Source organism: Coptis chinensis, chromosome 6 (genome assembly GCF_015680905.1).
Source record: "Coptis chinensis isolate HL-2020 chromosome 6, ASM1568090v1, whole genome shotgun sequence".
NCBI classification, from domain to species: domain Eukaryota; kingdom Viridiplantae; phylum Streptophyta; class Magnoliopsida; order Ranunculales; family Ranunculaceae; genus Coptis; species Coptis chinensis.
In genome coordinates, this window is record NC_141461.1 from 35,681,833 (window position 1) to 35,753,921 (window position 72,089).

The window sequence follows — 72,089 nt, forward strand, 5'->3', positions numbered from 1 at the left end:
CTCCATCCTTATATTGTTTTTGTGTAGGATTATTTTATGTGTTGTTTCCATTGTGGTGTTTTGGTGTGGTGGTTAGATATGGGATACTTTTTCTTGTTAGGTGAGACCATATTTACTTTGGAATTAAAATTGTCATTGCCCCTGGAATGAAATATGTTTTTTTAAATAGATAGTTCTTATTTTAAGTTTGTTTTGGTTGCAGGAGACATGGAGTTAAAACAGAACAAGTTTTTACTTGCAGAAAAGTAGATTATAACTGCCAACCCAGATCTAAACACTGTATGTACAATATGTTTTTTTTTTTCTTTTCTGTAAATGAGGTGGTTCATGATAGGTTTAGTTTATGTTGCTTTCTTCCTTGGGTATATCTTACATTAATAAGAGCTTGTAGCTCATATATTTTCATAGCTTCAAATCCTCTATAGCTTGTGCATATACTCGACTTTCTCCTAACCATTTGTCCAAGGGATTCCAATACTTGATATTCTCGTAAGCTTCCGTTTGTTTAATAAATATTTGTAAGTGTGGAAGAGTTAAGCACGTAAGTATCAGCCACATGTTGGTAGAGTGAACATGAAGTTGTTTATAAAACACTATTATTGCATGCCTAATTTCTTATTTCTACCATATGATTCTAACTATATTCTGTTTACACATAAAATTGCAGCAAAAACTAGCACATATGTTCTCCTGTTTAACAAAGATAACTGAGGAGTTCAATGTTGCAGTCTACATGACTAACCAAGGTAACACTATTAATATGAAACTTGAATGTCCATTGGTCTTCAGTGCTTAAATCTTTACTATCTTTTTGAAGGTTTAAAGTGTTAGTTATCCGGTTACTCCATAACAAGAAACTTAGTTGTAGGAATTCATACCGACTGTTACATGTTTGAATGGTCAGTCATTGTTGATCCAGGTGGTGGTGTGTTCATATCTTGGAGGGGGAGGCAAGCGCTAGTTCATGCTGCCACAATTAGGTTAATGCTTAGAAACAACAAAGGTGCAGTGAACAACGTGTCTGCAAGGTGTTCGACTCTCCAAATCTGCCCGAGTCTAAAGCTATATCTAGACTAACAGGAACACCAGGTGAAACTATTGATTGAAATCATAATACTCCGTGGCGGTGGCCTTGGTGATCCTCTCTCTTGTTATTTGAATATTTGAAGGCTTATATTAAATGTTGCTTTGCTGAAATTGGAGTTAGACAGTTTGTTTTACATCATATGGGAGTTCTCTTGTTGGGTTCCCTCGAGTCCATCTCCATATCACGTGAGTCGCAAAGTGTTTGTTGTATAATTCTTGTGTTTTGGAAGACTGCTTGGTGATCGTGAGTGGGTACTGCAAAGTGCATATTGGAACCTGGTGGACGAGATTCAAGACCTTAGTGACGTTAAAGCAGATGGTATCGTTCGATGGTTCAAAGCTTATACTCATGTAATTTAAATTTAATTTTCTGTTGTATGAAAGACTTGTATACAAAATTTTTACTTGAGATTGACTTTGGTAGAAGTTAAAGTATTAAATGAAAAAATTTGGTTTTGGTTAAGTAGTACTTGTGTTCTATTTAATTTTATAAAGTTACAATGCACAATTCGTATTATTGTTAAAAAGACTATCAGGTGGGCACGAGGTACTAAAATGAGCAACCAAAAACCTACATATATGATTATTAATAAACGGCGGCCATAGGATGTCGTTAAGGAATTTTAAAATGGGACTGGACTTACAAAAAACAAGTGCCAATGACCGTTGTTTAATAAACAAGTGTTAAAAACAGTCATTTTTTTTATTTGAAAGACAAGTGTCCCGGGCCGTCGTTTATCAAAAACTACAACTCTTTTTATGACGGCCCTAACAATAGATGGAAGCACACATTTTCATCTTAAAATGACAGATAATGTCTGTCGTTTATTGGCTATTTTTTTTGTAGTGTTGAAGACAAGCATTTGTGTATTGAGAAGATCTATACTGACAATAATGGGTCGGATATGATAACCAAAGTCTTACCGAATGATAAGTTTGATGTTTGTTGTGCTACAACCACCGGAATGGTAGCACACTCCTCTTGTTGATTTGGAAATTGCATGGAGGTATCCACCCTTGCTGTTTGGGAGGAGGAGATTGTTGGAGTTATCCCTCATATGAGAATGAAGAAGAAGAGAAATCAGTTCTGCATGAAAAGGTCTGAGCGTGCGATGCGCGCCTGTGCCCTTGGAACTAGAAGTCACGAATAAGTTATTGAGGGGGCGCGCGCTCGACATTGGCCTTGCCGAGAGCGCGCCCGCGCCCATGCCTATATTTGGGGTTTTCAATTTGCTACAGTAACCGCGAAATTGAAAGGGCAGTATAAAAACCAAAATAAGGTTTTGGAAAACCTAACATAATAGAAACCCAATTTTGAGAGCAATCAAGATTGAGAGAAAACCTTTACAGAGAGACAAGCCTGTAAAGAGAAAAGAGTGATCTAGTAAGGTGAGAGACTAAAATGAGTGATTGTATTCTTCCTTCCCACTTTATAAAAGGATTAGCTATTGTGGAAGTAGGCATCATTGGCCGAACCATGGTATATCTTTGTGTTGTGGTATGTTTGTTCTTCTCTTTACATTATTATTTGTTGTTGATAGTTGCTTAGAGAGTTAGGCATGCTAGCTAGGTTGTAGTGGATATTTAGAATTTGTGTGGAGTTGAAGTGTTTCATATTACAAGTTATCTGTGTAGTGGGGATCGATTGGTATCGGTATTAAACCCCAACACTTTGAATCTACCATCTTCAAACCAAATATAAGCATCAACATTAGATATTTAGATTATGCTCTTGGATGATTTTCATTGCTCCAAAACAATCGATTTAAACAACCTTATAATAATTAAATTACTCAATTATATAACCTGTTAAAAGAATCATGGGATTCAAGCTGAGTCTCAAATCAGAATATATTCCTGAGAAGGAAGAGTTCAATTTAAGGGACCCTTTATATATATTCTCAACATGTACAAACCCTTTCTCACATAATTACTTGGGTGCTACAATTGGAGGTTACAGTTTCAGCCACCTTCTACCTGATGAAGCAATTTGTAATACTTAACCGGTCGAAACTGCATCTCATTTCTCCTCACCAGGAGCAGTAGGAGCAGTAGTTTAGTGTTCGCATTTTAAGAACTATTAATGTTATTGTTCTTTTTGCATGTGTAAAATAAATGAATTTGAATAAACTCATCCTAACTTCTTATTATTTGAAAACAACTTAAAATTCAGAACGGAGTACAAGACTGCAAAATGAATCCCTGTATTCTGTGTCGAAGACATGGGCATGCAATACCTAGTGATACAACATGATATACTCCCATTGTGTTTTTCCAGCTATCTTTAGCGAGATGCTTGGCAAACTGCTTAATTTTCGCTGACCTGTTATTACTGAAACTTATTAGTAATTAGAATGCATGCATTCTATATGTGTAAGTTTAAACACGTAATACTAGCTTGTAGCCCGTGCATACACACCGCTCTTTTGAAAATATTTAGATTATTTTTAGAAAATTGGGACTACTGTTTTAGTCGCTAATCTATTTTAATTTTCTAACAAATTGTTTTAATTAAGTTTTAAAACCTATTTTTTTTTCAATTGGGGAGAGATCATGTTTTAATAGGAGAATAATTCTCGTTTTAATTAGATATGATAGATTTTCCCTTTTCAATAGGAGAGGAATTCCCATTTTAATAGGAGAATGATTCCCACTTTAATTAGAAGTGCTAGAATTTGTTTTAATAGGAGAGAAATTCCCGTTATAATAGGAGAGGAATTCTCGTTGAAAAAAAAAAGATTCCGTTTTTCAAATAGGAGAGAAATTCCCATTTTAATAAGAGATGATGTGGAATTTTAATAGAGCTTCTAAAAAAATACCCCTTGTGAGAGCTTTAATATTAAGACTAGCTTGTAGGGCCGTGCATGCACATCGCTCTTTTGAAAACATTTAGATTTTTTTTAGAAAATTGGGACTACTGTTTTAGTCGCTAACCCGTTTTAATTTTCTAACAAATTGTTTTTAATGAAGTTTTAATTAAGTTTTAAAAACCTGCTTTTTCAATTGGGAGAGAGATTATGTTTTAATAGGAGAAGGATTCACGCTTTAATTAGAAGTGTTAGAATTTGTTTGAATAGGAGAATAATTCCCGTTATAATAGAATAGAAATAATTCCCGTTGTAAAACAAGATTTCCGTTTTCAAATAGGAGAGAAATTTCTGTTTTAATAGGAGATGACATGGAATTTTAATAGAGCTAAAAAAATACCCCTTGTGGGAGCTTTAATATTAAGATATAGATAGCTGCGAGACAATAAACACCAAGTTTACATGCAAAATAACTGTCAAGTATGTCACTTGAGTATATCCGTATCCTAGGGCAGTCCAGAACAAAAGAATGGGTGTGCAAGGGCTTCTGGAACTATCGGTCTCTCAGATGGTTCAATCGTAACTAAAAAGAGCTTTAAGAATGCTTAGAAAATTGCTAACAAGGGGATCATCACCAGCACGTTCCATTACAAATTCTTGCATACGGTTTCAAAACAGAGAAGCACCCGTAAGACAATATCATCAAACCATATTAAAACTACTTAAGTTGAAACCTTTTTAATTTCCTTAAGAGCATTAACCCCAAATAGAAAAAAAAAAAAAAAAACAAACAAAGAAAACACCAAATCAGAGTATCAGACCACCAACCACCCTGACTCAACTATTAGTTCACTAGTGTTGTTTGTGAATAAAGAAAACAATAAAGAGACAAGGACAGCAGTAACAGGGAACAACCAAGGCGTGTATTAAGCTGTCCTTAAGGAAAAATTTCGCCCCTTCTAGTGGTGCAGAAAGGCAGCAATGGCGTCTTCCTCATAGGATTCAATGGTGTACAGTAGCTTGACTTTGCACTAGAACAAACTACTCTCTAGAATAACAATATAATACTCTCTGGCGGCTTAGTATGAAGAGAAGAATAAGAAGTGGGATGCGAGTTTCTGCTTCTCTGAGATCGTGTGTTTCTCTGTTGAAGTGAATGATCTCTATGGACGCACATCCTCATTTTTATAGAGGTTTGGCCAGTCAGCAATCGGTCTCCTAAACAGATAAGGAAGAGAGACCAACTCGAACAAGGACACCAAAGCTTGCTGCTGAAGCAAAAGCAAAAATAAGTTTAGGCTTTTGGTTAATCCACTACCCACTAGATACAAGCCCAAGCTCGAACCGACTCGGCTCGGTACGGGCGGGCGCACGCGTGTTGCTTTGGGTGAGTCCTCCCTCCTAACACAAAAGCATTTCTACCCTAAGGGCACGCCCTTATGGTAGAGGAATGTCTCTTATACTTCACTTGTTAGTAGTGGATAACCAATGTGGGACTATCTATTATGCACTAAAGTGGAGAGAACACACTTTGTTCATCTCCTCCACTTTGCACACACACACACACTAGTAGTTAGAAATACTCAAGAGATTCCAACAATCCCCCACTATTTCAAAATACTAATAGTCCCCCACTATTTTGGAATAGGATATTACAAAAAAAATGGGTTAACGAAATGCCAGAGAGAATAAAAAAAACAATGCATAAGATACTGGTGCTTTACGGGCTTGAACCAATCATAGGGTAACATGTCTTATAATACGTGAAAGTGGCGGATTAAAAAATCTTTGAACCAACATTTCCTTGTAGTAAAATAGATCACATGCACCCACACTGCTCTTTCATTATATACCTGTTCTGCGGTGTTGCACTTTTTGGCCCTTGTGCTGCCTGTGTTCCATGAATGCTCTAGAGTACTTGCCCGTATACTCATAAGAACCAACCCAGTTCTACATTCATGTAGGTGGATATCCATCAAGTGTACATTGCAGATAAAATACACTATCTCATTATAAAATGGACTATGGATTCCAATAAGAGTAAAATAACTCATCCTTACTCATTGCAATTCCAGTTATACAAAGTATACAAAAATACTATCTCGTCATAGGGTGGGACGTCTTAAAAAAGGATGATAGCATACCAGAGCGATTCGGTGACTTGTTTTTCCCTTTGAACCTACTTCATAGGATCTCCAATCACATAGGTGGGGTTGTCGTCAGTGTCGCCCTCTATCTTAGGCAAAAATTACATCCCCCTCGACGTTTCAACCACTTGCCTCTTGTGAAGCGGTTTGGTCAGAGGATCGGCCAAATTTAACTCTGACCTCACATAATCTAGAGCCACAACTCCAGATTCCAGCAGCTGCTTTATAGACTGTAGTCTCAAACGGATATGCCTACTTTTCCCATTATACAATTTGCTATTTGCCTTCGCTATTGTGGCCTGACAGTCACAATGCATAGGTACAGTTGGAGGCAATTTTGTACCAATAGGAAGATCTTCCAAGAGGTTTCTAAGCCACTCAGCCTCAGGACTTGCTTTATCTAAAGCAAATAAGCTCGGACTCCATGGTTGAACGAGATATCAAGGTCTGCTTAGAAGATTTTCAAGCGACTGCACCTCTACCAAAGGTGAAAATATAACCACTAGTGGACTTGATATCAGGAGAATCAGATATCCAGTTTGCATCACAATAACCTTCTATCACAGGTGGAGTTTGTCTAAATTGTATACCGTAATTCATTATTCCTCTCAAGTACTTGGCTAGTCTCTCTAACGCACTCCAATGTTCCTTTTTAAGACAATGAGTGTATCTGCTTAACTTGCTAACTACATAAGCAATGTCAGGTCTAGTGCAATTCATCAAGTACATGAGACTACCAATAATTTGGGGCATATTTAGATCGAAGGACACTATGTTGATAATTTTTCTGAAGTTCACTACTTGCCTCATAAGGTGTCGACACAAGCTTACTATCATAATAGTTAAACTTCTTCAAAAACTTCTCAACATAATGCTCTTGTGAAAGCATATAGCCATCACAGTTTCTAATGATTTTGATTCCAAGAATCACATCAGCTTCTCCCAAATCCTTCATTTCAAATTGGGAGGATAAGAACATCTTGGTGTTTCTCACAACATCAAGGATAGGACTCATGATTAACATGTCATCCACATATAGACAGATAATCACATATGTATTCACATCAAAAGATTTAAAGTAAATACATTTATCAGCATCATTTATTTGATATCCATTGGACATCATGACACTGTCAAATTTTTCATGCCATTGTTTTGGTTTTGTTTCAACCCATATAAAGACTTAACTAATTTGCATACCCTTTTTGCTCATTCCGTGGTAGGATAATACCCCAAGTCAATTTTGCATCATATATATTTCTTCATCAAGATCACCATTCAAAAATACAGTTTTTACATCTATTTGATGAATAAATAAATTATGAATAGCAGCTAGAGCCATTAGAACTCTTATAGAAGAAATCCTAGTTACAGGAGCATAAATATCAAAATAGTCAATGCCTTTTTTCTGGGAGAATCCCTTGACTACTAGTCTAGCCTTGTATTTATCAATGGAACCATCTAGCTTCAGTTTCTTTTTGAAGATCCACTTATAACGAATAGGTTTCGCCCCAGGAGGTAGATCAACTATCTCCCATATGTGATTAGATATAATCGAATCTAGTTCTGAGTTTATAGCATCTTTCCAGAAAAGTGCATCTCGAGAACTGATTGCCTCATTATACGTCATAGGATCATCATCAAGAAGAAACGTGTAAAAGTCATCACCAAAATTGGGGGATTTTCTATCTCTTTTACTCTTTCGAATTTCTTGTTCAGAAATTTCAGGATTTGTTGATTGTTGTTCACTAGGAGCAGCCAACCTCTCAATGCCAATTTTCAAAGGAAACATATTCTCAAAGAAATCAGCATTTTTACTTTCTATAATAGTGTTAGCATCGACAAGATTATTATCAGATTTTACTACTAAAAATCTATATGCAAAGACTATTATGAGCATAACCAATGAACATACGATCAAGCGGTTCTAGGTCCTAATTTTCTATTTATAGGTTCATTCACTAGAACCTTTGCAAGACACCCCCACATTTTGAAGTATTTCAGGTTAGGTACATGACCTTTCCATAATTCATATGGTGCCTTATTCCCCTGTTTTCTTGTTAGGTATCCTATTCTCGTATATGGCAAGCAGATAGGATTGCTTCCCCACAATAAGGGGGGAGCTCCGGAACTTACAAGTCAAGCATTAATCATCTCTTTTAATGTTCTATTTTTTCGTTCGACTACTCCATTAGACTCAAGAGAATATGGTGGAGTAGTCTCATGAATAATGTCATTCTTGTCACAAAAAGTCCCGGAAGGGGTTAGACTCATATTCTCCACCCCTGTCAGACCGAAGTCTTTTAATCTTACAGTTAAGCTGGTTTTCAACTTCAGCTTTGTACTTGAGAAACATCTCACCTGCCTCATGCTTGTTTCTAAGTAAATATACCATGGTATACCTAGAGAAGTCATCTATGAATATAATATAATAAACTTCCCCCTTCTAGACATGGTACTTCTGAATTCACCCAAATCCGTATGAATAAGAGTTAGTAATCCAGTTTTATCTCTAGAAACAGTTTTGCAAGGTTTCTTTGTAGCTTTAGTCTCAGCACATATCTCACATTTATCATTAGAAATATTAGAAATATCAGACAATAAACCACATGCTTTCATCCTTTTCATATACTAAACATTCATATGTCCTAGTCTACCATGCCATTTATTAAAAAAGTCAAGCATGTAAGCTGAAGCAAATTCATTCTTATTAATAATAATGTTGTCAAGTACATTCAACATGAAAAGACCATTGTTATTACAATAACATTTCCCAACAAAACCCTCATTCTTTGTCAGAACGAACTTGTCACTTTCAAAAGTCACCTTGACGCCAGCTTTTCCCAGTGAGGACATAGCAATCAGATTCTGACGAATCTCACAAACATGAAGAACATTACTAAGTGAAAGGGTTTTCCTTGAAGTTAACTTTAGAATAATCTTGCCTATTTTCTCAACAGGAACAGACCTTGAGTCACCCATATAGACTTTTCATCTTTCACTAGTATATATGTAGTCTGAGAAGGCTTCAATATCACCACAGACGTGGCGGGTGGCACCAAAATCTAGTACCCAGTTCTTCTTCCCAGTGGCCATGAACACTTGTGACACTACAACAGCAATTATATCATCTCCCTCAACTAAATTAGCATTGGGAGGATCATCAATGTCTTTCTTTGTGCTCTGATCTTGAAAAGCCCTATATCCAGGTTTACCACAAACATAACAATTTCCATTGCCAGTACAACTCTTTTTAAAAGAAGTGCCTTTGACCTTGAAATTCTTATTTTTGTTGTACTTCTGCTTTTTAGAGGTTTTGTTGGATTTGTTGGGATTACCTTCAATGATATTGGCTTTGGAATTGAATTCCTTAGACAACACCTCATCCCGAGTCTTGTTCTTTTCCTCTATGTGAATGTGAATGATCACATCCTCAAGAGTCATCTGTTTGCGCTTATGCTTCATACTATTTTTATAGTGTTTCCAAGACTCGAGGAGTTTCTCAATCAAACATCCAGCAACAAAGGTTTCGGGTAAATCAATACCCTTAGTTTTCAAATCATTAATTAGCACATGAAAATCATGGATTTGAGACGTTACATCTCTATCCTCTCTCATCTGGATCTTTAGAAAAGTCCCAACAACATATTTCTGAGTACCAACATCCTCTATTATGTATTTTTTGTTCAAAGTCTCCCATATATCATGTGCATTCTTATTTGAACAATAAATATCAAAAATTTCATTAGACAAGGTACTCAAAATAGCATGACGACATACCTTATTCCCATTGAGCCAAGCAGCGTGATTTCTTTTGAAATCATTAAAACCCTCCATGGGTGCTGTATCAGTAAGATACTTTGCATAGTTGAGTACATCTAGGGCTGTGAACACCCTTTCTCTCCATCGCGGAAGAAGTGTGAACCGTTGAAGGATTCAATCTTTGACACATTGGGTAAGTTCTGAGCATTGGTAGAGGTACAACATCTTTCATAGTCAAGTAACTTCCATGACTCTAGAATTGGTTTCTTTGTTCGGGGTGTCTCCTGGTGTAGACATCTTGATTCTTTCCTTAAGATTGTTGTATGTGAATAAAGAAAACAATAAAGAGACAAGGACAGCAGTAACAGGGAACAACCAAGGCACGCGACTAGGCTGTCCTTAAGGAAAGATTTTGCCCCTTCCAGTGGTGCAAAAGGCAAAGATGGCATCTTCCTCCGCGGGGATTCAATGGTGTACAGTAGCTTGACTTTGCACTAGAACAAACTACTCTCTAGAACAGCAATATAATACTCTCTGGCGGCTTAGTAAAAGAGAAGAAGAAGAAGTGGGATGTGAATTTCTGTTTCTCTGAAATCGTGTGTTTCTTTGTTGAAGTGAATGATCTCTATGGACGCACAACCTTGTTTTTATAGAGGTTTGGTCAGTTAGCAGTCGGTCTCCTAAATAGATAAGGAAGAGAGACCACTCGAACAAGGACACCAAAACTTGCTGCTGAAGCAAAAACAAGTTTAGGCTTTTGGTTAATCCATTGCCCACTAGATACAAGCCCAAGCACAAGCCCGAACTTACTCGGCTCGATGCGGGCGGGTGGCTTTGGGTGAGTCCTCCCTCCTAACACAAAAGCATTTGTACCCTAAGGGCACGCCCTTATGCTAGAGGAATGTCTCTTATACTTCCAGATTTTAGGTTTAATCTCCCTCACCAAAAAATTGTTACACAAAAACCCCCCCGAAAGCGAACAAATGCATAAAACTTTCCTATTATTTAAAACATAACATCAAAGCCAAAACATACCAAAATACCCCTGTGAAAACCGGGCTGACGTCATCAATCTTTACTTATAATTTCGACTTAAGGACAAACCCGGGTTGGCGTCATCCTATGTAAATTTGTGTTTACATATGATAATATAAAATTATCTGATCTTCTTAACCTATTTAAATTTAAATTTTCATATGAATTTTTTTTTCATAAGAAAATTTAAATTTACATGCATAGTATTTTTACATATTAAAATTTAAATTTACATATGTAAATTTAAATTTAAATATGAAAATGTAAATTTATATATGACAATATAAAATTACACAGTCTTCTTTTTAACCTATTTAAATTTAAATTTACATATATTACGGAGGAAAATTTTCAAACCCAAAAAGTTACTATGTAAATTTAAGTTTTTATAACTCCAATAACTATACAAATATATATATATATATATATATATATAGTTATATCAGTTTTGCTCTAGTCAGGACTTCCCGGATAAAAAAACTTCCGGACTAAACAAAGTCACGTGACTTTTTTTCTCTCTCCTTTCTTTCTATTTTTTTCTCCAACCCCATATTTTCTCTCTCCTCTCTCACTCATTTATTGATTTTTTTTACCGTACCCCACACACACTCTCTCTTTCTCCACTTTATCAAACAATTTCACATGATTTTTTCATTCTCAAAGTTTTCTCCCTTCCGACCCTACACACTATTTCTCCAACTTTTCTCACTCTCTCTCCTCTCCCCCACACTCTCTCTAACATTAAATAGTTTAGACTTTTCTCTCTCCTTTCACTCTTTCTCCATCAATCCCAGCAACCCAATCTCCCTCTCTCCTCGTTCAAATCTGTCATTAAAACACTGAATGTGCTATCCCATGAGACACGTCAAAACACCTGGACGGAATGAGCCACTTACTTCATGAAGAAGTTGAAGACGGAATTCCAGCTTAATCTCAAGTTTCTGCTCAGAGTAAGTCTCGTGTCTAATGAACTTTTATTCGTTGCAGAGTGAAAAAATAATGAAAGAGATTGGTGCTCTTCACTCAAAGGTTTGGATCCAGAAATTTTGAAATCTCATGCAGTTAAATGATAACTGCAATTTGGAAATATTTTTAATATGTTACTGAAAACATGATGTGCAATTTAATGCGAGAGAAACTAACCATTGCATTACTGATAGAGGACTACAATGCTTGGCATTTGGGATTTAAGATGAGCCTTCTATTGTGTTTCATAATCTCATGGGTATTCTGTTTGCCCATTAGTCCTTAAATAGTTTATCAAAATCGTATTTGTAAAGATGCAATAGTTCTTCGTTTAATATTTCTCAACTTCTTACATTTGTTTTCTTTTTTCGATTGTATTGTACAGAAATGAAGGGAAAGCTACTGATGGAAGAGAATGACCGGTTGAGGCAACTAGTGAGATTTTCCGTTTGATGGTTCTTTCTTCCTTTTTGTTGGTTCCTATTTCTTTTATTGGAAGGTGAAATTTTTGGTATTTCAGGTGGAAGAGATGTCAAAAGGACAACCTCAGGTCACTGGAGACTCGGAGATTGTGGGTTTTTAGGAAGGCCAGTCATCAGACTCTGTCACCAACAATGGAAGTCCTCCTAGAAAGGTAAAATCATACTGGTCCCAATTTGAATATTCTACTCTATTTTGTTCTGTACAAGTGCATCTTTTGATTTTTTTTCCAAGAAAAATGGTAGTGATCACCTCATTTCCAAGAGAGAGAGAGAGAGAGTAGAATGGAGAAAATGAGCGTGGAGCAATTGAAAGCAGTGAAAGAACAAATAGATCAAGAAGTTGTTTTTCTTCAAGACAGCTTAAACAACGTACGGTCTGCTAGTACTCGTCTCGAAATTGCATCTAATGCTCTTCACGATCACTACTACAGAATGACACATATACCACGGTCAATAAGAACGTTTATACCACGGTTCTTCCAAAAACCGTGGGAAATACTTATATACCACGGCGGAAATTTCTTTGGTCATTGGTTTACTAGTATATGCCACAGTTACATGGAAACCGTGGGATAAGTTGGGTCATATACCATGGTTAGTTTTTTTTTTCAGCATGAGAGTACTCCACATCCCCACTACCTTAAACATAAACAGTGGTATATAAATTTTCCACTTTCTACCGTGGTTTATGACTTTATGCCAAATAGTCAAATCGCGAAAAAAAATACACAAGATTTAAACTCATTCAAATTGGATTCTCGCTATTCTCACTACACGAGCGGTCATTTTCTAACGGACCAAAATTTCAGTTAGTAACGGATATATCCGTTATATAGTGTGTCATGACTATATATCATTACTTATGGAAGAAATCGTTAGGAAATATCGAGAATTAAAATTAAATAACCTTGTCACAGTTAGTTTGGCATTGTCTAACGTTTATAACTGTGAATAACGTTTCAAAACAATAGAAATATATCCCAAAAACAAAAAAATGAAAAAAGAAAAATTGAAGCAGCCGCTTTTGGTCACGCACGCATCTCTGTTATTCACTCCATCTCTTTTTCTGCTCCACCATTTTTATTGTTTCGCTCCCCCAGACAAAGGTAAACAATGGTTTCTCATTCTCTCTCTTTCCCACTAACCCCATTTCATTCTCTGCCTCTCTCCTAGTTAACTGGAGATTTTTTATTATATTAGTTTAAATCTCAGAAATCCACCACCGTAGTTGAGAGGAAAAGCGAAAAATTTAGGAAGATCTAGAGAAAGAACGATCTTTAAAGGAATTATACGAGCTAACGATCTGATCTACGTTGCGTAATAAGGTACTCTCTATTTCATTCAAATTATTTCCCTCAAATTCTCTGTTAGTAGTTCTAGGGTTTCGACGTTGTAATTATCTCTCTCTAAAAACAATTAACTAAGCATTCTGTTGTTTCTATTATTCTTTAATGTTTTATACTTCGTTGAGTTAAGGTTATCATTGGCCAGAACTAGCTTCAATTTAACAGGTTTGTTTCTTCATTATTATTTATTATTTATTTAATTAGTATATTGGGTGATGCATCTTTCTTATGAAATCTATTTGTTTTGCTAAGGGCTTGTTTCTGTTGGGGATGAATTATTAAGTGAGGAGTTGTAGCTAGTTCAGTTGATTGGATTTATAAGAGATGAAAGATTGAAAAATGTTTTATTCTTGTTTTTGTGACTTTGATGTTGTTAACATCTACTGTCTTTATGTATGTTCATCGATCTTATTTTTATCATCTGTCCAACTCTGAGCTTAGAATGAAATATCAGTTTCATAGTATTTCAGTTAATTAGTACTTGTTTGATCTTGTAGCGCGCAGTTTGTACTTGTTTGTTGTTTAAGTTTGTACTTGTGCATTTGTAGATTTTTTTTTTCTTTTCATTAGGAGAATTTTTTTAATAGGACTAGTTTTTTATGTGTTGAAATGCAAATTTGTGATGATCGGTTGATCAAGAGTTTGCTTGAGAACTCAAACTCACTATGATACTGAAAAATGAAAAAAGAGCAGAAAAAGTACATGAAAGTTTAATGGTTCATACTAGATTTTGACCAAAGTTATGGCTCACACTTTTTAGGTACATCATTTGAATGGGCCATTTTTCCTTATGGAACAATAGATCTTTTATGGAAGGATATCCCTGGTTAGTATGTTTTTCATTGGAAATATAAATATTTACAAACAATATCATTACGTCTTTTAACTAGAAGTGTATAGTAGCTGAGGTCGAAAATAGTCTTTAAAATTAGAAGTGTAAATTTATAATATTAGACTGCGTTTTTACTCCGTGTATCCATTTCGACTATTCTTTTGTGTTATCGTGGCAGTTGTACAATTTCTTGCCTTGAGATTAGCAGCATATTTATCTGTGTGTGTGTGTGTTTTTATGTGTAGTTTTATATGTTTGACCTGGTGAGCTATACGCGTGTTAAAAATAAAGGCGATTCAGTGTCCTCGTTTGATAAGTTTCTAGTCCAGTTAGAACTCATTGAGCTAAGCTTCCTGACACGTGATTATTTATCGTCGTAGGAATGTGCCACTGGAGGAATGTATGTACAAGATCCCAGTTGATGCATCTGGAGGGGATCTCATTGGCCGTAACAACAATGGTCAAAGGCGGAAAAGGTGCCTTATTGGTGAAGAGTTCCGGTTGGTGTTTACGGCAAAGCAGCCCCGGAAGATTTCATGGCAGATTACGAGCATTGAAAACATGTCACCCCCTGCGGTGCTCTTTAGACTGCCCTAAAAGGAATATTATTTGTTGCGTAGGAGTAGCCTACATCCGGTATTTATTGTCTTCTAACACCGTTATCGTGTGTTTTTATTGTTTGGGTGACAATGAAAAGTTTATTTTGTTAAATCTAGTGAGTATCGGTCATCTTCATTATTTTATATAATTATGTGTGTCATTGATCCTATTTGTGTCATGTTCTGGTGGAGATGATCCTATTTGTGTCATGTGCTGAAATTCCATCTTGGAGGCACACCCCTCCATGAAGGTTACGTATCACAATGAAAAGCGGGTTATTGCTTGTGATGAGGACCGAGGTGGGTTCTTATTTTAGTTCGTCGACATTTCTTTGTGTTGATCCTATAAGCGGTTCATTGCTCTCAACATATAAGCTTGATCCTGGAGAAACAGAAAAATCAAATATTTCTCATTACATTTTGTGTTTTTTATTCTTTTGAATCTATCTACTTGTTAGAGACTATGGAATTTATTTATCCCTCATATTACTTTTCTTTTGAAACATAAAAAAATGAAACAACATATATTCCAAAGCCGGCTATGTCATTTTCTTTGGGTTTCTTGCAAGGTTGTCTTACATAATACAAACCCCTCTACTTGAAAATGGAGATGACACTACAAAGTAGCTTGATCCATTCTCGTGACTTGTCAATTGTAGCTTAATTTTCTACACGATATTTAATTTATCTGAGGAATTGCAATTTCGACGGGGTGATAGCAAAGGATCTGTGAAGGGTGGTCATGGTAGAAAAGAGGCTGCTGGAGTTTAATCGGGTCAAAGTTCCCAGGTATTATTACATTTCAATGGTCTTTTGAGATTTAAAGAGTTATTGTAAATACGGGTAATTGAATTTCACAGCTCACTCATCAGGGATCTTTTAGGCAAGGGGCAAGTTACATCAACTCTCCGGTAAGACACCCTCTCTGATATTACTTTTTTTATTGCAGTGTAACTAAGGAAGTAAATGATTGATATTTTTTTTCCTAGTTTTCCATTCATATTAATTTGGTTTTGAAGATACTGCGAACCACCTTATTCCTTTTTGTTTCATAATGTGTCAAGTTGATGATTATCATTGATCATCCTTACCATAAAAAAATGTTAATTTATGGATGGAGTAAATCATTTGATGAGGAACCTACTTGTTTACCCCTATTACCTGGTGGTGCTTTGCTTTAATCTTTCTAGTTTCTTCGATTCTCTTTCAATGCATCTATTCTCAAACCTCTTGGCAGCCATCGTGAGGTGAAAACCTCAGATGTACAAACTATGTGGGAGTGAATCATGTTTTCATTAATAAAAGCGTGAAGCTTAGTTTCTATTGGTTGTCTCTAAACCTTGTGAATTAAATGTTTTGTATTTATCTTATTGTGAAGTGCACCGGTCCTCACATTGCAAAGGGTTGATGGGAAACGAGTTTATTTGAAGTGGGACAAGATCAAGGTAAACAAATCCTACACATTATTGTCTTTTTCTTTGAAAACCATAGTGTCTATATTACATATGTTGTGAGTCTATATGTTAGGGCCCATATCAACCCGGTGTACTTGAGTGTGGGTATTATACAATGAAGTTTATGAGGGAAATAGTAGAAGCTTGTTCAATTTGGATCATTTGAAAATAAGGTATTCGAAAGTTTTGACAAACACTTTATTTGGCTCAACGACTTCGCCTTTATTCTTATATAGTAACTCCACATGTTGTGCTTTGACTCATCCGTGATAACAAATTTAGAATTGAAGGAGACATACACGCTAAGATGAACTTGTGATTGTTCGACTTGATATTATTCAGTTCATCCAGGAAAATGGGGTGTTTCAAATCGGGCTTAATGAGGATGAGTTTTAGCTATGTTAGGGACCCTCCGGTTTAATTTATGAGTCTTACCTTTTTAATTTATGAAAAGGAATTTGAAGTTTGTTTTCTTAGTGCACTCAAAAAATTAATGGAAATTTATTATTATTATTATTATTATTATTATTATCTTTTTGCAATATTTGATAGTTTATTGTACATTTTGGAATTTGTTGGGAAGATGGAAATGTTGTATGTAGGTAGTCATGTAAATTTTGTTATGCGAGGTTCGGGTTTTAAGTGGAAGGTTAGATTGCATTACTAGCATTATTATATATATATATATATATATATACCGGTTTGGCATAAACCGTAGTGTTTAGTATAACTATATACCACGGTATTATAACACATACACTAATATAAACCACAGTTTCAATAACATATATACCACGTTTTTTTTTTGCTATTATTATATACCACACCACCTATTGTCACGCGGTTGTATAACGATTGGTAAATATATTTATACCACACTTAAAAACAGTGGTATAAGTGTCATTCTGTAGTAGTGGATCTCTCTCTTCGTCCTCAAGGAAAGCAAATGTTAGTTCCACTCACAACATCTCTTTATGTACCTAGAACTCTTGATAGTGCTGATAAAGTTGTCGTTAATATCGGCACTGGTTACTTCATCGAGAAAACCATGGATGAAGGCAAAGAGTATTGTGAACACAAAATGAACTTAATGAAGTCTAATTATGACCAACTTATTGAGGTTGCATCCAAGAAAAAGAACATAGGCGATGAAGTGAGCCTTCTTGCGGAGCAAAGTGAGTTGACGGCCAACAACATAGTGAGAAGTGGGTTTGAGAAAGGATTTTCTAACTTTCAAGTAAATGTTTGCTAGCTGGGTGAGTAGGATCAAGCTAGAATGCTAAAAAGCAACTGTTTAGAGTGACTTAGATCCCATGTGGTGCTGAGTTTCAACTACCAACAAAACATATTTGTGCCAAGAACTCTGATTTTAGCTTTATATACCAAGAGATGATATTAGTAAATGCAGATTCTTTTGGAGACGGTTCAGATTATAATGTGACCTTGCCAACTTCAAATGATGGGTTTCGGAGGAAGCACCATCGTGCTTGGACAGTTGGACTCTTTGCGAGGTTATCAAGTTGGCCTCCAAGTATGGAGCTGGAAGGTGGTCGAGATCAAGAAAGTTTCTTTTCTTTGCTTCCTATAAGTATCGCGACCTCTGTTGATTTGTTGAATCTTTTATGTTCTATAAATGTGAGGAAGTACATACATACTATTTCTATATATATATAAAAAGTAAATAGTCCTAACATAGTCACACACTAGGCCCGGCTTTGTAGTGTGGATAATTTCTCTTGTTAGTTAGACGATATGAATATAAGGTGTGGGACTACAATTTGTACATGTGGTATGGAGCGTTTTTTGACACCAATTTGTGGTGTGAGGAAACTTATGTCAGAAAACAAGTGGAACCAGAGAAACAGTAAACATCACTTGGTTGGAAACTTAGAATCAAATTCTTTAGCAAACTTGTACCGAGAACTAGCTGAAAGTCATTAAAAGTTATAAGTTTAAGAATTCATTAGCTTAAAAAAATAAAATAGAAACACCTCAATTCATATACTAAAGAACAATGCTAATTCTAGCTACAAATCCCATTTAATTTACCGAAGAAAAAAAACTACTAACTCCATTTCACAAATGGATAGTGCCACCAGTTCACTATATGGTCCACTCAAGGCAAGTGTTCAACTTTTGTAGAGGCTGACGAGTTACCACCACCATCAGCCGGACTTTGAGTCCCAGTTGAACCTATAACATCCAATATTAAGCTCAGTACAAATAAAAATAAAAGAGTACGTATTAAATAAAAATAGTAAGCAATCGAAAATTACCAATCAACTTCGGACAATTTCTTTTGTCATGTGATTGCCCAGTAAGTCCACATCCATATTACAACGCCTTAGTTAACTTGCTTGAACATGTGCCTTCTCTTTTCCCCCTTGTAATCTATGTTTTCCACTGCCTTTTGCTTTAACAGGATTAGGCTCATTCAAAGTCACATGTCGATGCGTTTTTTTCTGTTGGAGAAATTACAACTCCTTTAATAGCCAGCACTTCCTTAATCTTTTCATGTACAACTTTCAAATGTTCTTCATATACTTCACTTGCCTCTTCACAAGCTACAGCGTCATCAAGTACCCTTGAAGTAAGATGAGATAACTTTGTGTGCCTCAACAACATAAAGTTGTTACTATTTTCTTTCACCTCTTTCCCACCATCTGATATTATTTCTTCTAATTTTGTGTCTTTCCTCCATCTACTCAGTATATAAGCATCTGGCAAGTAAACAATTTGACTAACTTTCAAGTAAGTCAAAATGTGTCTACAAGGAATTCCTTCAAATTCAAATTTCTTGCAGCTACATGTAGCAAAATTTAGAACCATATCATATACAATTTTCCACGGTCTAGAATCTCTTGCACTTGGCCTTTTCACCATGTAGACAGCTTGCTTTTCATCTTCTACTGAACTTTTAATAAAGTACTCCAAACTCTCCCACAACTCATTCTGAAATCTAAGAAAAATAGACAATGTATAAATATCTGCCATCTGCTTCTCCATAGAAATTGGGGTTTTCATCATGGGACACTCATTGCTATCAACATGATCAGCTTGCAATTCTTTATGACTCTGGTATTCAAATGCCTTATTAAATCGCCAGAACAAATTCATTTAAAGAATTTTCTTTATAGACATACCTCTTGAAAATGCATGTGAACTTTCCGCCTTTGACTACTTGACATGCCGGCAAAGCAGAAAAATGTGTTTCACAAATGACGGAACCCACTGACCGTGATACCATACAATGCAAGCTAACCAAGTGTTATCTTTTTAGTTTGCTTTTCCCTATTGTTTCTTGCCCATTGCCTCAAACTCTTCCCCGGACTCGTATTCCAAATGCAATTTTGAAACGCAAGATAGTGATCTCTATAGATGATCGCATCCAATTTTTCAGAAAACTTGTTGAATATGCCAAATGCAATATCGGTGATATGTATTTGGAAGAGTTTCGAGCAATAGCTTTTGACATAGCGGGGTCTTGATCGGTGATAATCATTTTGGGAGGGCCAACTAACATTACTTCCATCCATTTTTGGAGTAGCCAAATGAATGATTATGTCGTCTCACACACAGAATGCACAACCAAATATTACAGTCTGTCGATGTTTATTCACCCCTACAAATGGTGCAAATATCATACCATATTTATTGGTTTGGTAGGTTGTATCAAACACTACTACATCACCGTAAAGCTTGTACGCCCTTATTGCCTTTGCATCAGCCCAAAAACAATGAGTTAACCTATTTTTGTTGCCAATCTCAGTTTTGAAAGAAAATGAAGAATTTTTTTCTTGCTCTGATAAAAAATATTCTATCAATATCTCTGTATCATGCCCATCTACTAAGCTCTTTGAATTTAATAAAAAATTTCTAAGGTCTTTTCTCAGACAACCAATATTTTCTATTCCATCCGCTTCCATTGAAAGAATACTAATTTGCCGGGTTTATAGGTATATTAGCAGATGATAAAAGATTAGACAATGACTTTTTGTATCGACACGCCATGGTGAGATCTCAACAGATGTACTTTATGAGGGTAGAAAATGAATGGTCAGGACCTCAATAAATCGGTTGTGGCGTAACTTTCGACTTCAATTTATTCTTCAAAACCGACAATTTTGCCTTCACAACCCTCCACTAACAATCCCGTCGCTTTTTCTTTTTCTCTTATTTTTATGTTTAGGTTTCCCTTCTTGAAACAACAATACTCCTTCCTAGTTATTTCATTTGCCTTCTTTATCCTTTCTTAGTAGAATTACGCCAGATACTAAATCCGCCAACTTTTGCATGTTGTTGTAAAAATTCATAAGCTTCATCCAAAGAGTGAAAATTTTTGTCCTATTTTAGGTTTGCAATCTTCTTTTTATCAGCATATACAAACCATATCAGATTGTTCTTTTCTTCATCCGAGTCAAAATGTTTAAACTCCATATCCATTCAATAGATGCTACCGCAACAATTTCAAAATATGACCAAAATTATAATTAGTTGGCATTTTAATAATGAATTCACCGAGAAATTAAATGTATATAAATTGAATATACCACTGGCAATATGTTGAAAATGGAATATAGTTAGTTAGCATTTTAATAAAGGGTGAGAAAACAGGAGAAAAATTAAGGCTTACTTAATGCACTGAGGCCACAAAAAGCGAGAGTAGTATAAGCGTTGACTATTTTGTTCACGTTGGAAATTTCTTAAAAGTGACAAAACAAAAAGTGTGGTGGTGATATTGATGTGAGTGTGAAGGTGGGGTCGGAAGTTAGGAAGTGTGAAAAAAGAAATTAAAGATAGAGTGGAGAGAGGCATTGAGAAAAATTGAGGAGAATGAAAAAGGAATCACTTGAAATTGTTTGATAAAGTGGATAGAGAGGAGAGAAAGAAATTGTGTGAAATTGAAAATCAAAAAGGAAAAGAGGGAGAGAAAAGGTGGGGTTGGCGAAAAAAGTGGAGAGAAAGGAAGAGAGAAAAAAGTTACACAGAAATTGTTTGAAAAGGGGAGCAGAGAAAGAGAGTGTATGGGGTTGGAGAAAATCACGGGAATTTGTTTGATCGAAAGTTTTTTTGTCAAAGCCTGACTAGAGCAAAACTATATATATATATACAACCCGGTTTCTAAAAAGGACCTTAAATAGAATTACCAAATCTAAAACACCCATAACTTCACCTACAAAATTTGAAACCCTAATCGTTTGTGCGTATGATCTACTAACCATAAGAACATCTACAAAAATTCTTCGTTTGATATTCTCTAACTTAGATAAAATTGTTTTTCCACTTTTGAATATATATATAAAGTTATCCAATGTCTAGTTTTGCATTCATCTTTACAGCACCGTCAAACGAAGTTTGTTCTTTATAGAGATGCCCTTGTTGCCGACTATATGCGCCAAAAGATTGTAGTTTAAATCATTCGTGACGAAGTTGTGTATTTTAGATTTACTTATTTAAGGTCCTTTCAAAGTATCGGGATGATATATGATATATATATATGGCGAGACATATATATATAGACCAGTGCAAAATGGCATTTTACGCTATATCGGGAAAATTTAATCCCGCGAAATAGATAAAACGGCAACAAAATAACGATTTTATCTCTTTGAAAACATACGCTATTTAACTAGACCCGTTTAGGATAGATGAAGCGTTCATTGGCTTTTGTTTGTCTGGTCTGGTGTCAACCAGCGAGTCGTTTCGCTTCCTCGCTTATAATTTCACGGTTCTATTTCGCGTTTTCGGCGCTCATACTCTGGAGTGGTTGATAACCAGACTATTTATTATGCACTAAAATAGAACACACTTTGTTTGTTTCCTCCACTTTGCACCATATTTAGAAATATTGAGATTCCAACAACGAGTACATCTCCCGCTTCGATTTCAACACATAGATATGTTGTCATCAAAGAGAGAGATTGGCTGTTTCTCCTCCAAGAAGACACCTTCCCAAATGGCAAAGTCCAAAGCCAGATTGTATCTCTCAAGTTCGAGGCATTTTATTGACGCTTCGCAGATCCACCGATAACTTCCGACCACGCGCAAATTCCGAAGCAAAAGCCGCTTTCTTGTTAATGAAATAAAGATAGATACCCTCATTATAAAAATAAGCAAAAATAATAACAATATAAAAATTATATACGGATCCCCCGACAAAATGGGGAGAAACAAGTATCCAAAGCATGAACTTGAAACGCGAAGTTCATAATACTATAATAGCTTGCTTTATGGTTTTGGGAAGATTTTAAGGATTTAAATCTACCATAAACCTCCTCAGGTTCACAAATGCCATGGACTAGGAAGGTAGCCTAGTTCCAGCAAAAGACTATTGTCTGGTCTGATACAGTATACAATCCCAATGCTCCCAGGAGTTACAGCTCCCAACCCATGTTTTGCAGTTGTCAGAGAGGGGCGATTCAACCCAATCACCAACCTTGAATTCTTCAACCCTTTCCATTTCTGCAGGATCAGCTTTCCACCCCCTAGATGCTCCAGGGAATCCCACACGTAGAATACCGCTATCATCATCACACACAAAAAACAGTTCCAATGCTATCACGTGATTGACCACGCCATCCATACCTGAAGGCAGAACATATTATAACTATCAATATCAGAAGTTGGTTGAGGTTAAATTTCATGACTTTTAAGATTCTAATAGCAGCTAAAGCCCTCATGAAAGACAAGTAACTATATTTTCTCTTTATCATGTCATGATACATCCTCACCAGTCAACCAAACACAGCCAAATGCATGATATGAACTTGAAAGCACTAAAGGTGCAGCAATCTATGTAGCTTTACTTTGTTAGTAATATAGTTGTGCAACAGCGTTGGCTTTAACAAGATTTGAAAGTCAATAGAAGTGATGTGACTGCCATCAAGCAAAAAAACAGGCATTGGGTTGAAAAGCAGCAGCAGCTATTCAGTGTCTTACACTGCGGTTCTTTAACATCAGGCTTGAGTTGCACATGTTGTCCCTCTGTCTAAGGGGATGACTTTTATAACCTCGTCAGCCAATACATGAGCCTCTCCAGAGCAAAATGACACAATGAGATTATCCCTGTCCTGGACATTCTGAACAAAACCAACACTCTTATGCCTTGCACCTTGCCATCCAAGCGTAGGAGTCTTGACACTTCTTTTAAATTTTACCCAGTCTCCTACTTCATATCTGAGCAACACCGAAAATTCAAAAACCTGATTATTCTCAATTGAAGTATATAAAAACAAAAAGCCGCCTATGAGAATGTCATAATAAAGTTAAACTGTGTGTCATGAATAAATCTGGACTGTTTGTGTCATCAAATAGTTTATTTTCCTTACATGGTAGGAACAACTGAATCCCTCTCTTTGAAAGTGCTTCCATCAGATCCTCTGGAAATCCATTCTCGAGGCAGGGCTTCCAAAAAATCGCGTAATGTCTTACCACTTTCCTCCACAGTTGCACAATAGATCAGTAAACCATTGCCCAAACATTATTCAATAAAATAAACCAGTCATCACCACTCAGAAATAATGTGTACAAAAGTGTGAAATGTTTTTTTTTTTTTAAACAAGAGCATCACTTTTTCTGGTACATACCTGTGATTTCGGACTTCAATGGCAGCATTTGGGTACCGCAGCATAACAAAAATCCATTCAATATTTTCTCGTATCATCTTTGCAGCTTCAGCAGCTATATGAAATGCATTGTCACCCTCATCATCCTGATGATCAAAACATAAGCTACAATATGAACAAACTGAATGATGGAAAATTTACTTGTACCAAGTAAAACAATAGATGCATGAACAATCTACATGTAACACTGCAAACTGTCATGAACAGAAACCACATTTCTACATCAAAGAGATACTACTGAATGTAGTTAAAAAGAATATGTGCCATAAATAAGAGAAACCCTAAATAATGTTTTCAAATCCTTTCCTTTTTAAGTTATACATGTATCCCTAATGAGGTTTTCTTCAAACGATCAATAAAATACCACTAACGAGTTAACTTGGAGAAGTATTCTTAACCTGTAAATTACAATTTGCTCCAGCAGACAAAAGCAACCCAACACATAGTTTTGCCCCTCTGGCCAGTGCAACATGGAGAGGTATTGTATTGTGCACATTCCTGATGTTTGCGTCAACTCCAGCATCCAAAATAATCTACTCAAACAAACAATATATCATCATATTACCATGGTATCAGTAATAAAAAAATGCAATAATTTTTTTTACAAAACTAAATGTACAGATAAGCACGAGCATGGAACGTTCTAGCAAGAAAAGATAGATGCTGCACATACCTTGACCAACTCAACATCATTAGCCACGGCTGCTGTATGTAAAGCTGTTCGAAAATGCTGTGCATCTTGGGCAGCTGGATCAGCTCCAGCACCAAGTAATATTCTCACCAACTCCCTACCATCTAAAAAGACAAATAACAAGTGGAATCAGTGAATGTGCAAAATGACAGATAATCGCATGATGCACACACACATTTCCCTAGTTTAAACTATCTGGGTATACCATGTTCATGGTCCTTCTTTAGAGCTGCTGCCATACACAGAGAGCGGTTCCAACTGGACTTGGTATTTCGATTGCTTCAGCTATTTCTTGTGGGGGATGCAACTGCCCACCTTTTCATGACAGCGACATTCCATGTTGTTATGCACATGTGCAGAGGTCTGTCCCATCACAGGAATACAAATCAAACCCATTGAACAGATAAAGAGACGAATACAAATACTACACTAATATAAAACTATGCAAAATTCCCATCAACAGAATTATCCCCCGAAAACTAAAATATAATAACAAAGACACACGCACACACAACACATGAAAGATTCAATACCCAAAACGATGTACACCTAAGTGACCTAAAGATTCAACAATCAACATGCATGTTGATAAATGCATTGCATCCAACAAACCATGTCCCTACAGGCTACAAGTGGACTTTTCTTTTTTTTTCTATTAATATTATCATTAATCACAAAAGAGTTAAAGACGTTAAATTGATAAAAATGCACTTTGACAAGTAACACCAATCACATACAAACTCCTCAATCGTTAGATTATGTTGAAGTCAAGGTCCTGGAAAACAAAATCCTTACATCTCTCCGATAGACTTAACCAAAATGAGGTAGGGGATTTGATGTTAAGAATGATCCCAAAAAAGGCATCATCAATAGTGGCAGACGCTATTATGTAACCCAATAAGAACCAGTTCATACATTTGGATAAATAGTATGAGAACATCTCAACCAAATTAGGGATCACTTAGATCACCCCAACTAGTCCAAACCCCAAAAAAAAAAAAAAAAAAAACTGGGAGGAAAATTGACATTGTCTGAGAATGATCAAATCATAATTGAGAGTACACATAACATGGAGCAACAACTCTCTCTCTCAGAGGAGGTGAGATAATTAGTCACTTAAGTTTGTCAAGAGCAACCCAAGCAAAGAGAGAAACCTGGGAAAACCCTCTGAACTGCTGATGTGAATTTAGAACACTAAAGATGAAAAAACAAACAAACTTAGAAGACTCAGTCTCTGACCCTGATGACAACAAATTACATAAGCTTATTAAGCAATGATGACCACATAATAGATACTTACGCCAAACTTTTTTTGCATTCAGAACACCCATCGACCTGCAGCCTCCATTTTCCAATATGACAATAGCACATTCTGTGTATTTTTTGCAATGGCTCTGTGCAGTAATGTTTCACCTTCATCATCCACTGCATTAGGATCAGCTCCAGCAGACAGTAACTCCTGTGATCATTAGAAACAAGTCTCCGAACTTTTCAGAATGAAGAATCAAGTAACCAACTGAAAATATGAAAATGAAGTTCACAAGACGTACGCGCATACAATCTGGTTGGCCATGGTAAGCACACACATGAGCAACAGAGGGACCAAAACCTTCCCTTAGTCTAGATCTAACATTAACAGATCTTTTGATCAGAGCTCGGACGCATTCCGGAGACCCAGCTGCTAAAGCAAACACAATAGGAGGATCTCCATCTTTGTCCAGAACATCCACATCTGCCTCTTTGTACTCTAAAATAGCTTCAACAAGTTCTAAGGAACCCCGTCTACAGGCCAAATGCATAGCAGTTTGTCCATCAGCATTCCGTGCTTCTAATAGAGAACCAATAGAGCTGCTGTTGTTTCCTGATGCAGCTTTAGCAAGTATGTGTCTACACATACCAAAGGAGGGTGAAAGAGATTATATTCAAAGACAAAGATCAATCAAATAAATATCTGAAATTAGTAAAAGCATAGCTGTTGAACCCACCTAACACCATCCAAATTGCCCTCAGATACTAGTTTATGTAATATGTTTGGGCTATCCTGTATTACCTCCAAGACAGATGTAGGGGATGGTTCTTAGCGGCATGTGTTACAGAATTCTTGGCAAAGTCGCTGCATTTCATAGATAAGACATTAGGCATGTATACTTCTTCTACAGAAAGAAACTTTTGGGACTCATAACAAAAGAGAAATACTGTTGGTGTTTGAAGCGCTGCTATTGAAAGAATATGCATTCTAACGCATATCTTTTTAACCATTGTAATAATGATAGCAGAAAAAAATATTAAATAAGGAGAAGCGTGCATTTAAATATAGAAAACTAACTCTTTAATTGATTCAGAACTAGCAAATAGGTTAGCAAAATCTATCTAACAAAATAGGGAAATGTGGGGCCCAAAAGGTCCCATCCAATGGTAGATAATCATTCTCACCAAAATATGACTTGGCAGATCCAAGTGTTTAGTGGTTTGTGCAATTTTGTTAAGTGCAATCAATACCATGGGATCTATCCAAAAGTCAACACCGCGGCTGGGCTTATAAACTGTTGGGCCTCCAAATTTGACATGGTATTGCACAACTGGCTAACCCAATTGATGCTATTGGGCTTATGGATAATGGGCAATTGGGGGTTTTGCGCTTCGCACCACGAAGTTATTTCGCGTGCGGCGCGACATATCCTTGCGTCAAGGCATGACGAAGTTGTTTTGTGCCATGGTGCGCTGGCCTTGGCGCCGACACGGTTGTTTTGTGCTAATGGCACGCTGCACGCCTTTGAAGAAGGCCCGACGAAGTTGTCGGGGGTAGGGCCGCAGGGTCGAGGTCTCGCTGGGCACGTAGGCACGGGCATTAGTTATTAATAAGTTGCAACGAAGAATGACATTAACATGTCACCAAGTAACTGATATGCAAATTTCTTTCCAGCTCCTAGTAAACAGCAGTCTTTCAAGTTTTATTCTCTGATTTTCACATGCTTAACATTAGAAACAATGAATTACGGATAAACTGTGCTTGCAAAAAAAAATAAAAATGAAAAGGATGGTAGAAATATATCCATGCCTGTCAGGGCTTGCAGGTGGGCTGCGAGGTATCTCTTGCAAATGACGAAGGAATATTGTGAGCATTGCATGGAAAGTAGGTCTCTTTGATGCCTTGAACTGTAAACATTCACCTACCATCTTCCATAGCTCCCTAGGTATCCCCACACCCACCACACTTGCATACTGAGGAGGAAGCTTCCTGGCCTTGACAACAGATCGATAGATTTCCTCTGAACTTAAGCCTACCCACCTATATAAAGATCATATTTGCTTGTCAAGCTCTTTCAGATACTAACAACCATAATATAAAAAGGAAAAGTGAATGTCACGTACGGGACGGAGCCAGTGCACATTTCCACCAGGGTGCACCCAAAACTCCAGGCATCTGACTCTGTCGATATACCAATAGCGTCATCCCAGAATAAGGTCTTTTTCACTGGTTCCCAAGCCTCAGGAGCTGTATAGTGTGGATTCAGCATGGTACAATCCATACATGAATGTGATATTGAAGGGTCATCTTCAGGAACTGATTTAGCTTTACGGCAGGAAGGCCTTTTCATAATTGCTGGAAGGCCGTAATCAGAAATCACCGCACGGCCACTTGCATCTAAAAGAAGATTAGATGGCTTGATGTTCATACAGACAACACCTGCTGCATGGAGCTCAGCCACACCACGAGCGATATCTGCCCCGTATCTGCAATAGGAAAACAATCTTGTTCAACATGACGGAATCTTGACAAGCTGGAACGCATGACCATTTCAGCTAATGATAGTAGCTATCTTCTCATATGAGTTGATAAAGGTGGTTTTCCTACAACAACAATAACACAATACTCCTCATAGTTGAAGGACAAGCCCAGAGTAGGCTAACCTAACTTCAGCTCCAATTGCTCCCCTCACCCTATTTTCTACACTGAGCGGCTCAAAGTCTGCCATTTTAGAAGATGGTTAGGTCAGGTAGCACTTCTGTTTCCCTTTTTTCCAAAGCTGAATGTAGTCGAGTATAAATTAACATGTGGAACAGAAGAACTTATTCCAAAAGAGGAAAGTTTGGAGGCATGAATCATATTTGCGAAAGTGGAGCCACTTGAGGATTACAAGGGTGGTTCTGAAGACTAAAATGAAACGAAGAGTCTGAAAGGGTTTCTATTCTACTATGGAAAGACAATAAAAATCTCTGGTTTAATAAAGGATATTTAAACTTTACGATCTTCGTATCCTTTTACCTGTACTTTATAGACTAAACTCTCGAAATACTTGTCCAACAATAGTGAAAAGGGATATCATTCTTTTATTAAAAAAACACGACTAACTAAACGAGTATATGGTTTATCAACGGATGTCATTGATCCTTCACAACATGGAAATGATTCTCCTTTCTTCAAATCTATAGTTTCACTTTCCTTATAGTGTGCAATACGTTTCAACATAATTCCTAGCAATAAAATCATTAACAAAATCGAAATGCAATATAACACAATTTGAACCTGAGAATTTGCTCCAAGGTAAGACGCCCTTCATTCATCCGCATTTCCGACTCAACAGAACCAACATACTTATCCATAATCAAACAAAGCTTCCCATCCATTCTCATAGCACCATGAAAAGTACTAACATTCCTACACCACATGGAAGACCTTCTCAATACCTCCAATTGACTTTGTACCCAAACTAAATCACTATCTTCCCCAAGTATAACTCTCTTAACCGCCACCTTATGCCTACACCTCCTCGAATTACTACTACTACTACTACTACTCATTAAAACCCCAGACCACATTTCTACACTCCCATTTATTCTTTTTCCCTTCCTCATCAATTCTTTTCACCAATCTCAAATCATTATGTGTAGATAACTCAATAACACACCGTTTCCCACCCCGGAAAAAGTCTTCTTCATCCACATCAGCATCAAGTCTACCTCTACTACTACTCCCATCATCGTCATCTTCTTCATCGGTGAAGTCGCAATCGAAAGCAGTAGGGCCATTATTGGAATTGTGTAATTCATTAGAATGGATTAAAGAGAGGATAGCGAAATTTTACGGAGAGCAGAAACGGAATTACCAACCAAAGACACGTGTCGACAGCGTGGACATGAGAGGGAAGTGTCTGATGAAGAAGATGTTTGGAACATTTTTGATAAACAGTCTTTACAAAACCATGTCCACATTGAAGTAGTAGTGGCACTCTTTCTTCTTCGTTGTATTTATTTTGACACACTGAACAGCAAGGCTCATTTTTCATTTTTTTTTATTTGTAGATCGTTCAAGGGATTGAAGGAGTGGATCTGTGGAGTGGAAATGAAGAATTTGAGAGAGAGAGAGAGATAAAGTAGAGGCAGCTTTTTTTTTTTTTTATATTTATTTTATATATTTTGTTATTTTGGGATGTGGTGGCCGGTGGGTTGTGTCAAGTACTGGGGAGATCTTCTTCAAACCCGTTTCTTCCGGTTCTAAAACTATATTTTTTTATTTATTTTACTTTTTGGATATTTATTTGTTTTGAATTTATAACTAAAAATTTAAGGTGATCTTGGACATACCCATAAAACCACTCCCATCCCCATAACTAACTAAAGTTTTTGCTATACTCCGCTTCAATCTAATAATATCTCCCAAATTCATTTGGAGTATTTCCAATAGGGGCAAAAAAAAAAAACCACCAGCAACAACTTGTAATTTTTCACTTCAGAATCCAAAATAATTAGTTGTTGATTTGTAATCATATTTATTGGTGAGAGAAATATTGTTAGAGAGCGAGCTAAATTATTGGAGAAGAATTCAATAAAAAAAAAATGAGTAAATAACTTGTTTTGTCGGGTACGTCTTAAATATGTCTTAAATAATTTTATTTATTTATTTTAAAGTTGGAGTAGAGGAGTGTTTTTATGGATGTGTCCAAGATCACTCTCTCTCGTACTATAATTTTAAAATAAATAAATAAAATTATTTAAAACATATTTAGGTTCTTAAATTATCATTTTTTATTGTGCTGCACCCAAGACAAAACAAGTTATTTATTTATTTTTTAATTCTAAAGTGCAATATTACAAGGTAGTTGTTGTTTTTTTTTTTTTTACTAATGAAAATACTCCAAATGAATTTAGAAGATATTATTGAATTAAGGCGGTTATTGGGCATAATAAAACTTTTAGTTAGTTATGGGGTATGGGAGTGGTTTTATGGGTGTGTCCAAAATCACCCAAAATTTATATTTGTTTATTATTTAAAAAAGTAGACTTGTTCTATGAGTTGGAAACTTGGAATTGGGAATACTTCTTGTTTTGACATTTGGGTGTTGATTGTTTGTCGAATTCACACGCTTTTCGGGGTGGAATATGGAGGATGATGTTGAAATTCGATCATGGATTTGTGGGCTTTTTAAAAGCCCAATTCAGAGCAAAAACGTGCAAATTTTGTTGGGACTCGGGAATATAGGACGCACGCTTTAAGTTTGAGTACATTTCCAGTTAGAAGCCGTGAACGAATGGTCTTGGTCGACATGTCCATTTATGTTGGCGTTGATATAAAGGTATGGCAAAGATCAATAAATGTCGGGGAGTAATTACTAATTTACCAATAGCGACATTTGCAACATTTTGAGCTGCTTGAAAACTAATTTAGTAATTACAGTTCCACACTCCCCTATCTCATGTGAAGTCATCTCCAAAAATGTTAGATGCTTGAGACAGTAATCCAGCATGAAGCATTAGAAAAGAATGTGTTTCGTATATTCAGTGTGTGGAAGCATTGTGCTAAGGCATGATGTTTTACCCCAACTTGGGCACCGATATAATTCTTTGATAACTAGGACAGTCAGATTCACCTAGAGGAATGCACAAAAGGACAATAGATCATCTAATAGGGGTGTTAGATTAGAGTCACAGATTGTGATTAACTAAAGTACAGACTAATTAGATTCCACCAGCATGAAGTTTACAAGTTCTTTAGCAGAAGCAAGAATCCAGTACTTGATTCAATAATCTATCGTGTGGGTCTACAAATAGTTGATAAACTGATTGCGGGGATTTGTAAGGTTGTCGTGTCCCCATGAAACCTGAGAACTTGATTGCTTCAAAAAAAAAAAAAAAAGCCAACCCAACATGCACCTCTCACTCTGGATCAGGGGAACCTCCAGGCACAAGCTGCATTGAAAAGATCGAGTAACATCAGTGTACTGGGGGAAAAAAATAGGTAAAAGAGAATACACTTTCATGCTCGTCTTGAAAAGTTGCAACCATTTCTGTTTAGCAACTCTTACTTGTCGACAAGAGGTTTTAAAATTCTACAAACTCAGTTCATGAGTTCATGGCTTCTAACTGAATTATACATATAGGAAGCCGTGAACGAGTCGTTGAGTATATAAATATAGGAAACCGTACCCTAGAGGCCTAGACACTCTTGCTTGTCGAAGTGAAGTTGAGTATATATATAGGAAGCCGTGAATGAGTCGAATGTTGAATGTTGCAAATTCTACAAACTAGAAGTTCGTGTATTACTTACAATGGCAATGTTGTTCCCGTTAAGCAATATCTGATCAAGCTTTGTTATCCGCCTCCCTTCTGTCGCGGATTTCACTGCAATGAGAATATGAATTTGTACAGAGAATATTCACAGATTCAAAAAGTAACCCAAAAAAACATATTCTAGATGCACAACCATATAGTAGCAACATAAGCACTGAACAAGATCAGGAGAGTAAATCTGTAAATGACAATAACCATTCTGATGTAAGAAACATTTGTAATCATAAAACAGTACCAAAACTAAATATTTCCAGAAAAACTGCATTAGGCAATTACCAAGGACATTGCATATTTGTACCTATTCTTTACTACATTGTATTGGTACCAAGAACCAATAATAAGACTCGATAAGAAGCAATACATGTACACTCGTGCCTAAGCCCATTTAGAGAAGTAAATATAAGGGTTAGAATATTTTGAGCCAAGGAAAGACCAATTATGATCCTCGTGGAGGAAAGGAAAAACATGAGCACTGTGAGACAACAAGAAATAAGAGCATGTGAGAGACAGAGAAGTTTGAGCACTGTGAGGGAAAGAGAACCATGAACATTGTCAGAGAAAAAAGAAAAACAACTAATACCATAAACAAAGGATTGGTTTGGTGAACCATATATAGCATCTAAATCAGAGTATGTTTTCTAGCTTCACTAGTTACATAATCGTGTATCAGAAACATGAATTGCAATTAAATGCACTAATTGTATGAGAAAATGTTCCTATCTAAGAGTATGTTTGACTGTTTTGTAGGGGAAATATTCCTATTAAGATGATACAAAAACATTCTTACATTTTTTTTTCCCGATATAATAAAACAATCTACCACAAATATACAAACAAAAATATGTATATTGCTAGATAGACAATTATCATCTATGTTATGTGGAATATAGGAGAGAAAATTACAAGAAAAACTGAAGATTCGCGCCCATTCCTACACCAAGGATAGCACAACTTACAAGAACCAATGTGGGTGTAAATTCTGAATCATTATTATTCAACTTCTCCAACCAATGTGGGTGTAAATTCTGAATCATTATTATTCAACTTCTCCATTGTAACTCTTACCACCTTATTGTTAGCTACGGAATGTGCTAGTTCCTAAACATTCTACCCCATTATCTTCTTTTTGTTATAGTAATACAAAATATAGTTGGCTAGCCCTACAAATTGCCACATTTATTTAAAACACGCAATTATGTCCCAGTGTCACTACATTATAACAAGTTCTCTCTCCTTGTGCATCAACTATGAACTACAATACTAAACTCATTTTACCAATAATTTCTACTTTCAATAATTATAACTTACTATTCAGTAACGTCTTCAAGAACCATGTTGACGTAAACATCAAAACCTCTTAGAGTACCAACAAGCTCCTTGTCTCCTTTCATTATAACCCATATTTTCGATCCAATACAACGATCTATCAACTCTGTAATAACAACACCAACAACAACAACACATAAAAAAACAATCTTTTTTACAAAAGTGATGTAGTAGAGAGAAGAAAAGGAGAAAGAAGAACCTGATGGAAGAAGTAGTGATGGATTGGTTGTTGACATCTTTTTTTCCTTGCTCAGAATTGCAAAGAGGAAATTTTTACAGCCCCAGTGGTACACTCCCTTTGTTGATTCTGAACTTCGTTCGCGAAGGAACGGGCCCTTCTTTATGCGCCGCTTTACGCTGGAAGGAATATGAGCTTTGCTTCTCTGTGGTTCGCGAGAAGGAAAAAGGAGGTATGGTTTCGGAACTGAGTTAAATGGTCAGTCAATTTTACTTTGAGTCTTATCAGGAAACCAACCCAGTTGGACTACTGGTGCACCAACTGTTCACATAGACAGAGAGTGGGCTCAACTCAACTCAATTTGAAGGCTCTATATAATGTGTGTGTTAGTGTAACAATGGTTAATACTAACAGATACATTATTTAGGCTAGTAGAGCATTCCCAATGCAGTGTACTTTTATTCAACTCTACGTAGATAGTATTTCCCTTCTTTTCTACCATTTTGGTGAAAAACAAGGTGAGACTGCCCAATACAAAGGTGAATATTAATCTCGAACGGGAGGTTAGATTCTGTTTGGACGTAAAAATCGAAAAAAAGCTCCAGACGTAATCCAATATCCCGTCCGAAGTTCACAATTCGGCCACTATCTATCTCGGTTGAAGATTTCATCTTCGTTTTGACTTGGGAAAATAGTCACCACTATATTCATCTTTGCATTGGGCAAAAATTTTGAACAAAAAAGAGGTGAATAAAGTCACAAACCCACCATATCCACTTGCATTGGGAATGCTTTTAGCAGATAGTGTTTTTGCGCTTGAATTGGTTGTTGTACTTTAAAAATGTTTATGAGAAAACTGAAGTGTTCTTTGGATTTTGTTCGAAGTAACAGTGTTACACACTTGTATTCGTGTTCTACATGTTTTTATTGTAACAAACAAATAAACTGACTAAGAATCCTACACATAAATGCATTTGACTACAAATGGCGTCATGAAGAGAAAGGACTCCAACTAAAACTTGATATCACCTTCACTCTCATGGTTCAAAACTTAATAATTACAGCAGAAACGATATCACATTGAGAGCCCCATCCATGTCTATCCTTGCAATCTTCCCAATGGTTGCTGCAGTTTCGTTTGACCAACCAAGCCGTGGCTGAGCAACAGACGGTGTCACATGAATCTCTTCTCCCACTTCAAAAGGTGGCACCTTCTCCATGTCTGTCACAGAACAAGAGAAAGCCTTGCTCCTGAAGCAGAACGCAACACCCATATCCCCATCCTCCTCCAAGCTATGGATTATTGCAATACTATTTCGAAGTCACGTCCTCCCAACCATATTTCGGGGAAGAGACTGAAGCTTTCGCTCACCCAATCCCCAACCTGGTCATATTGATGCAAGAACATATTAGCAAATGGAAATATCTACATCATAGCCAACAACTATTGATGGTTATATACATTCATAAACATAATATAACAGATTCGACTACCTTGAAATCTTCCACCTTCTCCATGTCAGAAGGATCAGCTTGCCACAAAATGGGCCGATTTTGTATTTCAATCATCAATAAGCCATCATTCTCTATCTCACTAATTCTCCCCATACTGTGATGTGTCTCACCACCCCATGCATACCTTGGCTCAGCAACAGATCGCTTCACGCATACTTGGTCACCGATCTGTAGAGCATGCATACAGTTGTTTCTTAGAATAAAACCATTGGCTAAAACTATTTAAAAAGAAAAAAGACGAGGACACTTAAATTTTAATTGAAAACAAATGTCATGACCCTTACCCTAAATGGTACAACAGGCTCAACCTCCTCAGGTTCACAATGCCATGGACTAGGAAGATAGCTCAGTTCCAGCAAAAGACTATTGTCCCGGTCTGATACAGTATACAATCCCAATGCTCCCAGGAGTTACAGCTCCCAATCCATGTTTTGCAGTTGTCAGAGAGGGGCGATTCGAACCCAATCACTAACCTTGAATTCTTCAACCCTTTCCATTTCTGCAGGATCAGCTTTCCACCCCTAGATGCTCCAGGGAATCCTACACGAGAATACCGCCATCATCAACACACAAAACAGTTCCAATGCTATCACGTGATTGACCACGCCATCCATACCTGAAGGCAGAACATATGATAACTATCAATATCAGAAGTTGGTTGAGGTTAAATTTCATGACTTTTAAGATTCTAATAGCAGCTAAAGCCCTCATGAAAGACAAGTAACTATATTTTCTCTTTATCATGTCATGATACATCCTCACCAGTCAGCAAAACACAGCCAAATGCATGATATGTGAACTTGAAAGTACTAAAGGTGCAGCAATCTATGTAGCTTTACTTTGTTAGTAATATAGTTGTACAACAGCGTTGGCTTTAACCTAGATTTGAAAGTCAATAGAAGTGGTGTGATTGTCATCAAGCAATCAAAAAACAGGTATTGGGTTCGGAAAGTAGCAGCAGCTATTCAGTGTCTTACCGCGGTTCTTTAACATCAGGCTTGAGTTGCACATGTTGTCCTCTGTCTAAGGGGATGACTTTTATAACCTCTTCAGCCAATACATGAGCCTCTCCAGAGCAAAATGACACAATGAGATTATCCCTGTCCTGACATTCTGAACATAACCAACACTCTTATGCCTTGCACCTTGCCATCCAAGTTTAGGGAGTCTTGCCACTACTTCATATCTGAGCAACACTGAAAATTGCAATATAACAAAATTGAACCTGAGAATTTGCTCCAAGGTAAGACGCCCTTCATTCATCCAAGATTTCACTCAACAGAACCAACATACTTATCCATAATCAAACAAAGCTTCCCATCCATTCTCATAGCACCATGAAAAGTACTAACATTCCTGCACCACATGGAAGACCTTCTCAATATCTCCAATTGACTTTTTACCCAAACTAAATCACTATCTTCCCCAAGTATAACCCTCTTAACCGCCACCTTATGCCTACACCTCCTCGAATTATTACTATTACTACTACTACTACTCACTAAAACCAAGACCAAAACCCCAGACCACATTTCTACATTCCCATTTATTCTTTTCCCTTCCTCATCATTCATTATAATAAGTTGGTAACCAAACACCACTATACCTTTAGAAAAATGAAATTTAATGGTGTCATATATGATACATCAATTGGTAGCTATTCTAAGACTAAAGGGCATATATTACTGTATGGACTGAAGTTACATTGACCAATTTCAATTTCAACAAGCCGGAAAAAACATGGCCTCCATATCCACCAGCAATAACCAGAACCTATCTTCAGCTCCAAAAACCTTTCGATTATGAGAACTACATAAATTTCAACAAAATCGCCCCCCACCCCCAACCCCCCCCCCCCCCAACCCCCCACCACACTCAGTAGTGTGAATGAGTGGTCACTTAACTATATGAAACTACTCCAAGGCTTCCTTTGGCCAGAGACGCTTCCACATAGCAAGCTCTTCGAGGTTGTAAAGTTTTCTAATTCCTCCATAAAACCCATCTGCTTCATTTCCTTCTTCTCATGGTCCTTCCTGTCTATAATTGTTTGCCTCCACCTTGAACCAGGGGTATATTGGTTGAACTCTAACACCACAGTATCTGTCATGTTTAGTAGAGAGAAATCAAATGAAAATGCATAGGTATAAATATTCTTAAAAAAAAAAAGGAAAAGGAATGAAATATAAAAGATACATGAACAAGCCTAAACGAGGAATGGGAGGTGTCTAGAAGACAATTGGTTTTTAGGGCCGTTTAATGACAAATCAATGTTTGATTACATGGTTTGACATAACATACAAGGATAGACTTTAACTATCCCAAAACAGGCTATCTAAGCATCTGACTGCAACATAAACAGGCTCTCCTAACGTTGCGAGCAATGTTACTTAGTCAAAAAAGAGGGGAAAAAGTATTGGGTAGTGTGACCATCTAGAAACTGGTGAGATATTTGGAGGTGATAGAGAAGCTTTGGGGTGGTTTTATATGGTCTTGTTGTTCTTAGGGATTCTAAAATGTTTAAGATAAGTTGATAGGTATCTATTTAACATCCGGTAATGGATATAGCTTGATTTTCTTACCACTAGAATGACATTGGCAGTAATTCTCATTCCTGTCACACAATTCCAAATGACCTACAACCCCGTACCACCAACCTGCAAAAGATACACCAAATGTTCCAAGTTCTTTAAGTTACATTTTAAGACGCAGACAGGTGCTTCATGCCAAAATCTACAAGATAAACTCATTTTTGTACTTAATGATCAGGGAATATAAGTATAACAAGGTTTAACACAATCACTCAAACGGCAAAACACAGATGCATCTTTCCCTATAACGTCAACAATAGTTATGAAACTAAATAGTCATTAATTTGGCTGCAAGAACACACCATAGGGAAATTCTTTGTTCCTTCTCCACTGAATCTCAATATGATCACCAGGGCGTAGGATCATTTAGACAGTCAGTTAAATGAAGATCGTATGGAGGGTATCAACTGGTGGTGCTCTTAGTCTATCCCACTCCACACCTTCTTCAGTCACTATCATCGTCCGTAAGCCCATGTGGTGGGTAACTGCAAGAGAATATTCAAATGTCAAGCCATGTCTCTAATACATACAAATAAGCAAGGGAAATTCTGTCACTTATGAACTGATACACAGCACAGTACACTGAATCAATTACAAACCAGAAAAACACAGTAATTTAGTGAGGTTGAGTTTGAAGAAGCCATGTTGCTTATTACCTGGCAATTTAAAGGTGTCTGTGCCTATCGTGAGCAAAGCTCAGCATCATAACATGACAGCATAAAACCAACATGCCCATGCTGAAAGAAACAATAATGTTTAGAAAATTGCCAAATTCAACCAGCACATACGCCGTCAACTACACTATGAGAATCGCAAGACTAAACACCAATCAATAACATATACACAAAGCAATATCAAAAACATTACAGGATGTAATTTGTTCATCTTTATCTGCACAGAGCAGAGAAGACATGAAGTCTCTTGTTCTTCTTACTCATTTTCCCCTGATTTGATTTGAGAGATTGAGGATGAAACATCAACACTAAGTGTGTGATTGGTAAACATCAATATGCAGTTTACTCCTATCCTCAAATGTTAACACGTTGAATTTAATTGTAATTTATAATTGAATTATGACAATTATATACTAAAAATTTCAGTATAGTAGAATATGAATATTTTCTTTTTTAAACCTCGTCTAGGAAGACACATAGTATAAACATATCTGAATTTAATTCTAGTATTTAACAATCATACCTCACGATTATAGACCTGAGCCGGGGAACCAGAACTTGCCACTCTCGAAAAGAGATATACCTAGACATAATTGAATCAACAGGCAAAGGACTCATAGGTTTGCTATGGTTGTCAAGCGTTGATCTAATCCACTAAAGAGGCCAAAGGCCTTTATGCGTGCTTTTGTTGAAGGAATAATCCTTCTTAGTGGCAATATGCCATTGCCACTGTCTACAAGCAGCCTTTCCAATCACTTTCCCCACTTCTCCTTCATGTGCCTTTCCCAGAGGTGGTCACTGTACACCTTTCTCTCAATGAGCTACAAACACCTGCCATGTTACACAAACTGGATGGAGGAAGCATTCCTAAAATGCACTCCAAGGTCAATTCAGGCAAATCCAATATAGACATCTCTTCTATCTCTTCCACATTCTCTACCTTTGAACTAAGAGGCCTCTTCTTGAAAGACATCATTGCAGGAATATCAGACAAGCTACCACTGAGCTTCCTTTTCTTCAGCCACAGTACCAAGAAACAAGGTAACTCTTTACAAAACCAAAGTGATAACAATCTCATCTCATTTGCCCGTGGCAGAGAAAGGGACTTAGAAAGAAGTATGAAGGAGAAACAAGATATCAGAAAGAAAAGCATCAGTTCAAGGATAAATTCTCAGATGATAAAAAAAAGAGTTAAAAAGGAGGGAATTCTGATAAAGCAACGAAGACAATGACCATTTATTGGAAAACAATATCCAATTCCAATTCCTCCTTATCACCCAAGGAAGAAAAAATGAAGGTAATCTTAAGGAAGATACCCTTGAATATATTTGGTTTTGATAGGCGCTCAACGAAGCCCGCCAGACCCTACCGTGGGGCCTCGTCAAGGAGTACGTATAACCAAAGAGGGGCAACTGTAAACACCTCAAACACAAGATTTAATTGGTGGTAGTTGGACTAAACAACTATAACACCAAAGAGAGTAATCAATATTCTAATGGTATCTAGATACACTGGATCTCCCCTGTATGGACTAAAAACATACAACAAACAGGATAGCTGTCTAAAATCCAACAAATAAGAGATGGGTATTTGTTAAATGAACTTTAGCAATCATAACAGGAGAGTGTTGAGATGTTCTGTTATGGATCTAGATCTATATAGCAAGAGTCCAGTATTCCAAAATTTATGAAATCTGTCAAAGACAATAATAAAATATACAAGAGTGGGTAGCTGAAACTTGAAAGTAGACCTGCATTAGGTAAGTGCAAGTGCAACCAACAACAGTATGAAAGATACAAAAATATAATATCCACAGCTTCACAAGAGAAACTTGGGTTGGGAGACTTGATATTGATGAAGATGGAGATGAACTTGAAGTGGGTCCTCTTTAGTACTCACTCAAAGCATCCATATCTTCATCACAGCACACCAAATCCCCAGCCACACCTTCTCTTTTTCTTTCTTTCCTTCTCACAAACGTGGAAAAAAAGAACAAGGAAGCTTTAAGTAGAAGAAGGAAGTAAAGAATAGTTTTTTAGCCTTTATTTGATGGAGGGAGTTTTAACGGTTAGGAGATTAGTTAGTAAATATGTCTGACATGTATCAACTAAAAACCATAAACACACACCTGATTCTTCTCCTAACTTCCACCAAACTACTTCCCTCCACACAATATAAGTTTGCAGTAAAATTTGCTTAAACTAGAAAAAAGAAACCGTTGGAATGATGACTCCAAGTCAAGTAAGATTCAAGTGTTTTTATAGGCTTATTGAGAATTTGAGACGACAAGTTATCTAACTTCTTGTACCTGACACCTGTTAATGACATTTCCAATGCACTCGAAAGTCCGCCAAGATTCTAGCTCGCCAGATGCCCCAGACAATAGCTAGTCAATTCCTAGACGGCAAAAGTTGGATACGTAAATTTTTCGCCTAATATTCGAAATTTTCAACAATAATACTTTTAAATATTCGGTCCAATAAAACGCTAACAGTAAAAATATGATATATGTGTTTTAAATGGGTATAATATGAATGTATTTCTTTAAAATTCGTTATATATATTTTACATTTAAAATTTTGATATATAAGTATATAACGCTTTTTATTTTTATTTTTACAATTTTATTCATGAAAAAATAATACAAATGTCAAATTTTTGTTCTACTTACTATTACTAACACATTTATTTTTGGTTCCAACTAATGCTCGCCCAACCAATTCGCTAATTAAACCGTATTATTCAAAAAATTTGTCGAATTATTCATTTTATTCGCTAAACCTTATAATTCGCGAATAATTCGCAATTATAAGCCCGACCCAACTAATTCCGTGAATTAAATCAGATCATTCAAAAATTCGGCCTTTAATTATCCGCTTTTATTCGCCAAACCTTATAATTCAATAATAATTGAATAATTCGGATAATTACTAGCTATGCCCCTGCACTTGGCATTGCGATTCGTGAGTGCATGGTGAAATATGTTCTAGCTAATATTGAATTACAAAAACCGAGACTACCTAGAAACCTTTGGGTTATGCTTTAATTCTTCCAGTTTGATTTGTTCACAAGAAAAGGTGAACTTAAATTTGGGGCTCTAGTTTCACTAATTGATAATTTGATATCAATTTTCGCTTTATTAGTTCTCATTTGGTAATTGTTTTTGTGGACATGTATGATTGTATGACCACTAGGGGGTGGGGCAATGGGCGGCCGGACTAGCCGCCCTAAACATTTAAAGTTCTTAAGATATTAGGGGTCGGGTCGCCCCTACTCTAAAGTCAAGATGGGGGCCGGGCCGGTCACAAGTCGAAACCTCAAGCCTCCTCGACCACGACCCCTAGCCCCTTTAAAGGCTTTAGGATATTTTTTAGGGTCGGGCTTTTAGGGCCTATATATTTTTTTTTTTTACTACATCGCTTTTAAAACTCATTTATATTACAAAATGTCTAATAATCTACAAACTCAAAAGTCCAACCAATCCAAGTAATAATCCCCGTATAAGTTCAAAAATTTAAAATGACATCCACAATCTAATGAATCAAGTACATCGGAGTTCGAATTTGTTCTTCCTCAGACTCAAACCTCATTTAAAATTACATTTAACATCAAATACATGACAAATAATTATATTATCATTTTAAAGGAAGAAGTAATATATATAAAAATAAAACATAATAGTTTTGGTTAAAGTGGTGGAAGTTGTTAAACTATTTGTAATATCATAAATTATTTCTATAATAGATTCAAACAAATATAATATTACCTTTCTTCTAATTTAAAAGTGATTCAAGCTTTGTATATGGAAATGAAAATATTGGCTTTTGAACAAGAGTGATGGAGAAAGGTTTGAGATTACAAATGTCATTTTTCCGACAAAGGTTGTTTTTGGTTTCTATATTACAAACGTCCGCCTCAGATTTTGCTTTAATGGTGTGGAAGGAAATCTTAAGTTTTAGACTTGGTTTGGATGTGAATAAAAATATAATTTATAAGAAATAAGTCGGTAAAAAAATCGGTAATAATAAGTTATGGACTTTGACTTGATGATCAAAGGAATAAAGTCTTATTTTTATTAAAGGCTAGTGCTCATTGTTCTTCACACGCTAAGTTGACAAGTTTTTTGTTATATAAAACAAGTTATTGGAAGACTTGGGTGTAAGTGATAAATTCTGAAAAGACAACGTTATTTTAATTGAAAATATTTAACAAAAGAAATGGACACCACAGATGCTTACTTTATAAGTGAAAGTATTAAAACAGGGGCCGCTAGGGCTTAGTTAGAGCTTAGTTGGTTAGGCCTATGTTTAGAATTTAGAATCTTAGCCCTACCGCCTCTAGAAAGGCATTAGGAGGGCGACCCGACCCTAAACTCTGTGAGAGGCTTTTAGTTGTGAGTGCGGCTTTATAGGCTTAGTGGTCGGGTCGGTCGGGGGCGGTTAGGGTCGTTAGGGCCAAATTCCACCCCTAATGACCACTAATTTAGACTGGATGTGATGATTTTTTTTACCAAGTTATATATAGTTGTATTTCTATATTCTATAATTTGCTTTTACTACTGATTCTGAAACTTGTTATTGACTGAAGTCTGATTAAGGTTTTGAATTCATTGAATGTTGGACGTGGACACTAAGACATATAATTAAAATGCGACCAAATCATGATTTAGTACCTCTTACTTTTAGATCATATAAACTTTCCCATGACCATGGTTCATGCATTACTAAATAGTAATTATTAACGATATTTAAACCGCGAGAATATCCTCATTTCAAAAAATTAGTAGTGATACATGAATAGACACGAGTAAAGTTAATTTTTTATATTGCTTTTGTCAAGACTATTGATTTTGTCGTAGGCCCATTCCCAACACCATCATGCAGGCTTTGTGCTGAAAGGGACATGGTATGAAAGTTGAAGAAAGGGAAAATGTAGGATTCAAGGATTGTTCTGAGTTGGGCACTTGGGCTGCTGCATAGAATGGAATCCTGATCTATAATTCTATTACTTGATCTTCCAAATCTTTGGTGCACTTTTGATGGTGTGTAAACAACATTTCAAGTAGAGCACGTTCTCAATAAATAACACACCATTATTGAACAAAAGGGGATAGGTGTGATCTCAACATCACCACTTTGGAGTTTTGAGTTTTTACGCATAAAGGAAAAAGGGGCCACAAAAATGAAGGGATTGTTGTCTAATTTTCACAAGCCAATGTAGTCTGAGCTTTGAAGTTTAGGAATTGGGATTAGGTGGGGTTTACTATCAACGTTGGTCTTTAACATATAAAATTAGGGTGGTGATATCCACACTCACCTTAATGGTTACTAAACTCACCAAGACCAACCAAAGAATTTGCACCGGTTTATCAATAAACCCACTATATTATTTTCAAAAATAGTCCACAAGTCACCAAAGAATTGACAAGCTAAGAAACCCCAAATGAAAAACTAGTTAAGTGTATTCCGAAATCCGAATCTATATATTCCTTTTTTATGTTATTTCCTTATTCATAGTAACAAGTTTTTGAACTTAGCATATGTCCGGACTCTTTTAGATAGTTTGCATAAATTAGGTAAGAGAAAATTTTTCCTCCCATGTAATAATCTTAGTGGGAATTAGAATTCACTCCTTACTCAAATTAGATTTTTTTTTTTGTAAAGGATTTTGTTAATATACAATTTAAGTTTTAGTTGTATAATGAAACTTATGATAATTTAAGCGTGTCTACGTGGGCTTATCTCTTTCTCAATAATGGTGCCACATACGAGAGAAAGATTGTCCACGGAAAAAAAGTATATGCTTTAATATAGAGAGGGGAGATGAGGATAGTTTAGTTTGTTTTGTCCCTCAACAGTTGGGAAGACAATATTGTAAGGGGTCATACTATTCATATTGACCTCCACCAATTTTACCAAGGGCGACCCAACAAACTAAAAAGTGGACACCGCATAACTAAACTCCAGTTAGACTTAATAAAGGCAACCCAAATATGCAAGAAAAAACAAAAACAAACAAATAAACACAAATTAAACTCTTTCTCCCAAAAATCTAACTAGCACTTCTTCCTCACAAAAATGAAAAACAAAAATAAACCCAAAATTCATTGAAAACTTTTGGAATAATAGATTGAGTAACATAATTTTGAACTTTGTAGATTCTCCCCATTATTAACACTAGAAAAAAATTAAAAGTGGTGAACAAAAAGTTTTTGTTGCTTAAAATTTTAGCTTAGTAATTGGTTGAGCTCTCTATCCAAGTAATTAATAAAATCAAAATTTTCAACTGGTTGACATCCAAATTGCTTGTAGATATTCGAAGGCACACAATATAATACTTTTAAATTAAAGTCTCGCATTTTAATATGTTTGCAAGAAGAATTTCTTGGGTTTTCATGGGGTTTTTTTTTCCTTCTTCTTCTTTTTTGTTTTGTTTTGTTTTTTTTTTGAAAAGAGCTTGAATAGAAAGAGTTTGTAGGGTTTATGAAGGAGAATAACATATATGTGTTGGGTAGAATTGAAAAAGTTCTATGTGTGGAGTATTTATTTTGGGTCTAGGTCACCCTTAGTAAGTTTTAATTAGGGTTTAATTGAGATGTAGTTATTAGCTACTTAGTTGGGTCGCAATTTGGAAAATTAGTGGTGTCAATATGACAACTCCATTATAAGTGAGGAGATTAAATAAAAATAGTTTGTACCAAGGCCCAAAATTTCGATATCGATGAATATATCGAAACTCAAAAAAACCGATATATATTGATATATCCAATTTTTGGTGACCAGTCCAAATTATTTAAAATATCGAAATATCGGATTTATATTAAAAAATGGTCAAAAATCAATCGATATATATATCGTAAATATTGATATATTGATTATATCGGGCAATATAAAGTTTCATATCGGAAATTTCGATATATATATCGAAAAAAGGGTTCAATATTCGGTGGATATATGTCGGAAATATCGATATTGGTGTTTAATTTACTCCAGATATATCAGCCGATATATCGGATATATCGCATATTTTGGGCCTTGGTTTGTACTCCATGATAATTCAATAAATACAAGTGAGGGTCCTCAAAAAAGAAACCCCAAATGAAAAACTATGAAACACAAAATGAAAAGAGATTCATCGCCTAATTAGTTAAATAAGGTAATCGTTAATTGCATCACTTTTCATGATTTAGAATTGTTGCAGTGCATCACTTTTCATGATTTAGAATTGTTGCAGTGGTGTTTCAGTATTTGTTTCCACTCCATAAATAAAAAAAATAAAAAAGATACACTACACCAAATTGGCCAAAAAACAACACCCACATGAGATGATAAATGACGGTTAATAGCTATTGTAATAGAACAACGGCCAATGGCTGTCATTGTGTAACTCAAACGCTGTCGTAGTGTATCTAAGAAATTCGGCCCATTCGCTTAAGACTTAAGTGAAATATTGAGTTGTCCCGCTTTTTGAGGGCATCCCGAAACTTATGGTGAAAAACTTCTCAAAAAGTTCTCTCTCTTCACCTCACATCAAGAGCTAGGGTTTTAAGTTCTCTCTCTTTCTCCTTCAACATCAAGAACTAGATTTCGTGTAAGTAATTTCGCATAGTTTTGTCTCAAGAACTTGGGTTTCAAGTAATTTATCGTTCTCCTCTCTTTTATGCTTTAGTTCTTCACTTGGGTTCGCTCACGTGGATTTCTCTTTATAATAGTGCATCCAATTAATGGGTAATTTTCATCTTATTATTTTATTAATGGCTGTTATTAGTTAAATAATTAATTTTTGTTGTTGTTATGTTTTACTCCATTGCATGGTTTTTCAAAAAGGTTGAATTTTTCCTAAAAAGTTGATAAATTTGATGTTAGATTCATTGTTAATTGCATCGAAGTTTCACAAACAAAATGTTTAGCTTGGTCATGAAACCACATTAGTGTGTTTTAGCTTGAAAAAATATTTTGCACCACAAAATTCTGTATAATAGATTTTGATTTAACGGTTTTATTGTTGTTGGGTTGTATATACATGATTAGTATATTTAGTTGTATTTATCGGTTGAAGGCTATTTGGTGGCTTGTTTTTGTTCATTGGTTTTTGTTGGATCAATTTGTGTGATGTTTGTGGCTTGAATTTCATTGTTGTTAATCTATTCTATGAAGTCTATTGCAAATGATAAGTCTTATATAGGCTCAATTGGTAGCTCGGTTCACTTCGTTGTGTATTAATTCTCTTTAACATGCTATTGAATGACATGCTATCCATATAAATTAACTTTAGACCTCCTCACTATGAACTTAAGTAGACCACAACTAGATTTCATCATCTTGGATCAAGTATGTAATTTTGTTGGGACTGATTATGAGTATTGAAATTTAGAAAATCCTAAAAGTGTTTGTGTTGATATGGGTGAATAGCAATTACTACCTAGTTGTGCATTGGTGCATTATCCGATGAATAAGTCATGTTAGTTAAAATATATAATTTTATTGCTGTTTTAAGACTTGGATACTCTAGTAAGTTCATACAAGTCCATTGTACACAAAAGTGTGGAGAAGAAGCAAATCAAAGGAAAATCAATTAAGCGTAAAACGCGTAAGTATTTCTATCCATTTATGTGAAAATTTGAATAAAATGCATGGAAGAATGCTCTTTTGTTTTTAGGTCCTGCCTCTTTCTCTGTGTGCATATGGGAAAATTGTTAATGGAATCATAAACCTCATGTATTTTCTCTGTGATGCTTTTGAATTTCAAGATGTTTGTTTTTTAAAGTCCATTGATGTTGATTCATCAAATTGGGACTTTCCTTTTTTAGGAGATGTTTTTGTATAAATTATGGTCTTATGTATTCAATATTTAATTAGAGTTTTTTTTTTTTTTTTAATATGATTTTTTTTTTTTTTTTTTGTAACTTAAATAAACTAAAAATGATTTTTTTTTTTAGTTGATTTCCAACTCAACCGACGGAAATTTTAATTTACATATCATTGGTTCCTTAGAATTAATAATTGTCGTGATAGTGAAATAAATATATAAATAAGTGAAACAATTTAATTATATAATAGTTATCACCTAAAGTTAGTTAAAAATACGCTTAGTTGACATGAGTCCCATTTAAATTTTTGACTAGATTAAGTCATTTAGTGTAGTTTAAGATTTATCAATTTAAGAATACACTATTAGATGCTTTGGTCATATGGATGGAAATATTTAATTTTTTAGGAACTTAGTACCATTTAACTTATTAAATGTTTTGGTTGAGTTCATACAAGTCCATTTACAAGTGAGTTTCTATGGATGGAATATCCTCAACTTGAATATGTTATGAGAATCAGCTGGTAGTGTTATCTGGGTTGTATGGCTCATTTATTTATGTGAATCTTTGAATGTTAGTATGGATTGAAAGCTCTTTCCTTGATGGGAATGTTTAGACTTAGTTGTGTATGCTAAAATTGTTTATAAGTAGGCTATAAAATTGTTTTCTATTATGTTTATTGCCATTTGATGATGGATGAGGACTGGCTTTGTCTATTTTGCAGACACTTCAAAAGGCACAAGTATTCGTTTATTAGGGATGCTATTAATGCTATAGAATTTGGGCATTTTTGTAAATTTTTTAAAAAAAATAAATAAAAAGCAACACGTGGGTTAACATTTTAACCTTATGAAAAAACTTAAATAAATTTAACCAACTTAGAAGCTAAGTTTTTTTTGGAAAAACGACATCCAAAATTTTAATTTACATATCATTGGTTCCTTAGAATTAATAATTATGGGCCATGACCAATAGTGAAATAAATATATAAATGAATAAATAAGTCTTTGGTCTTTATGCCTTTAGAAACCGGTGGTGTTGATAAGTTGAGGATTTGTCATGTAAATTTATTAAAGTTAGAACTAGAACTAAAGGACAAAATAAGGTTATCTTATTATTACTTGGGAGAACTAAAGGACAAAATAAGAGAACTAAAGGACATATTATCAACTGGTTTAGTGTGATATGATTACCTAGGAGAATTTCTCTTGTATCGACATGTATCAAAATGTGTGGATCTTGTAATTAGTATCGGTTGAATGGTGATGACTTAAATGGACAAGATGACCCATGTAATATTGGAACTTTGGTTCAAAAGCATAATATTATAGGACTGGTCTACTATTATGTGTTGCTAGGCTACTAAAAATTCTAAACAGTTTGCATTGCCTCCATCTCCCAAAGATGATGTCAGACATGACCGATCAATGGTGGTACATATAAGGAAAGGGTTATTCAAGTTCCTAGGGCGGTATTAACATCGGTTCTTTGTTGGGGGAAAACTCTCTTTATGTGATTTTATTTACAAATATTCAATTTTATCCGCTATCGACTTGAGCCGCTGATTTAAAGATTGGCTAATGTACAATGTCTCCCCACTTGGTATGTTGGAAACCCGCAAGATTAGTGTGGTTGTCCGAACCAAGTCTTAGTTAATTTGTCCGTGAAAATACCCTTATGTCTTGATTCTTTTGTTGAATGAATTGTTGGGTTCAGAAAAGAAACAAGAACATCAGAGTCCGCCGGGGGGTTTTGGGCTGAAAGTGTTATCTGTGAGTTTGTAGTAGTGCCTCAGGCTTAGGCCTTGTATTCTTTCTTAGGCTTTGAACAAGGACTTGACTTTGGTTCGAGGAAAATTAGGTGCTTCTATATCACTTGGTACTTTTTCTTATTCTTTTGTTTTACATTTGCTACACATGGCTAGTATCTTAATTATTTCAATGTTTCGCGGTTTATATGATTATTCTACTGTAGAATGTTGTTTTATTGTCTTATTTCAAGTGAACATTGCCACTAAAGCTGATTTTATTAGTCTATCCTCGATTCTAGAGTAGGAAGTTCACGGGTGCTATTATAGATGTAAGTGATTATTTTTCTTACTTGTGCGATTTCGCTTGTTTCTATTAATGGCGAGAAACTCATTTTATACTCCATCCTTATATTGTTTTGTGTAGGATTATTTTATGTGTTGTTTCCATTGTGGTGTTTTGGTGTGGTGGTTAGATATGGGATACTTTTTCTTGTTAGGTGAGACCATATTTACTTTGGAATTAAAATTGTCATTGCCCCTGGAATGAAATATGTTTTTTTAAATAGATAGTTCTTATTTTAAGTTTGTTTTGGTTGCAGGAGACATGGAGTTAAAACAGAACAAGTTTTTACCTGCAGAAAAGTAGATTATAACTGCCAACCCAGATCTAAACACTGTATGTACCATATGTTTTTTTTCTTTTTTGTAAATGAGGTGGTTCATGATAGGTTTAGTTTATGTTGCTTTCTTCCTTGGGTATATCTTACATTAATAAGAGCTTGTAGCTCATATATTTTCATAGCTTCAAATCCTCTATAGCTTGTGCATATACTCGACTTTCTCCTAACCATTTGTCCAAGGGATTCCAATACTTGATATTCTCGTAAGCTTCCGTTTGTTTAATAAATATTTGTAAGTGTGGAAGAGTTAAGCACGTAAGTATCAGCCACATGTTGGTAGAGTGAACATGAAGTTGTTTATAAAACACTATTATTGCATGCCTAATTTCTTATTTCTACCATATGATTCTAACTATATTCTGTTTACACATAAAATTGCAGCAAAAACTAGCACATATGTTCTCCTGTTTAACAAAGATAACTGAGGAGTTCAATGTTGCAGTCTACATGACTAACCAAGGTAACACTATTATTAATATGAAACTTGAATGTCCATTGGTCTTGATTGCTTAAATCTTTACTATCTTTTTGAAGGTTTAAAGTGTTAGTTATCCGGTTACTCCATAACAAGAAACTTAGTTGTAGGAATTCATACCGACCGTTACATGTTTGAATAGTGGGTCATTGTTGATCCGGTGGTGGTGTGTTCATATCTTGGAAGGGGGAGGCAAGCTAGTTCATCTTTGCCACAATTAGGTTAATGCTTAGAAACAACAAAGGTGCAGTGAACAACGTGTTGCGCAAAGGTGTTCGACTCTCCAAATCTGCCCGAGTCTAAAGCTATATCTAGACTAACAGGGAACACCGGTGAAACTATTGATTGAAATCATAATACTCATTGGCGGTGGCCTTGGTGATCCTCTCTCTTGTTATTTGAATATTTGAAGGCTTATATTAAATGTTGCTTTGCTGAAATTGGAGTTAGGCAGTTTGTTTTACATCATATGGGAGTTCTCTTGTTGGGTTCCCTCGAGTCCATCTCCATATCCATTGAGTCTTAAAGTGTTTGTTGTATAATTCTTGTGTTTTGGAAAGGCGCTTGGTGATCGTGGAGTTCGGTGCGCAAAGTGCATATTGGAACACGGTGGGCCGAGATTCAAGACCTTAGTGACGTTAAAGCGATGGATGGTATCGCTCGATGGTTCAAAGCTTATACTCATGTAATTTAAATTTAATTTTCTGTTGTATGAAAGACTTGTATACAAAATTTTTACTTGAGATTGACTTTGGTAGAAGTTAAAGTATTAAATGAAAAAATTTGGTTTTGGTTAAGTAGTACTTGTGTTCTATTTAATTTTATAAAGTTACAATGCACAATTCGTATTATTGTTAAAAAGACTATCAGGTGGGCACGAGGTACTAAAATGAGCAACCAAAAACCTACATATATGATTATTAATAAACGGCGGCCATAGGATGTCGTTAAGGAATTTTAAAATGGGACTGGACTTACAAAAAACAAGTGCCAATGACCGTTGTTTAATAAACAAGTGTTAAAAACAGTCATTTTTTTTATTTGAAAGACAAGTGTCCCGGGCCGTCGTTTATCAAAAACTACAACTCTTTTTATGACGGCCCTAACAATAGATGGAAGCACACATTTTCATCTTAAAATGACGTGATAATGTCCGTCGTTTATTGGCTATTTTTTTGTAGTGTTGAAGACAAGCATTTGTGTATTGAGAAGATCTATCTCGCGACAATAATGGGTCGGATATGATAACCAAAGTCTTACCGAATGATAAGTTTGATGTTTGTTGTGCTACAACCACGGAATGGTAGCACCTCCTCTTGTTGATTTGGAAATTGCATGGAGGTATCCACCCTTGCTGTTTGGGAGGAGGAGATTGTTGGAGTTATCCCTCATATGAGAATGAAGAAGAAGAAATGGGTTGCATGAAAAAGGTGCGGATCCGATTGGGCTAAACCCAATCGCTGGCGCTGTGCCCTTGGAACTAGAAGTCACGAATAAGTTATTGAGGGCGACGCCGACATTGGCTTTGCCGAGAAATAGCCAGCTACCATGCCTATATTTGGGGTTTTCAATTTGCTACAATAATCGCTGTAAAATGAAAGGGCGATAAAAAAAAAAAAAGGTTTTGGAAAACCTAACATAATAGAAACCCAATTTTGAGGAGCAATCAAGATTGAGAGAAAACCTTCTGAGAGAGACAAGCCCTCAGAAGAGAAAAGAGTGATCTAGTAAGGTGAGAGACTAAAATGAGTGATTGTATTCTTCCTTCCCACTTTATAAAAGGATTAGCTATTGTGGAAGTAGGCATCATTGGCCGAACCATGGTATATCTTTGTGTTGTGGTATGTTTGTTCTTCTCTTTACATTATTATTTGTTGTTGATAGTTGCTTAGAGAGTTAGGCATGCTAGCTAGGTTGTAGTGGATATTTAGAATTTGTGTGGAGTTGAAGTGTTTCATATTACAAGTTATCTGTGTAGTGGGGATCGATTGGTATCGGTATTAAACCCCAACACTTTGAATCTACCATCTTCAAACCAAATATAAGCATCAACATTAGATATTTAGATTATGCTCTTGGATGATTTTCATTGCTCCAAAACAATCGATTTAAACAACCTTATAATAATTAAATTACTCAATTATATAACTTTGTTAAAAGAATCATGGGATTCAAGCCGAGTCTCAAATCGGAATATATTCACGAGGAAGGAAGAGTTCAATTTAAGGGACCCTTTATATATATTCTCAACATGTACAAACCCTTTCTCACATAATTACTTGGGTGCTACAATTGGAGGTTCAAGTTTTCAACCACCTTCTACCCGATGAAGCAATTTGTAATACTTAACGATTAAAATCAGATCTCATTTCTCCTCACGGGGAGGCGATAGGAGCGATAGTTTAGTGTTCGCATTTTAAGAACTATTAATGTTATTGTTCTTTTGCATGTGTAAAATAAATGAATTTGAATAAACTCATCCTAACTTCTTATTATTTGAAAACAACTTAAAATTGAGCGGAGTACAAGATCAGCAAAATGAATCCCCACGTGATTCTCGTGGTCAAGACATGGGCATGCAATACCTAGTGATACAACATGATATACTCCCATTGTGTTTTTCCAGCTATCTTTAGCGAGATGCTTGGCAAACTGCTTAATTTTCGCTGACCTGTTATTACTGAAACTTATTAGTAATTAGAATGCATGCATTCTATATGTGTAAGCCAGAAACACGTAATACTAGCTTGTAGGCCCGTGCATACACACCGGCTCTTTTGAAAATATTTAGATTATTTTTAGAAAATTGGGACTACTGTTTTAGTCGCTAATCTATTTTAATTTTCTAACAAATTGTTTTAATTAAGTTTTAAAAACCTATTTTTTTCAATTGGGAGAGAGATCATGTTTTAATAGGAGAATAATTCTCGTTTTAATTAGATATGATAGATTTTCCCTTTTCAATAGGAGAGGAATTCCCATTTTAATAGGAGAATGATTCCCACTTTAATTAGAAGTGCTAGAATTTGTTTTAATAGGAGAGAAATTCCCGTTATAATAGGAGAGGAATTCTCGTTGTAAAAAAAGATTCCCGTTTTTCAAATAGGAGAGAAATTCCCATTTTAATAAGAGATGATGTGGAATTTTAATAGAGCTCGAAAAATACCCCTTGTGAGAGCTTTAATATTAAGACTAGCTTGTAGGCCCGTGCATAATGCCAGACCTGCTCTTTTGAAAAAACATTTAGATTTTTTTAGAAAATTGGGACTCTTGTTTTAGTAAGCTAACCCGTTTTAATTTTCTAACAAATTGTTTTTAATGAAGTTTTAATTAAGTTTTAAAACCTGCTTTTTCAATTGGGGAGAGATTATGTTTTAATAGGAGAAGGATTCACGCTTTAATTAGAAGTGTTAGAATTTGTTTGAATAGGAGAATAATTCCGTTATAATAGAATAGAAATAATTCCCGTTGTAAAACAAGATTTCCGTTTTCAAATAGGAGAGAAATTTCTGTTTTAATAGGAGATGACATGGAATTTTAATAGAGCTAAAAAAATACCCCTTGTGGGAGCTTTAATATTAAGATATAGATAGCTGCGAGACAATAAACACCAAGTTTACATGCAAAATAACTGTCAAGTATGTCACTTGAGTATATCCGTATCCTAGGGCAGTCCAGAACAAAAGAATGGGTGTGCAAGGGCTTACGGAACTATCGGTCTCTCGAGATGGTTCAATCGTAACTAAAAAGAGCTTTAAGAATGCTTAGAAAATTGCTAACAAGGGGATCATCACCAAAGACGTTCCATTACAAATTCTTGCATACGGTTTCAAAACAGAAGCTTGCAGTGAAGACAATATCATCAAACCATATTAAAACTACTTAAGTTGAAACCTTTTTAATTTCCTTAAGAGCATTAACCCCAAATAGAAAAAAAAAAAAAAAACAAACAAAGAAAACACCAAATCGAGTATCGGACCACCAACCACCACGACTCAACTATTAGTTCACTAGTGTTGTTTGTGAATAAAGAAAACAATAAAGAGACAAGGACAAGATAGCGAGGGAACAACAAAGGCGTGTATTAAGCTGTCCTTAAGGAAAAATTTAAGCCCCTTCTTCTAGTGGTGCGAAAGGAAAGCAATGGCGTCTTTCCTCATAGGATTCAATGGTGTACAAGTAGCTTGACTTTGCACTAGAACAAACTACTCTCTAGAATAACAATATAATACTCTCTCGGGCGCTTAGTATGAAGAGAAGAATAAGAAGTGGGATGCGAGTTTACGCTTCTCACGAGATCGTGTGTTTCTCTGTTGAAGTGAATGATCTCTATGGACGACATCCTCATTTTATAGAGGTTTGGCGGTGACAATCGGTCTCCTAAACAGATAAGGAAGAGAGACCAACTCGAACAAGGACACCAAAGCTTTGCTGAAGCAAAAGCAAAATAAGTTTAGGCTTTTGGTTAATCCACTACCCACTAGATACAAGCCCAAGCTCGAACCGACTCGGCTCGGTACGGGCGGGCGCACGCGTGTTGCTTTGGGTGAGTCCTCCCTCCTAACACAAAAGCATTTCTACCCTAAGGGCACGCCCTTATGGTAGAGGAATGTCTCTTATACTTCACTTGTTAGTAGTGGATAACCAATGTGGGACTATCTATTATGCACTAAAGTGGAGAGAACACACTTTGTTCATCTCCTCCACTTTGCACACACACACACACTAGTAGTTAGAAATACTCAAGAGATTCCAACAATCCCCCACTATTTCAAAATACTAATAGTCCCCCACTATTTTGGAATAGGATATTAAAAAAAAAATGGGTTAACGAAATGCCAGAGAGAATAAAAAAAACAATGCATAAGATATCGGGCTTTCACGGGCTTGAACCAATCATAGGGTAACATGTCTTATAATACGTGAAAGTGGCGGATTAAAAATCTTTGAACCAACATTTCCTTGTAGTAAAATAGATCACATGCACCCACACTGCTCTTCTTTCATTATATAATTTCTGCGGTGTTGCACTTTTTGGCCCTTGTCTTTGTGTTCCATGAATGCTCTAGAGTACTTGCCCGTATACTCATAAGAACCAACCCAGGTTCTACATTCATGTAGGTGGATATCCATCAAGTGTACATTGCAGATAAAATACACTATCTCATTATAAAATGGACTATGGATTCCAATAAGAGTAAAATAACTCATCCTTACTCATTGCAATTCCAGTTATACAAAGTATACAAAAATACTATCTCGTCATAGGGTGGGACGTCTTAAAAAAGGATGATAGCATACCAGAGCGATTCGGTGACTTGTTTTTCCCTTTGAACCTACTTCATAGGATCTCCAATCACATAGGTGGGGTTGTCGCCGATTGTAAGCCCTCTATCTTAGGCAAAATTACATCCCCTCGGCGTTTCAACCACTTGCCTCTTGTGAAGCGGTTTGGTCAGAGGATCGGCCAAATTTAACTCTGACCTCACATAATCTAGAGCCACAACTCCAGATTCCAGCAGCTGCTTTATAGACTGTAGTCTCAAACGGATATGCCTACTTTTCCCATTATACAATTTGCTATTTGCCTTCGCTATTGTGGCCTGACAGTCACAATGCATAGGTACAGTTGGAGGCAATTTTGTACCAATAGGAAGATCTTCCAAGAGGTTTCTAAGCCACTCAGCCTCAGGACTTGCTTTATCTAAAGCAAATAAGCTCGGACTCCATGGTTGAACGAGATATCAAGGTCTGCTTAGAAGATTTTCAAGCGACTGCACCTCTACCAAAGGTGAAAATATAACCACTAGTGGACTTGATATCAGGAGAATCAGATATCCAGTTTGCATCACAATAACCTTCTATCACAGGTGGAGTTTGTCTAAATTGTATACCGTAATTCATTATTCCTCTCAAGTACTTGGCTAGTCTCTCTAACGCACTCCAATGTTCCTTTTTAAGACAATGAGTGTATCGCTTAACTTGCTAACTACATAAGCAATGTGGGGTCTAGTGCAATTCATCAAGTACATGAGACTACCAATAATTTGGGCATATTTAGGTGAAGGACACTATGTTGATAATTTTTCTGAAGTTCACTACTTGCCTCATAAGGTGTCGACCGCGGGCTTACTATCATAATAGTTAAACTTCTTCAAAAACTTCTCAACATAATGCTCTTGTGAAAGCATATAGCCATCCGCGGTTTCTAATGATTTTGATTCCAAGAATCACATCGACTTCTCCCAAATCCTTCATTTCAAATTGGGAGGATAAGAACATCTTGGTGTTTCTCACAACATCAAGGATAGGACTCATGATTAACATGTCATCCACATATAGACAGATAATCACATATGTATTCACATCAAAAGATTTAAAGTAAATACATTTATCAGCATCATTTATTTGATATCCATTGGACATCATGACACTGTCAAATTTTTCATGCCATTGTTTTGGCGCTTGTTTCAACCCATATAAAGACTTAACTAATTTGCATACCCTTTGCTCATTCCGTGGTAGGATAATACCCTCAAGCTGCATCATATATATTTCTTCATCAAGATCACCATTCAAAAATACAGTTTTTACATCTATTTGATGAATAAATAAATTATGAATAGCAGCTAGAGCCATTAGAACTCTTATAGAAGAAATCCCTAGTTACAGAGCATAAATATCAAAATAGTCAATGCCTTTTTTCCGGGAGAATCCCTTGACTACTAGTCTAGCCTTGTATTTATCAATGGAACCATCTAGCTTCAGTTTCTTTTTGAAGATCCACTTATAACGAATAGGTTTCGCCCCAGGAGGTAGATCAACTATCTCCCATATGTGATTAGATATAATCGAATCTAGTTCTGAGTTTATAGCATCTTTCCAGAAAAGTGCATCTCGAGAACTGATTGCCTCATTATACGTCATAGGATCATCATCAAGAAGAAACGTGTAAAAGTCATCACCAAAATTGGGGGATTTTCTATCTCTTTTACTCTTTCGAATTTCTTGTTCAGAAATTTCAGGATTTGTTGATTGTTGTTCACTAGGAGCAGCCAACCTCTCAATGCCAATTTTCAAAGGAAACATATTCTCAAAGAAATCAGCATTTTTACTTTCTATAATAGTGTTAGCATCGACAAGATTATTATCAGATTTTACTACTAAAAATCTATATGCAGCACTATTATGAGCATAACCAATGAACATACGATCAACAGTTCTAGGTCCTAATTTTCTATTTATAGGTTCATTCACTAGAACCTTTGCAAGACACCCCCACATTTTGAAGTATTTCAGGTTAGGTACATGACCTTTCCATAATTCATATGGTGTCTTATTCCCTGTTTTCTTGTTAGGTATCCTATTCTGTATATGGCAAGCAGATAGGATTGCTTCCTCACAAGTTCGTGGAAGCTCGGAACTTACAAGTCAAGCATTAATCATCTCTTTTAATGTTCTATTTTTTCGTTCGACTACTCCATTAGACTCAAGAGAATATGGTGGAGTAGTCTCATGAATAATGTCATTCTTGTCACAAAAGTCCTGGAAGGGGTTAGACTCATATTCTCCACCCCTGTCAGACCGAAGTCTTTTAATCTTACAGTTAAGCTGGTTTTCAACTTCAGCTTTGTACTTGAGAAACATCTCACCTGCCTCATGCTTGTTTCTAAGTAAATATACCATGGTATACCTAGAGAAGTCATCTATGAATATAATATAATAAACTTCCCCCTTCTAGACATGGTACTTCTGAATTCACCCAAATCCGTATGAATAAGAGTTAGTAATCCAGTTTTATCTCTAGAAACAGTTTTGCAAGGTTTCTTTGTAGCTTTAGTCTCAGCACATATCTCACATTTATCATTAGAAATATTAGAAATATCAGACAATAAACCACATGCTTTCATCCTTTTCATATACTAAACATTCATATGTCCTAGTCTACCATGCCATTTATTAAAAAAGTCAAGCATGTAAGCAGAAGCAAATTCATTCTTATTAATAATAATGTTGTCAAGTACATTCAACATGAAAAGACCATTGTTATTACAATAACATTTCCCAACAAAACCCTCATTCTTTGTCAGAACGAACTTGTCACTTTCAAAAGTCACCTTGACGCCAGCTTTTCCCAGTGAGGACATAGCAATCAGATTCTGACGAATCTCACAAACATGAAGAACATTACTAAGTGAAAGGGTTTTCCTTGAAGTTAACTTTAGAATAATCTTGCCTATTTTCTCAACAGGAACAGACCTTGAGTCACCCATATAGACTTTTCATCTTTCACTAGTATATATGTAGTCTGAGAAGGCTTCAATATCACCACGGGACGCGTGGTGGTGGCACCAAAATCTAGTACCCAGTTCTTCTTCCCAGTGGCCATGAACACTTGTGACACTACAACAGCAATTATATCATCTCCCTCAACTAAATTAGCATTGGGAGGATCATCAATGTCTTTCTTGTGCCTGTACTGAAAAGCCCTATATCCAGGTTTACCACAAACATAACAATTTCCATTGCCAGTACAACTCTTTTTAAAAGAAGTGCCTTTGACCTTGAAATTCTTATTTTTGTTGTACTTCTGCTTTTTAGAGGTTTTGTTGGATTTGTTGGGATTACCTTCAATGATATTGGCTTTGGAATTGAATTCCTTAGACAACACCTCATCCCGAGTCTTGTTCTTTTCCTCTATGTGAATGTGAATGATCACATCCTCAAGAGTCATCTGTTTGCGCTTATGCTTCATACTATTTTTATAGTGTTTCCAAGACTCGAGGAGTTTCTCAATCAAACATCCAGCAACAAAGGTTTCGGGTAAATCAATACCCTTAGTTTTCAAATCATTAATTAGCACATGAAAATCATGGATTTGAGACGTTACATCTCTATCCTCTCTCATCTGGATCTTTAGAAAAGTCCCAACAACATATTTCTGAGTACCAACATCCTCTATTATGTATTTTTTGTTCAAAGTCTCCCATATATCATGTGCATTCTTATTTGAACAATAAATATCAAAAATTTCATTAGACAAGGTACTCAAAATAGCATGACGACATACCTTATTCCCATTGAGCCAAGCAGCGTGATTTCTTTTGAAATCATTAAAACCCTCCATGGGTGCTGTATCAGTAAGATACTTTGCATAGTTGAGTACATCTAGGGCTGTGAACACCCTTTCTCTCCATCGCTTGAAGTGTGAACCGTTGAAGGATTCAATCTTTGACACATTGGGTAAGTTACGAGCATTCAGTAGAGGTACAACATCTTTCATAGTCGAAGTAACTTCCATGACTCTAGAATTGGTTTCTTTGTTCGGCGTGTCTCCTGGTGTAGACATCTTGATTCTTTCCTTAAGATTGTTGTATGTGAATAAAGAAAACAATAAAGAGACAAGGACAGCAGTAACAGGGAACAACCAAGGCACGTACTAGGCTGTCCTTAAGGAAAGATTTTGCCCCTTCCAGTGGTGCAAAAAGGCAGCAGTGGCATCTTCCTCACAGGATTCAATGGTGTACAGTAGCTTGACTTTGCACTAGAACAAACTACTCTCTAGAACAGCAATATAATACTCTCTGGCGGCTTAGTAAAAGAGAAGAAGAAGAAGTGGGATGTGAATTTCTGTTTCTCTGAAATCGTGTGTTTCTTTGTTGAAGTGAATGATCTCTATGGACGCACAACCTTGTTTTTATAGAGGTTTGGTCAGTTAGCAGTCGGTCTCCTAAATAGATAAGGAAGAGAGACCACTCGAACAAGGACACCAAAACTTGCTCTTTGAAGCAAAACAAGTTTAGGCTTTTGGTTAATCCATTGCCCACTAGATACAAGCCCAAGCACAAGCCCGAACTTACTTACCGGCTCGATGCGGGCGGGTGGCTTTGGGTGAGTCCTCCCTCCTAACACAAAAGCATTTGTACCCTAAGGGCACGCCCTTATGCTAGAGGAATGTCTCTTATACTTCCAGATTTTAGGTTTAATCTCCCTCACCAAAAAATTGTTACACAAAAACCCCCCCGAAAGCGAACAAATGCATAAAACTTTCCTATTATTTAAAACATAACATCAAAGCCAAAACATACCAAAATACCCCTGTGAAAACCGGGCTGACGTCATCAATCTTTACTTATAATTTCGACTTAAGGACAAACCGGGTTGACGTCATCCTATGTAAATTTGTGTTTACATATGATAATATAAAATTATACAGTCTTCTTAACCTATTTAAATTTAAATTTTCATATGAATTTTTTTTTCATAAGAAAATTTAAATTTACATGCATAGTATTTTTACATATTAAAATTTAAATTTACATATGTAAATTTAAATTTAAATATGAAAATGTAAATTTATATATGACAATATAAAATTACACAGTCTTCTTAACCTATTTAAATTTAAATTTACATATATTCTGTGAGGAAAATTTTCAAACCCAAAAGTTACTATGTAAATTTAAGTTTTTATAACTCCAATAACTATACAAATATATATATATATATAGTTATATCAGTTTTGCTCTAGTCAGGACTTCCCGGATAAAAAAACTTCCGGACTAAACAAAGTCACGTGACTTTTTTTCTCTCTCCTTTCTTTCTATTTTTTTCTCCAACCCCATATTTTCTCTCTCCTCTCTCACTCATTTATTGATTTTTTTTACCGTACCCCACACACACTCTCTCTTTCTCCACTTTATCAAACAATTTCACATGATTTTTTCATTCTCAAAGTTTTCTCCCTTCCGACCCTACACACTATTTCTCCAACTTTTCTCACTCTCTCTCCTCTCCCCCACACTCTCTCTAACATTAAATAGTTTAGACTTTTCTCTCTCCTTTCACTCTTTCTCCATCAATCCCAAAGAACCCAATCTCCCTCTCTCCTCGTTCAAATCTGTCATTAAAACACTGAATGTGCTATCCCATGAGACACGTCAAAACACCTGGACGGAATGAGCCACTTACTTCATGAAGAAGTTGAAGACGGAATTCCAGCTTAATCTCAAGTTTCTGCTTTCGAGTAAGTCTAGGTGTCTAATGAACTTTTATTAGTTCTTGAGTGAAAAAATAATGAAAGAGATTGGTGCTCTTCACTCAAAGGTTTGGATCCGAAATTTTGAAATCTCATGCGGTTAAATGATAAGCGCAATTTGGAAATATTTTTAATATGTTACTGAAAACATGATGTGCAATTTAATGCGAGAGAAACTAACCATTGCATTACTGATAGAGGACTACAATGCTTGGCATTTGGGATTTAAGATGAGCCTTCTATTGTGTTTCATAATCTCATGGGTATTCTCTGTTTGCCCATTAGTCCTTAAATAGTTTATCAAAATCATTATTTGTAAAGATGCAATAGTTCTTCGTTTAATATTTCTCAACTTCTTACATTTGTTTTCTTTTTTCGATTGTATTGTACAGAAATGAAGGGAAAGCTACTGATGGAAGAGAATGACCGGTTGAGGCAACTAGTGAGATTTTCCGTTTGATGGTTCTTTCTTCCTTTTTGTTGGTTCCTATTTCTTTTATTGGAAGGTGAAATTTTTGGTATTTCAGGTGGAAGAGATGTCAAAAAGGACAACCTCAGTCCTTTGGAGACTTCGGAGATTGTGGGTTTTAGGAAGGCAGAGTCATCGGACTCTGTCACCAACAATGGAAGTCCTCCTAGAAAGGTAAAATCATCTTTGGTCCCAATTTGAATATTCTACTCTATTTTGTTCTGTACAAGTGCATCTTTTGATTTTTTTTCCAAGAAAAATGGTAGTGATCACCTCATTTCCAAGAGAGAGAGAGAGAGAGTAGAATGGAGAAAATGAGCGTGGAGCAATTGAAAGCAGTGAAAGAACAAATAGATCAAGAAGTTGTTTTTCTTCAAGGCGGCTTAAACAACGTCTGGCCCGCTAGTACTTTCGTCGAAATTGCATCTAATGCTCTTCACGATCACTACTACAGAATGACACATATACCACGGTCAATAAGAACGTTTATACCACGGTTCTTCCAAAAACCGTGGGAAATACTTATATACCACGGCGGAAATTTCTTTGGTCATTGGTTTACTAGTATATGCCACAGTTACATGGAAACCGTGGGATAAGTTGGGTCATATACCATGGTTAGTTTTTTTTTTCAGCATGAGAGTACTCCACATCCCCACTACCTTAAACATAAACAGTGGTATATAAATTTTCCACTTTCTACCGTGGTTTATGACTTTATGCCAAATAGTCAAAACGGCGAAAAAAAAAAAATACACAAAGATCTGAAACTCATTCAAATTGGATTCCTCGCTATTCTCACTACACGTAAGCAGTCATTTTCTACAGACCAAAATTTCAGTTAGTAACGGATATATCCGTTATATAGTGTGTCCTGACTATATCCGGTTACTTATGGAAGAAATCGTTAGGAAATATCGAGAATTAAAATTAAATAACCTTGTCACAGTTAGTTTGGCATTGTCTAACGTTTATAACTGTGAATAACGTTTCAAAACAATAGAAATATATCCCAAAAACAAAAAAATGAAAAAAGAAAAATTGAAGCAGCCGCTTTTGGTCACGCACGCATCTCTGTTATTCACTCCATCTCTTTTTCTGCTCCACCATTTTTATTGTTTCGCTCCCCAGACAAAGGTAAACAATGGTTTCTCATTCTCTCTCTTTCCCACTCGCAACCCCATTTCATTCTCTGCCTCTCTCCTAGTTAGCGGAGATTTTTTATTATATTAGTTTAAATCTCAGAAATCCACCACCGTAGTTGAGAGGAAAAGCGAAAAATTTAGGAAGATCTAGAGAAAGAACGATCTTTAAAGGAATTATACGAAACTAACGCTGATCTACGTTCGTAATAAGGTACTCTCTATTTCATTCAAATTATTTCCCTCAAATTCTCTCTGTTAGTAGTTCTAGGGTTTTCGACGTTGTAATTATCTCTCTCTCTAAAACAATTAACTAAGCATCTACATTTGTTTCTATTATTCTTTAATGTTTTATACTTCGTTGAGTTAAGGTTATCATCCATTTTAACTAGCTTCAATTTAACAGGTTTGTTTCTTCATTATTATTTATTATTTATTTAATTAGTATATTGGGTGATGCATCTTTCTTATGAAATCTATTTGTTTTGCTAAGGGCTTGTTTCTGTTGGGGATGAATTATTAAGTGAGGAGTTGTAGCTAGTTCAGTTGATTGGATTTATAAGAGATGAAAGATTGAAAAATGTTTTATTCTTGTTTTTGTGACTTTGATGTTGTTAACATCTACTGTCTTTATGTATGTTCATCGATCTTATTTTTATCATCTGTCCAACTCTGAGCTTAGAATGAAATATCAGTTTCATAGTATTTCAGTTAATTAGTACTTGTTTGATCTTGTAGCGCGCAGTTTGTACTTGTTTGTTGTTTAAGTTTGTACTTGTCTGTTGTAGATTTTTTTCTTTTCATTAGGAGAATTTTTTTAATAGGACTAGTTTTTTTATGTGTTGAAATGCAACTGTGATGATCGGTTGATCAAGAGTTTGCTTGAGAACTCAAACTCACTATGATCTGAGAAATGAAAAAAAGAAAAAGAAAAAGTACATGAAAGTTTAATGGTTCATACTAGATTTTGACCAAAGTTATGGCTCACACTTTTTAGGTACATCACGCTGAATGGGCCATTTTTCCTTATGGAACAATAGATCTTTTATGGAAGGATATCCTGGTTAGTATGTTTTTCATTGGAAATATAAATATTTACAAACAATATCATTACGTCTTTTAACTAGAAGTGTATAGTAGCTGAGGTCGAAAATAGTCTTTAAAATTAGAAGTGTAAATTTATAATATTAGGCTAGCGTTTTTTTACTCCGTGTATCCATTTCGACTATTGCTGTGTTATCTGTGGCAGTTGTACAATTTCTTGCCTTGAGATTAGCAGCATATTTATCTGTGTGTGTGTGTGTTTTTTATGTGTAGTTTTATATGTTTGACCTGGTGAGCTATACGCGTGTTAAAAATAAAGGCGATTCAGTGTCCTCGTTTGATAAGTTTCTAGTCGGTTAGAACTCATTGAGCTAAGCTTTCGACCGTGATTATTTATCGTCGTAGGAATGTGCCACTTTGGAGGAATGTATGTACAAGATCCCAGTTGATGCATCGGCGGGGATCTCGATGGCGAGAACAATGGTGCGCAAAGGCGGGAAAAGGTGCCTTATTGGCTGAAGAGTTCCCAGGTTGGTGTTTACGGCAAAGCAGCCCCAGAAGATTTCATGGCAGATTACGAGCATTGAAAACATGTCACCCCTGTGTGCTCTTTAGACTGCCCTAAAGGAATATTATTTGTTGCAGAGAGTAGCCTACATCTGGTATTTATTGTCTTCTAACACCGTTATGCGTGTCTTTTTATTGTTTGGACTGACAATGAAAAGTTTATTTTGTTAAATCTAGTGAGTATCAGTCATCTTCATTATTTATATAATTATGTGTGTCATTGATCCTATTTGTGTCATGTTACAGGTGGAGATGATCCTATTTGTGTCATGTGCTGAAATTCCATCTTGGAGGCACACCCCCCCCCCCCTCCGCAAGGTTCTGTATCACAATGAAAGCAGGTTATTGCTTGTGATGAGGACTGAGGTGGGTTCTTATTTTAGTTCGTCTGACATTTGCTGTGTTGATCCTATAAGCGGTTCATTGCTCTCAACATATAAGCTTGATCCTGGAGAAACAGAAAAATCAAATATTTCTCATTACATTTTGTGTTTTTTATTCTTTTGAATCTATCTACTTGTTAGAGACTATGGAATTTATTTATCCCTCATATTACTTTTCTTTTGAAACATAAAAAATGAAACAACATATATTCCAAAGCCGGCTATGTCATTTTCTTTGGGTTTCTTGCAAGGTTGTCTTACATAATACAACCCCCTCTACTTGAAAATGGAGATGACACTACAAAGTAGCTTGATCCATTCTCGTGACTTGTCAATTGTAGCTTAATTTTCTACACGATATTTAATTTATCTGAGGAATTGCAATTTCGACAGGGTGATAGCAAAGGATCTGTGAAGGGTGGTCATGGTAGAAAAGAGGCTGCTGGAGTTTAATCGGGTCAAAGTTCCCAGGTATTATTACATTTCAATGGTCTTTTGAGATTTAAAGAGTTATTGTAAATACGGGTAATTGAATTTCACAGCTCACTCATCAGGGATCTTTTAGGCAAGGGGCAAGTTACATCAACTCTCTGGTAAGACACCCTCTCTGATATTACTTTTTTTATTGCAGTGTAACTAAGGAAGTAAATGATTGATATTTTTTTTCCTGGTTTTCCATTCATATTAATTTGGTTTTGAAGATACTGCGAACCACCTTATTCCTTTTTGTTTCATAATGTGTCAAGTTGATGATTATCATTGATCATCCTTACCATAAAAAAATGTTAATTTATGGATGGAGTAAATCATTTGATGAGGAACCTACTTGTTTACCCCTATTACCTGGTGGTGCTTTGCTTTAATCTTTCTAGTTTCTTCGATTCTCTTTCAATGCATCTATTCTCAAACCTCTTGGCAGCCATGCGTGAGGTGAAAACCTGTATGTACAAACTATGTGGGAGTGAATCATGTTTCGCTTAATAAAACGTAGCTTAGTTTCTATTGGTTGTCTCTAAACCTTGTGAATTAAATGTTTTGTATTTATCTTATTGTGAAGTGCGGTCCTCACATTGCAAAGGGTTGATGGGAAACGAGTTTCGTTGAAGTGGGACAAGATCAAGGTAAACAAATCCTACACATTATTGTCTTTTTCTTTGAAAACCATAGTGTCTATATTACATATGTTGTGAGTCTATATGTTAGGGCCCATATCAACCAGGTGGCACAGAGTGTGGGTATTATACAATGAAGTTTATGAGGGAAATAGTAGAAGCTTGTTCAACTGGATCATTTGAAAATAAGGTATTCGAAAGTTTTGACAAACACTTTATTTGGCTCAACGACTTCGCCTTATTCTTATATAGTAACTCCACATGTTGTGCTTTGACTCATCCAGATAACAAATTTAGAATTGAAGGAGACATACACGCAAGATGAACTTGACGGTGTTCGACTTGATATTATTCAGTTCATCCAGGAAAATGGGGTGTTTCAGTCGGAAGCGAATGAGGATGAGTTTTAGCTATGTTCGGACCCCTCCAGTTTAATTTATGAGTCTTACCTTTTTAATTTATGAAAAGGAATTTGAAGTTTGTTTTCTTAGTGCACTCAAAAAATTAATGGAAATTTATTATTATTATTATTATTATTATTATTATCTTTTTTTGCAATATTTGATAGTTTATTGTACATTTTGGAATTTGTTGGGAAGATGGAAATGTTGTATGTAGGTAGGCTGTGTAAATTTTGTTATGCAGGTTCGGTTTTTAAGTGGAAGACTGTTACTAGCATTATTATATATATATATTATATATATATATATATATATATACCACGGTTTGGCATAAACCGTAGTGTTTAGTATAACTATATACCACGGTATTATAACACATACACTAATATAAACCACAGTTTCAATAACATATATACCACAGTTTTGCTATTATTATATACCACACCACCTATTGTCACGGTTGTATAACAGTGGTAAATATATTTATACCACACTTAAAAACAGTGGTATAAGTGTCATTCTGTAGTAGTGGATCTCTCTCTTCGTCCTCAAGGAAAGCAAATGTTAGTTCCACTCACAACATCTCTTTATGTACCTAGAACTCTTGATAGTGCTGATAAAGTTGTCGTTAATATCGGCACTGGTTACTTCATCGAGAAAACCATGGATGAAGGCAAAGAGTATTGTGAACACAAAATGAACTTAATGAAGTCTAATTATGACCAACTTATTGAGGTTGCATCCAAGAAAAAGAACATAGGCGATGAAGCGAGGGAGCCTTCTTGCGAGGGCAAAGTTGAGGTGTGACTCCAACAACATAGTGAGAAGTGGGTTTGAGAAAGGATTTTCTAACTTTCAAGTAAATGTTTGCTAGCTGGGTGAGTAGGATCAAGCTAGAATGCTAAAAAGCAACTGTTTAGAGTGACTTAGATCCCATGTGGTGCTGAGTTTCAACTACCAACAAAACATATTTGTGCCAAGAACTCTGATTTTAGCTTTATATACCAAGAGATGATATTAGTAAATGCAGATTCTTTTGGAGACGGTTCAGATTATAATGTGGCCTTGCCAACTTCAAATGATGGGTTTCGGAGGAAGCACCATCGTGCTTGGACAAATTGGACTCTTTCTTGAGGTTATCAAGTTGGCCTCCAAGTATGGAGCTGGAAGGTGGTCAGAGATCAAGAAAGTTTCTTTTGCTGCTTCCTATAAGTATCGCACCTCTGTTGATTTGTTGAATCTTTTATGTTCTATAAATGTGAGGAAGTACATACAGTACTATTTCTATATATATATAAAAAAGTAAATAGTCCTAACATAGTCACACACTAGGCCTGGCCTGTAGTGTGGATAATTTCTCTTGTTAGTTAGACGCATATGAATATAAGGTGTGGGACTACAACTGTACATGTGGTATGGAACGTTTTGTGACACCAATTTGTGGTGTCAGAAACTTATGTCAGAAACAGTGGAACCAGAGAAACAGTAAACATCACTTGGTTGGAAACTTAGAATCAAATTCTTTAGCAAACTTGTACCGAGAACTAGCTGAAAGTCATTAAAAGTTATAAGTTTAAGAATTCATTAGCTTAAAAAAATAAAATAGAAACACCTCAATTCATATACTAAAGAACAATGCTAATTCTAGCTACAAATCCCATTTAATTTACCGAAGAAAAAAAACTACTAACTCCATTTCACAAATGGATAGTGCCACCAGTTCACTATATGGTCCACTCAAGGCAAGTGTTCAACTTTTGTAGAGGCTGACGAGTTACCACCACCATCAGCCGGACTTTGAGTCCCAGTTGAACCTATAACATCCAATATTAAGCTCAGTACAAATAAAAATAAAAGAGTACGTATTAAATAAAAATAGTAAGCAATCGAAAATTACCAATCAACTTCGGACAATTTCTTTTTGTCATGTGATTGCCCAGTAAGTCCACATCCATATTACAACGCCTTAGTTAACTTGCTTGAACATGTGCCTTCTCTTTCCCCCCTTGTAATCTATGTTTTCCACTTTGCCTTTTTGCTTTACTTGAGATTAGGCTCATTCAAAGTCACATGTCGATTTTTTTTTCATTGGAGAAATTACAACTCCTTTAATAGCCAGCACTTCCTTAATCTTTTCATGTACAACTTTCAAATGTTCTTCATATACTTCACTTGCCTCTTCACAAGCTACAGCGTCATCAAGTACCCTTGAAGTAAGATGAGATAACTTTGTGTGCCTCAACAACATAAAGTTGTTACTATTTTCTTTCACCTCTTTCCCACCATCTGATATTATTTCTTCTAATTTTGTGTCTTTCCTCCATCTACTCAGTATATAAGCATCTGGCAAGTAAACAATTTGACTAACTTTCAAGTAAGTCAAAATGTGTCTACAAGGAATTCCTTCAAATTCAAATTTCTTGCAGCTACATGTAGCAAAATTTAGAACCATATCATATACAATTTTCCACGGTCTAGAATCTCTTGCACTTGGCCTTTTCACCATGTAGACAGCTTGCTTTTCATCTTCTACTGAACTTTTAATAAAGTACTCCAAACTCTCCCACAACTCATTCTGAAATCTAAGAAAAATAGACAATGTATAAATATCTGCCATCTGCTTCTCCATAGAAATTGGGGTTTTCATCATGGGACACTCATTGCTATCAACATGATCAGCTTGCAATTCTTTATGACTCTGGTATTCAAATGCCCTATTAAATCGCGTAACAAATTCATTTAAAGAATTTTCTTTATAGACATACCTCTTGAAAAATGCATGTGAACTTTCCGCCCTTTGACTACTTGACATGCCGGCAGCAAAAATGTGTTTCACAAATGACGGAACCCACCTGGACCGCATACCATACAATGCAGCTAACCAAGTGTTATCTTTTAGTTTGCTTTTCCCTATTGTTTCTTGCCACATTGCCTCAAACTCTTCCCCAGACTCTGTATTCCAAATGCAATTTTGAAACGCAGTATAGTGATCTCTATAGATGACTGCATCCAATTTTTCAGAAAACTTGTTCAGAATATGCCAAATGCAATATCGGTGATATGTATTTGGAAGAGCTTGAGCAATAGCTTTTGACATAGCGGGGTCTTGATCGGTGATAATCATTTTGGGAGGGCCAACTAACATTACTTCCATCCATTTTTGGAGTAGCCAAATGAATGATTATGTCGTCTCGTCACACAGGAATGCACAACCAAATATTACAGTCTGTCGATGTTTATTCACCCCTACAAATGGTGCAAATATCATACCATATTTATTGGTTTGGTAGGTTGTATCAAACACTACTACATCACCGTAAAGCTTGTACGCCCTTATTGCCTTTGCATCAGCCCAAAAACAATGAGTTAACCTATTTTTGTTGCCAATCTCAGTTTTGAAAGAAAATGAAGAATTTTTTTCTTGCTCTGATAAAAAATATTCTATCAATATCTCTGTATCATGCCCATCTACTAAGCTCTTTGAATCTCTAACAAAATTTCTAAGGTCTTTTTCTGTACAACCAATATTTTCTATTCCATCCGCTTCCATTGAAAGAATACTAATTTGCTGGTTTATAGGTATATTAGCAGATGATAAAAGATTAGACAATGACTTTTTTGTATCAGATACGCCATGGTGAGATCTCAACAGATGTACTTTATGAGGGGTAGAAAATGAATGGTTGTGGACCTCAATAAATTGGCTGACGCTGTAACTCGACTTCAATTTATTCTTCAAAACTGACAATTTTGCCTTACAACCCTCACGAACAATCCCCCGTCGCCTTTTCTTTTCTCTCTTATTTTTATGTTTAGGTTTCCCTTCTTTGAAACAACAATACTCCTTCCTAGTTATTTCATTGCCTTCTTTATCCTTCTTAGTAGAATTACTTCGTATACTAAATCCAGCAACTTTTGCATAAGTGTTGTAAAATTCATAAGCTTCATCCAAAGAGTGAAAATTTTGTCCTATTTTCGGTTTGCAATCTTCTTTTACTTCAGGCATATAAACCATATCAGATTGTTCTTCTTCATCTGAGTCAAAATGTTTAAACTCCATATCCATTCAATAGATGCTACACAACAATTTCAAAATATGACCAAAATTATAATTAGTTGGCATTTAATAATAATTCTCGAGAAATTAAATGTATATAAATTGAATATACCACCCCAATATGTTGAAAATGGAATATAATTAGTTAGCATTTAATAATAAAAATTTGAGAAAAAAAAAACAGAGAAAAAATTGAGCTTACTAGTGTACTGATGCTGAAAAGCAAGAGTAGTATAGCGTTGACTATTTTGTTCCACGTTGGAACACTCTTAAAAAGTGAAAAATAAAAAAGTGTGGTGGTGATATTGATGTGAGAGTGTGAAGGTGGGGTCGGAAGTTGGGAAGTGTGAAAAAAGAAATTAAAGATAGAGTGGAGAGAGGCGTGAGAGAAAAAATTGAGGAGAATGAAAAAGTCACTTGAAATTGTTTGATAAAGTGGATAGAGAGGAGAGAGAAAGAGAGTGTGTGGGGTCAAAGAAAATCAATAAAGGAGAGAGAGAGAGAGGAGAGAGAAAAGGTGGGGTTGGAGAAAAAAGTGGAGAGAAAGGAGAGAGAAAAAAAGTTACCTGAAATTGTTTGAAAAAGGGGAGAGAGAGGAGAGAGAAAGAGAGTGTGTGGGGTTGGAGAAAAATCACGTGAATTTGTTTAGTCCGAAAGTTTTTTTGTCCGGGAAGTCCTGACTAGAGCAAAACTATATATATATATACAACCCGGTTTCTAAAAGGACCTTAAATAAGTACCAAATCTAAAACACCCATAACTTCACCTACAAAATGATTGAAACCCTAATCGTTTGTGCATATGATCTACTAACCATAAAGAACATCTCTACAAAAATTCAACTCGTTTGATATTCTCTAACTTAGATAAAATTGTTTTCCACTTTTGAATATATATATATAAAGGTCCAGAAATGTCTAGTTTTTGCATTCATCTTTTGCCAGTGTTAAAAATTGTCAAACGAGTTGAATTTTTATAGAGATGTTCTTTATAGTTAGCAGATCATATGCACAAAAGATTAGGGTTTAAATCATTTTGTAGATGAAGTTGTGGGTATTTTAGATTTGGTACTTATTTAAGGTCCTTTTAGGAGCCGGGATATATATATATATATATATATATATATATATATATATATATATATATATATATATATATAGACTATGTAAAAATACATTTACATATAGTCGGGAAAATTTTAATCCCAAAAGGGTAAAAAAGGAAATAAGATAAAATGGTAAATAAAAATAGACCAGATTTTATCTCTTTTTTGAAAAACAGGACAGTTATTTAACGAGACCTACATAATAGGGAGGTTGTATGATATGGGCCGATGGGCGGGAGTTTATACTCAACTAAGTTAGAACCAAGGAGTTGAGCCTCATTTCTTGCTTATACTTCACTTGCCTCATTTCTTGCTTATACTTCACTTGCTAGTGGTTGATAACCAGTGTGGGACTATTTATTATGCACTAAAATA

General features: G+C 35.8%; 3 protein-coding genes, 1 long non-coding RNA gene and 3 pseudogenes across 7 annotated transcripts; 1 reads left to right on the plus strand and 6 right to left on the minus strand.

Annotated features, from left to right (window-relative positions):
- Positions 1-18,946: 18,946 nt before the first annotated feature.
- On the minus strand, positions 18,947-30,120 carry LOC147492751 (E3 ubiquitin-protein ligase KEG-like; annotated as a pseudogene). The gene is made up of 14 exons (XR_015199484.1): positions 29,361-30,120; positions 28,205-28,567; positions 27,891-28,121; positions 26,818-26,945; positions 26,383-26,719; positions 26,129-26,291; positions 25,038-25,195; positions 24,815-24,936; positions 24,540-24,674; positions 24,103-24,227; positions 23,845-23,949; positions 23,458-23,692; positions 22,789-23,101; positions 18,947-19,591 (listed from the first exon to the last, which is right to left on the minus strand). The product of XR_015199484.1 is annotated as an E3 ubiquitin-protein ligase KEG-like (transcript).
- A 1,643-nt stretch (positions 30,121-31,763) lies between these two features.
- LOC147492752 (sm-like protein LSM5) lies at positions 31,764-34,181 on the minus strand. Its single transcript, XM_086567633.1, has 6 exons — positions 33,927-34,181; positions 33,710-33,833; positions 32,867-32,924; positions 32,549-32,600; positions 32,379-32,452; positions 31,764-32,020 (listed from the first exon to the last, which is right to left on the minus strand). The coding sequence occupies exons 1-6, from the start codon at positions 33,961-33,963 to the stop codon at positions 31,988-31,990; spliced, it is 378 nt and encodes a 125-aa protein (XP_086423759.1). The 5' UTR covers positions 33,964-34,181; the 3' UTR covers positions 31,764-31,987.
- Positions 34,182-34,749: 568 nt separating this feature from the next.
- On the minus strand, positions 34,750-36,994 carry LOC147492753 (E3 ubiquitin-protein ligase KEG-like; annotated as a pseudogene). Its single transcript, XR_015199485.1, has 6 exons — positions 36,714-36,994; positions 36,466-36,606; positions 35,997-36,036; positions 35,705-35,941; positions 35,400-35,588; positions 34,750-35,289 (listed from the first exon to the last, which is right to left on the minus strand). The product of XR_015199485.1 is annotated as an E3 ubiquitin-protein ligase KEG-like (transcript).
- A 271-nt stretch (positions 36,995-37,265) lies between these two features.
- Positions 37,266-39,984, minus strand: LOC147492754 (F-box protein At2g26850-like; annotated as a pseudogene). Its single transcript, XR_015200337.1, has 5 exons — positions 39,206-39,984; positions 38,670-38,745; positions 38,311-38,527; positions 38,000-38,074; positions 37,266-37,520 (listed from the first exon to the last, which is right to left on the minus strand). The product of XR_015200337.1 is annotated as an F-box protein At2g26850-like (transcript).
- A 26,111-nt stretch (positions 39,985-66,095) lies between these two features.
- On the plus strand, positions 66,096-66,665 carry LOC147492755 (uncharacterized). The gene is made up of 3 exons (XR_015199206.1): positions 66,096-66,160; positions 66,243-66,341; positions 66,436-66,665. It is a non-coding gene; the product is annotated as an uncharacterized LOC147492755 (long non-coding RNA).
- Positions 66,666-68,608: 1,943 nt separating this feature from the next.
- On the minus strand, positions 68,609-69,697 carry LOC147492756 (protein FAR1-RELATED SEQUENCE 5-like). The gene has a single exon (XM_086567634.1). It carries the CDS (start codon positions 69,695-69,697, stop codon positions 68,609-68,611), a length of 1,089 nt encoding a protein of 362 aa, XP_086423760.1.
- Positions 69,698-69,733: 36 nt separating this feature from the next.
- Positions 69,734-70,618, minus strand: LOC147492757 (protein FAR1-RELATED SEQUENCE 5-like). Its single transcript, XM_086567635.1, has one exon. It carries the CDS (start codon positions 70,616-70,618, stop codon positions 69,734-69,736), a length of 885 nt encoding a protein of 294 aa, XP_086423761.1.
- Between the last annotated feature and the right edge of the window lie 1,471 nt (positions 70,619-72,089).

Bases quoted from the DNA above. Each gene is read 5' to 3' on its own strand.
- LOC147492756 (XM_086567634.1), bottom strand. From the start codon at position 69,697: ATGTTAGTTGGCCCTCCCAAAATGATTATCACCGATCAAGACCCCGCT.
- LOC147492752 (XM_086567633.1), bottom strand. From the start codon at position 33,963: ATGTCAACAACCAATCCATCACTACTTCTTCCATCAG. The intron at 32,601-32,866 runs GTTTTTCCTTTC...TTCTTACATCAG, and splicing joins TGTTGTCTCACAGTGCTCAT to AATGGTTATTGTCATTTACA. The intron at 32,453-32,548 runs GTTGCTACTATA...TTCTCATTGCAG, and splicing joins TGATCTTGTTCAGTGCTTAT to TGAAATCCGCGACAGAAGGG.
- LOC147492757 (XM_086567635.1), bottom strand. From the start codon at position 70,618: ATGGATATGGAGTTTAAACATTTTGACTCAGATGAAGAAGAACAATCT.